General features: G+C 48.4%; 5 protein-coding genes across 9 annotated transcripts; 2 read left to right on the top strand and 3 right to left on the bottom strand.

The window, feature by feature from the left end:
- Window positions 1–7,437: 7,437 nt before the first annotated feature.
- LOC119297579 (protein SRG1-like) lies at window positions 7,438–8,843 on the top strand. Its single transcript, XM_037575316.1, has 3 exons — window positions 7,438–7,924; window positions 8,013–8,340; window positions 8,418–8,843. The coding sequence occupies exons 1-3, from the start codon at window positions 7,446–7,448 to the stop codon at window positions 8,715–8,717; spliced, it is 1,107 nt and encodes a 368-aa protein (XP_037431213.1). The 5' UTR covers window positions 7,438–7,445; the 3' UTR covers window positions 8,718–8,843.
- A 2,352-nt stretch (window positions 8,844–11,195) lies between these two features.
- LOC119302175 lies at window positions 11,196–22,995 on the bottom strand. Of its 4 annotated transcripts, none has more exons than XM_037579206.1 (6): window positions 22,680–22,995; window positions 13,731–13,865; window positions 13,146–13,498; window positions 12,931–13,062; window positions 12,287–12,688; window positions 11,196–11,554 (listed from the first exon to the last, which is right to left on the bottom strand). In XM_037579206.1, exons 3-6 carry the CDS (start codon window positions 13,289–13,291, stop codon window positions 11,416–11,418), a joined length of 819 nt encoding a protein of 272 aa, XP_037435103.1. In that variant the 5' UTR covers window positions 13,292–13,498; window positions 13,731–13,865; window positions 22,680–22,995; the 3' UTR covers window positions 11,196–11,415. The 4 variants fall into 4 exon arrangements, with proteins under 4 accessions (XP_037435103.1, XP_037435104.1, XP_037435105.1 ...); XM_037579207.1 differs by having other exon boundaries at window positions 13,146–13,434; XM_037579208.1 differs by having other exon boundaries at window positions 13,146–13,342.
- A 4,090-nt stretch (window positions 22,996–27,085) lies between these two features.
- On the bottom strand, window positions 27,086–30,506 carry LOC119302173. Its single transcript, XM_037579204.1, has 4 exons — window positions 30,315–30,506; window positions 30,098–30,229; window positions 28,114–28,515; window positions 27,086–27,365 (listed from the first exon to the last, which is right to left on the bottom strand). The coding sequence occupies exons 1-4, from the start codon at window positions 30,449–30,451 to the stop codon at window positions 27,227–27,229; spliced, it is 810 nt and encodes a 269-aa protein (XP_037435101.1). The 5' UTR covers window positions 30,452–30,506; the 3' UTR covers window positions 27,086–27,226.
- Window positions 30,507–30,640: 134 nt separating this feature from the next.
- Window positions 30,641–33,939, top strand: LOC119302174 (E3 ubiquitin-protein ligase RNF4-like). Its single transcript, XM_037579205.1, has 6 exons — window positions 30,641–30,794; window positions 31,383–31,616; window positions 31,900–31,969; window positions 32,445–32,560; window positions 33,191–33,431; window positions 33,542–33,939. The coding sequence occupies exons 2-5, from the start codon at window positions 31,407–31,409 to the stop codon at window positions 33,428–33,430; spliced, it is 636 nt and encodes a 211-aa protein (XP_037435102.1). The 5' UTR covers window positions 30,641–30,794; window positions 31,383–31,406; the 3' UTR covers window position 33,431; window positions 33,542–33,939.
- Window positions 33,940–35,449: 1,510 nt separating this feature from the next.
- LOC119302172 (cyclin-C1-1-like) lies at window positions 35,450–39,363 on the bottom strand. 2 transcript variants are annotated; one of them, XM_037579202.1, is made up of 9 exons: window positions 39,192–39,363; window positions 38,971–39,077; window positions 38,535–38,574; window positions 37,810–37,854; window positions 36,940–37,061; window positions 36,739–36,856; window positions 36,580–36,624; window positions 35,852–35,999; window positions 35,450–35,772 (listed from the first exon to the last, which is right to left on the bottom strand). In XM_037579202.1, the coding sequence occupies exons 1-9, from the start codon at window positions 39,221–39,223 to the stop codon at window positions 35,653–35,655; spliced, it is 777 nt and encodes a 258-aa protein (XP_037435099.1). In that variant the 5' UTR covers window positions 39,224–39,363; the 3' UTR covers window positions 35,450–35,652. The 2 variants fall into 2 exon arrangements, with proteins under 2 accessions (XP_037435099.1, XP_037435100.1); XM_037579203.1 differs by having other exon boundaries at window positions 36,739–36,853.
- Between the last annotated feature and the right edge of the window lie 30,027 nt (window positions 39,364–69,390).

Raw genomic sequence — 69,390 nt, 5'->3', positions numbered from 1 at the left:
ATAGATACGTTGGAGACGTATCAGTACTTGCCATCAAATTTTCCTTTTCCCGCATAGTTTTTGTTCTTGGGTTTGTGGGTTTGGAAATTTCTCTTTTGTACCAAATTGGCATTGGAAATCCCCACATGGAAATGAGCATGTGTGTCTTTTGCCCTCGCCTTCTCTTCTACATCAAGAGTGCCAATTAGATTGACAATGGTAAACTCTTTCCTCTTATGCTTCAGAGAGGTAGCAAAATTCCTCCATGAAGGAGGAAGCTTGGCAATGATGCATCCGGGAATGAATTTGTCCGGTAACACACAATTGAGATGCTCAAGTTCTTTAGTGAGCGACTGAATCTCATGATCCTGCTCAACAACGGAGCGGTCATCAGTCATCTTGTAGTCATGGTACTGTTCCATGATATACAACTCACTTCCTGCGTCCGCGACAATCTTGTCGCCAAGAACACTCAAGACAGCACCTCTGAAGAGGGTGTCTGTAGCCTGGAAAGCTTGCTCTTGCTCAGCAGCCAGCTCTCCCTCTGGCTTTGAATTGACATGGATATGATTCGGCATAGTTTCTAGTCATCTTGTAGGCATTTTCCCGTTTAGTTTAATCTAGAAAAATAATGGATAAAGCATGAATAGCAATATATTGATGAAACTAGAAACTAGCAACAATTCGTTGAGACTAGTCATGCAATAAAAATCATAAGCAAAATGCATCATATCCATGTCAATTGCTATTAGCAATAAAGCAAATGCTAGCCCTAACAGTGAGGATAAGATGGCATACGGCGCAGTAGCAGAAGGTGTAGATGTCCTGATCGTCATGTCGCTGAAGAGGTCCTTGACGTCGGGGAAGAAGTCGTCGTTGGGGAACTCGTCATCAGTGATGTCGCCGTTCGCAGCCACGATGAACAAGACTCCAACAGTCGCGTAAGGACACTCCCCAAAAACCTGATCGCCCCTCTCCCATACCGGATCACAAGAGGCGGGGTTTCGGAGGCCTGCTGTCTCACTCTCCGGTGCATGCCAGGAAGCGAGATGGGAAAGAGGTAGGTGGTGCAATGCTCTGGAACAATGTGAAGAGTTGTGTCTCGTTGGGAAGAGGAGCAACCTCTTATAGGGGTAACGAGAAGAAACTGAAATGGACGCACTAATTCTCATTAAGGAGAGGAGAAACAGACGCACTAAAAATCCTATTAAGTGGTCAGTTTCGTCTCCCATTAGTAGGCTAGTCGTTTCAAGTTCTTGCATGACAAAATATGCTAGCACGCATGGTATGAAGAAACCAATGTACTAATGAAGAAATGAAACCGAAACCAAAATATTGATGCCATCAATGAGGAGATGAATGTCATCATTCACCACCATTCGGTTTCATTTTCCACTAGCGCAAATATTTTAACTTCTTTCTTGTCATGCATGAACGTGCCACATGGGCCTATGGGATTTTCCTAGAAAATATTGAATATAACAGATGGTTTAAATCCCAATAATTCTAACAATCCCGCACCAGATCCTAGAGGCACATCAAGTTTGCCTATGGTTCCAAAACATTGTTTATATGCCGGTGTTTCGGTGGAGACTGTTAAGTTGAACTTCCACCTAGAACTCCACGCTACACTCGTTCACAACTTGAACAGTGGACTACGCCTTGAACTGCAAGTTTTGTGCAAACAAGTTTCACGTAAAAGCCTTGACTGATTCTAGACCGCTGAAAACTTTCCCGCGGGTAGGAGCATATGCGTCATACTCCGGGGCCTCTTCATGAGTTTATTAGAGAACACCCAACTCTCACAGACCGCGACGTTTAACAGTCTAACTCATATAGGTGTGTTCTTTCTAGATGTTCTGTAGGACAACATCTTTGCCTACTCAAGCCATTCAAAACACATTCAGATAAATATTAGCCTACCATACAGATTAGGAGAGAATTGCATCATAACGGAATGGATTTTTGTCAAATAAATATTCTCCTCTCAGTTAACCAATAGTTTGTCTCGCCAATTCTAATTCATGGGATCTGTGATCACAAAGAATGGGTTACCACCATGAACAACTTATGTAGTGGGTCTCAATCCCATCTCCTTCGATGCATTGTCTATCACATTTCGTGATAAACCCTTTGTGAAGAGATCTGCCAGATTCTTCGATGTGTTTATATAGTCCAACGCTATAACTCCGGAGTTTCTCATGAACCTGACATATTTCAGTCTCCTTCTCACGTGTCTTGATGACTTCTTATTAACCTTAGAACTGTTTACCTTGACGATCACTGTTTGATTACCACAGTTTATTAGAATAGATGGTATTGGTTTTTCAACCACCGGCAAGTCCATCAAAAGTTCTCAAAGCCATTCTGCTTCAACTGTTGTCGTGTCTAATGATGTGAGTTCTGCTTCCATTGTTGACCTTGTTAAGATGGTCTGCTTGCAAGACTTCCAGGAAACAGCAGCACCACCAAGTGTAAACACATTACCACTTGTCGCTTTAAGCTCATCAGCATCAGATATCCAATTTGCATCACTATAATCTTCAAGTACTCTTGGATACCCGGTATAGTGAAGCCCATAACTCGCAGTACCTTTCAGATAGCGCATTATTCTCTCAAGTGCATGCCAATGAACATCTCCCGGGTTTGAAACAAACCGGCTTAGTTTACTCACGGAAAACGAGATGTCAGACCTTGTAGCACTAGCTAAATACATAAGCGAGCCAATGATTTGAGAATATCTCAATTGATCATTTGTTTCTCCTTCGTTCTTCCGAATTAAAACACTCGGATCATAAGGTGTCGGAGAAGGTTTGCAATCTGAATATCCAAAGCGATCCAGAATCTTCTCCACATAGTGAGACTGCAAGAGAGTGATCCCACCATCACCACCTCTTAAAAGCTTGATGTTCAAGATAACATCAGCTACTCCAAGGTCTTTCATCTTAAAGTTTTGATTCAGAAAATCTTTCACTTCCTGAATGACCTTGAGATTTGTTTCAAATATAAGTATGTCATCAACATACAAACATAATATAACTCCTTCGCCCCCACCATGGCGATAGTACACACACTTGTCGGCTTCGTTTGCAACAAAGCCCGTAGATGTCAAAGTTCTTTCGAACTTCTCGTGCCACTGCTTAGGTGCTTGTCTCAAACCATACAAAGATTTCAACAATTTACACACTTTTCCTTCCTGACCATCTACTACAAAACCATTGGGTTGTTCCATGTAAATTTCCTCCTCCAACTCTCCATTTAGGAAAGTTGTCTTAACGTCCATTTGATGAACAAGAAGATTGTGTGAGGCGGCCAATGAGAGTAGTACTCGAATGGTGGTCAATCTGGCTGCAGGCGCATAAGTATTAAAGAAATCTTCACCTTCTTTTTGGGTATAGCCCTTGGCAACAAGTCGTGCCTTGTACTTTTCAATTGTACCATCAGGCCTAAGCTTTTTCTTAAACGCCCATTTACACCCTACAGGTTTACACCCATAAGGATGATCAGTGATCTCCCATGTCCCATTAGCCATGATAGAATCCATCTCACTACGCACGGCTTCTTTCCATTAGTCAGCATCAGAAGATGCATAAGCTTCTGAAATAGAAGTGGGAGTATCATTCACGAGGTACACAATGAAATCTTCACCAAATGACTTTGTGGTCCTTTGTCTCTTACTCCTTCTAGGAGCTTCATTGTCATCCTCCTCAGGAATATATGTGTGTTTCTTCTCGGAATGTTTCAATGGAACATTAGGTCCAGGAGTTGTCTCTGACCTCTGACTAGATGAGCTAGGCATATCCTTCATAGGAAAAATATCCTCAAAGAAAGTCGCATCGTTCGACTCCATGATGGTACCAACATTCATGTCAAGTACCTCAGATTTCACCACTATAAATCTATAGCCAATGCTATGGAAAGTATAACCCAGGAAAACACAATCAACTGTTTTTGGCCCAAGCTTACTCTTCTTGGTAATTGTACATTGACCTTCGCCAAACAACCCCAAGTTCGTAAGTAGGAATGTTGCAGAAAAATTTAAAACTGAAAATGTGCTGAAAAGCCAGTGTTGTTGCCTGCGTTGAGCGTGTCGCCGTTGACCTCAGCAGAGGAATAGAGTCGCCGCTCCTACTGTTTCAGAAGCACGCCGGGGAGAACCATCGTCGTCGCCGCCGACCACCACCGGTGCCGCCGCTGCCTACCACTTATGTCGGCTACAGAAGCTGAGAGAAAGGGATCTCTCGATCAGTACAGAGGCCGGCCACCGCCGCGGGGGTTCTGCCTGGGTTGCCCCGTAGGCCTGCCCTACTGCCCTCCCTAGTCCCAACCGTCGACACCCTCTGTAGTCCCAGCCGCTGCAGGATCTAACCCCTAGTCGGTTTGCAACAAGGGGCTAGTTGCATAACCCCTTTACGAAACAATGGACGAGTTGCAGAATGTTGACACAGAGGGGTTGGCTCCTGACCGTCTGATTAATATCCCATCCAATGGACATGGAGGTGGCAGATGCTCGCGCAGGATCGATCAGTTTACGGGAATCATTTTCCTATGAATATATATTTTTGCGAGGAGGCGAAGGCCATATATTAAAATTGTTCATATGTACCATACATACGTACCAGTGTTGACAGTGGCAAACCCCAGTCTCAACCTTCTAATATATTTGACGCACTGGAACCAATCATGTTATCACTTATGATGCATTTGCAGTGACTAAGTTCCAACAATCATTTAATTACACCCCCTTAGTGACAACTGTGTCGCGGGAGATATAAGAAATCAAATTCACGTAGCTGTGGTTGTGTGCATCTAGAAGGTGGAGTTGGAGAAAAACTCTTACTCTCGTTTTTTGCATGGATTTCAACTGAAAATGTCCCTGGAATCTAATGGTGCCCTGTACACATGTTAAAATAATTACTTGAATATTTGAATAATAATCTTTGGTTTACTAATACTACTAATTAGTATATAGAAAACTCAGTGTAAAATCGATAAAACTTAGCACACCATCATGAATTTGATTTCAGTCCTCAGTTTACTCATGAGTATTAGTACACCATCAAGAACAAAAATCATGCCCTGCAAAAAATAAAATCATAAAGCTCATTCTGGATTAGCTGTAGCTCCTTGATTTGCTTGTCTATTTCAACCTGTTCAATGTGAAATTAGAAAAGGCTAATGGCAAATCATAAAGCTCTCCAAAACAGAAGGATAGTTATCAACTTATGTGTGTTAAATTGTACGTATAAAACACTTTCTTTCAACTGACAGTCAAAATCAAAGTAAAATCCATAAAACTTTAGTAGCACACCATCATGAGTATTAGTACACCATCAAGAATAAAAATCATGTCCCGCAAAATAAAATATCATAAAGCTCATTCTGGATTAGCTATAGCTCCTTGATTTGCTTGTCTATTTCAACCTGTTTAAGGTGAAATTAGACAAGGCTAGTGGCAAATTATAATGTCCGGCCAGGCTCTCCAAAACAGAAGGATAATTATCAGCTTATGCATGTTAAATTGTACTCCCTCCGTCCGAAAAAGTTTATGTGCTAAATACATTCATTTGAGGGACAAGCTTTCTAGATACCTTCATTTGAGGGGCAAGCTTTTTCGAACGGAGGAAGTACATATGGAACATTTTCTTTCAACTGACAATCAAAATCAAAATAGTAGTTTACTTGTTTTTCTAGGCTAATAAAGAGCATCATGGAAGTTTAGACCAAGATCGATAGCTCAGGCGCTCGAGCTTCCTAGCGTGGCAGGACCTCGGGAAGTGATGCTTTTTGTATCAGTGGAGATGCGGCATCCGCTGGCTGAAGTAACATTACAGCTACCCGCAAAAAATAAAATTACAGGTAGGCTACGTCTGTTCACCATGATATCATTATCTGTATGCATATGGTGTTGGTGCCGGGGCCTTCTCCCTCGCTCGCCGGAGCTCTGTGTACTTCTCTCTCTCTCTCTCTGCAAGATGAACTGAGGAAAAAGAAGACCGAAGGAGGAAGAAGAACGCAGGAACAGGGTGGTTTTTTTCCCGGCGCAACAACGCCAAATCCACGAGCTCGTACTCGTCACACCCCACAGCCATTACAACTCGCCCCTCACGGGCTTTATACCCGGGGCAGACGCTGGGCACGAACCCCACGTCTGCACCCGCCCGAGCGCACGGTCCGGCCCGCTCTAGCCGCGTCCACCCCGCGCAAGAACGCGCCCAGGACGCGGCGAGCCCGCAACGGCCCCGACTCGGTCACCCTGACTTACGCGCCAACGGCTGCACCTGGTCCGGCGCCACGCATGCACACACTGCGTGCGCCTCTACCCTAGTCTACGCACGCACACACGCACGCCCGCCACGCTCGCGGTCCGTCCCGCGCGCACACACGCACGCCCGACGCGATCGCCGTGGCTTATGCCCAACATATGGCAAATCACCTCAGTGACAACGGAGGTTATACAATACCAATCAAACATGAGCTAGCCTGGCCGAATGACAATGGTACGATGATCTCTTGCTCGAACACAACATGTTTTCTGGACTGCAAATCTGATATGCCTTCCTTTCAAAATTTACAACGTCTTTATAGGTTGCAAGTTCCAGCTAGAAGTTAAAGGCCATCTGCTGTGTTAGGGAACCTCGCGAAAATGATGCACTTCTCGTTACCAAAGGAAAAACATCATGATTTCGCTTCCTGGCACGCTCTCTGCTCATGAGCATTCCAACTCCATGCCCAGGCCTCAAGGCAGAGAGGGAAAAGAGTGGCATTCATCGCAAAAAAAACCCAAATTTTCCTGTTGCACCACCTGAAACAACATCAGTATTCAGCAGTAACCAAGAGCGAAGAGCGGACACGATTCCGCACAGAACTAGAGAATCTGAGGATCAACCTGGCAACTTTCTCGGCCCTGAGAAGCGGCGCAGAAGCATGCATCCTGCAGCTATCTATCAGGGCAAACTAGGAAGTGTAACTTCATCGAAGGAGAGGAAGCTGATACGCCCATTATCAACTTAGCTTTGCCGATTTATAAAATGCGACGCATTACAATTTATCATGTTTCTTTGTTGGATGCCGAAAATATCCCTAACCAAAGTAAGTAACAAAAGAATTTTGCTAGAAAAAACTTAATCTGAAAAAACAACACTGCACAAAAGCCAATCCATCTGCTATGACGATAAATCCACCATCCCAGATCCATTCCCCTGCTAGTGTTCATACCAAATAAATTGCAGCACACGCCAAACCCTGAAATCGTCCAAATCGAGGAACTGACCAAAGGCATGGGGCATTACACTTGACCTGAGAGAGAGAAGCTCACCTGAGAGGACCCACCCTCCCTCGATTCAGGCCACTGCTGCTGGTTGTCACCTAACGTTGAAATAGGCGCACACCTGAAGCCTATATATATAGACTGCCAAAGGAAAGAGTACGTGCACTTGGTTTAGAAGACCTATTCTAGCGCCAAGATGGTTCATCAGGATCAGGGAAAGCTGGTGCAGATGGTGGCCGCGGACGTTGGACTTGTGGCGCCGCCGAGCAGGTACGTGCTAAGCGAGGAGAACCGGCCGACCACCGTCGCACAGCAAGCCAAGCTGGTCATCCCCATCGTGGACGTGAGCCGTGTGGCCATGGCCGATGATGTTGAGGAGGCGGCCAAGCTTCGGTCTGCGCTCCAGTCATGGGGCCTCTTTGTGGTGACCGACCATGGCATGCCAAAGGAGTTCCTCGACGAGATCCTCGAGGCGACAAGGAAGTTCTTCCACCTGCCGCTGGAGGAGAAGCAGAAGTGCGGCAACGTGATCGACGGCGTCAAGTTCCAGAACGAAGGGTACGGCATCGACCGCATCGACTCCGACGAGCAGATCCTTGACTGGTGTGACCGGCTCTGGCTCCAGCTCCAGCCGGAGGACGAGAGGCGGCTCCAGTTCTGGCCACAGAATCTAAGGTACTCGACCTACACATTAATTGTTGCCCTCGGTGATTTAAAATCTTTTTTATTTGCATTTATATTGGAGATCATACATAATCTGCAGGGATCTCCTACACGAGTACACCTTAGAGAGTGGGAGAGTCACCATGGATGTGCTGAAGGCCATGGCAAAGCTTCTGAACCAGGAGGAGGGCTTCTTCATCAACATGGTGGGTGAGAGGTTCAAGTCATACTCGAGGTTCACCTACTACCCTCCCTGCCCACGCCCGGACCTCGTGAACGGGCTGAAGCCGCACACCGACAACTCTGCCATCACACTGCTCCTCATGGACAAGGACGTCGGCGGCTTCCAGGTGCTCAAGGACGGCCACTGGGTTGATGTCCCCGTGCTCGGTAATGACCTGTTGGTCGTTGTCGGCGAGGGCATGGAGGTATGTATACGTGCATATAACTGCTGTAATTTGCAAAGATCATGAACAAGAGTAGTATCTCATTCCTATGCACACAGATCGTCAGCAATGCAATCTTCAAGGCGCCGTGGCACCGCGTGGTGACAAGCGCCGACAAGGAGAGGCTGTCACTGGCGATGTTCTACCAGCCAGAGCCCGAGAGGATCATAGGGCCGTCGGGGATGCTAGTCCACGAGAAGCGCCCGGCGATGTTCAAGAACAGCTTGGTTCAGACATTGGCCGATGGATACTGGGATGCATTTGCAGCGGGTGGTCGCACCGTCGACTTTCTCAATGTCAGGATCAATGCTGAGGCCGACGCCGAACTGGAAGGGTGCGCAGTGGTTGCAAACAACTAAATAATTTGTTGTAGAGAGTGTGTGCATGATGTTCCTATCTCACTGCCACAAGTGTAGTGTGAATATGAGTTGATCGGTGTACTTCACATATGATCACCTCCATGAAATAAAATAAAGAGTCAATTACACCATCGGTGCTTAAACTTGATGGAAATTGTCACTTTTAGTACTAAGACCTGTGGCATATATCAAATTGGTGGGCGTGCAAACATACTCAAGGTCGGGTACAAAATCGACTCTGACTAGGCCCCAAGCGAGGCCTTTTTTGTAACACTATATTTTGCGAACGAACGTAGCCATCTACATGTTTTTCTAAACAATTTTCATATATAACGTGTTAAATTTGGAGTTAGGGTTTGAAAGATATGATTATGAAAGGCATTTGAATTTGCAAAAAAGAAAAGGGAGTGGAACTCAAGTCTCCTGGATGGGGGAATAAAGCTTTGGCCAATGCGCTGACTGTGTTGTTGTGTTTCATTAGGGGCCGCACCGTATATAAACCAAAGGAAATGGCCCATGTAGTGAATCAAAACGTTTTTCCATTTATAGATGGCATAGTGGGTAATTTCTGTCAACTTTGGGGGTAATTTTAATGATGGACGGGCAGAAGCAATAGTCCCTTTATTATTACTAGTAAAAGGGCTCGTGCGTTGCAATGGAAGATAAAATTGGCGTGATTGTAGTGAGGATTGTATGGGAGACCACTATTCCTGTTTTCAAATCAATAGTCCAAGGCCCTCCTTTATCATGCAGGAGGGGCACGTCCTCATTTAATTCTGCATACTTATGCGATTAACGCCCGATGATGCACCTCCTCATTCTCATTCTCTGCTCGTTATTTCCAAGGCGGCTTGTTAATATTTCAAACAATTTATGAATGTATATAGATTGATGATATTTAAGAAATCTTTTTAGTATAAGAAATCGATGTGGGACTATTTAACTGTGAATAGTCGTGTGTGATACGGAATGTCATTCCTAGCACTGCCTTCATTAGTCAAGCAGCCATCACAAGATATTCCCCTTTTTAAGTCAGCCTCATTAAATTGAAGTGGTAATTGAAGCAAGTTTCCCTTTTTTTCCTTCGGTATGTCGCCTTCATTGGCTAATTTCATGCGAATCATTAATCACGTATATATTAACTTCCAATTATAGTGCTAGCAATTTTCTCCTCCCATTCTCTGGTTGGCCAAGGAATTAATAACAGACCCGCCTAAGTTCAAAAAATATTTAACGGACTCACCTACTCGTGATGGTGGCCAGCATGATGCAACTACACTGCTAGGGTCGCGTGTTCGAAATCACGACTTAAGCAACTTTTAGTTTGGGTGAGTGGACCGCGGGTTGATTTGTGAAAAAATCAGGGGGTTCTGCAAAAACCAAAACATTTTCTTTGACTCATTAAACCCGAACCATCGGTTAATGTCAAGAAAACTCAAGGGGCTTTATGTAAATTTGAAACGTTTTCCTGACTTAATTACTAAAACCTGTAGTGTGGGTTGATTTCAGGGAAATATAGGAGGTTTTCTATAAAATGGCGCGACGGATCCGTGCTTTATTATTAGGTAGAGATTAGATAGAGATAATAAAAGGTAGGTAAAATAGATATGAATATATATTTTTGCGAGGAGAAGAAGGCCATATATTAAAATTGTTCATATGTACCATATATACCTGCCAGTGTTGACAGTGGCAAACCCCAGTCTCGACCTTCAAATATATTTGACAAACTGGAACCAATCATGTTATCACTTATGATGCATTTGCAGTGACTAAATTCCAACAATCAGTTAATTACACCCACTTAGTGACAATTGTGTCGCACGAGATATAAGAAGTCAAATTCATGTGGCTGTGGTTGTCTGCATCTACAATCGTGGAGTTGGAGAAAAACTCTTACTCTCGTTTTTGCATGGATTTCAATTGAAAATGTCCCTTGAATCTAATGGTGCCCTGTACACATGTTAAAATAATTACTTGAATATTTGAATAATAATCTTTGATTTACTAATACTACTAATTAGTATATACTCCCTCTGTAAACAAATATAAGATTGTTTAGATCACTATTTTAGTGATCTAAACGCTCTTATATTTCTTTACAGAGGGAGTAGAAAACTCAGTGTAAAATCGATAAAACCTTAGTAGCACACCATCACTAATCAACCATGAGCTAGCCTGGCCAAATGACGATGGTACGATGATCTCTTTCTCGAACACAACATGTTTTCTGGACTGCAAATCTGATATGCCTTCCTTTCAAAATTTAGAACGTCTTTACAGGTTGCAAGTTCCAGCTAGAAGTTAAAGACCATCTGCTGTGTTAGGGAAGCCCACGAAAATGATGCACTCCTCGTTACCAAAGGAATAAAAAAAATACCCTCAAAACAAAAAAAAAGGAATAAAAAAAATCATGGTTTCGCTTCCTGACACGCTCACTGCTCATGAGCATTCCAACTCCATGCCCAGGCCTCAAGGTAGAGAGGGAAAAGAGTGGCATTCATCGCTATTCAGTAGTAACCAAGCAGCAAAGAGTGGACACAATTCCGCACACAACTGCAGAACCTGAAGATCAACCTGGCAACTTTCTCGGCCCTGAGAAGCGGCGCAGAAGCATACATCCTGATGCTGTCAGTGGGCTAATGGCTTTACAGGACCAGGACAGGCGAAAGCTAAAAACCATTCCTGCAGCTATCTATCAGGGCAAACTAGGAAGTGTAACTTTATCAAAGGAGAGGAAGCTGATATGCCCATTATCAACTTGACAGAATTTAAGACGAATGCCGTCAAACTTGTTTTCCACTGTTTGCAGTTCATCCCTTGAGGGTGGCTTGTCTCTGTGCCAAATCCAACAACAAAAAAGGTTATGGCCAGAAATACCGATCGGTAGGTCGTACGAAATAAACTGAAAATTGTTAAGCCCAGATTCATATGTTGTGATCCTTTTTGTTGTTATAGAGCTTCTATTTAAGTTCTTCTGTTCTGCTATTTATGGCTTTATGCATCTCATTGCTACCTACTGTTGCTTAGAATCGGGTTTATAGTCGGCCAAGAAAAGAACTTGTGACAAGTCACAACTGATGGACGTATAATAAGCATATAATGTAGGAATCAATGTTTGATTGCAAGATAGAGTTCAGCTGACTATAACTATGCTTAGTAACCAAAAAAAGTCCATCACCTTTGATATTAGGCTTAATAGACTTAAATTACTTGCATTTATATAGGTCAGACATGATAACCACTCAGGTACAATAGAACAGATAAATTAAATCTATGTTCACAGAAAGACAGTTAACAACATAGAAAATATATCCATGTGCAAGAGAGCCAGTAAAACATCACAGGCACATCCTGCATGGCTAAATATACCAAAGTTTCAGAACATAAAACTGAAAGGGGAAATCATACATTTCAAACGAGATAACTAATCATATCAAACACATGACCAAAAAATTAAGCGTGTGTGTGAAGAGATAACCAGGGAATGGATTGCTGTAAACGAAAATGCCGCACAAGTTTAAAAGCGTGGATCCACGATCTGCAAGTGGCGGGAAGAGTAACATTACCTTAACAGACATACAAGAAAACTAGGGACTCCTGGGGACGACTTCTTAAATTTGCTATTTGGTAGATGCACTTTAAAGGATGGATACATCCCATCTATGCACATTCCTTTGAGCAATTTGGTAATGTCATTGCAGGCACCATTTGCTTTGCCAAAGCTCAGGCTTGTGCCATCCATACTCTCGGGGGAACTGGTGACGTCACCGAAACGGATTTGCTTCATTGTCCAGGGAACGTCATATCGTCCAACAATGTAGCCAAGCAACTTCAAGTGCCTGTAAGCTTGGAAGGCATCCCAGGAGCACCCATAACTTCCTGTTGCAATCTTTCCATAGATCTCCTCCATTCCAACTGTTTCATCCTTGTCATCAAGAAGAACCAATGCCCCTCTTTCTGCCAAGAACCTGCGTAGTTTGATCATGCAACAAGCCTTAAACCGCAAGTCGGAGTATTTGAAAACAAAAACCATGACATGTGATTCATGCATAATCTCTAAGCAATGATGTTGCACTAGTGCACTATTTTGAGTGCGAGATGATGTAACTAGTAAAAAAAGTAGGTAATAGCCATGCGGTTTCAAATACGGAGTACAAGGAATCCAGGGCATGCTGCAATGTTACAGCATTTCATCAAACAGGTCGCGTACCCAATCTCCTCCACATTGTAGTAGAGCTTGCCACCCCGTGCTATGCCAGTGGTCAGCCAGAGCTTCCCCTTGTTGTCCAACACCTCTGCCGCACCAGCCTCCTCCACCCACCGCGCCCGCGACGCGACGTTCCTGCACCACAACATATACAACCCGATGAACGATCCAGAAGCGCAGCGACAGCATAAACAGATCAACCACAAGATAGCACACACCTGAACTGGACTCTCGAGAACGAGGGTACCTCGTCTGAGAGGAAGGGATTGAGGTGCTGCTCCTCCCCGTCGTCTTCAGCCGCAGCAGCGGAGGCAGCCCTGGGAGCACGGCCCCTTCTCCGCCGGTCGCGTGCCACAGCGGCCATGAACAACTCCCTGCACGGTTGTACTCCCTTCTCTCACCAAAACTTTCAAGGCTAATAGTTGACAAATGTCCCATGTTAGCTCTGCCCTGGCCAAAATGCCCTTCTTTCTCCGCAATTGAGCGAATACCCCCAACTTAGCTTTGCTGATTGATAAAATGCGACACATCACAATTTATCATGTTTCTTTGTTGGATGCCGAAAATATCCCTAACCAAAGTAACAAAAGAATTTTGCTAAAAAAACTTAATCTGAGAAAACAACACTGCACAAAAGCCACATCCATCTGCTAAGACGATAAATCCACCATCCCAGATCCATTCCCCATGCTAGTGTTCATACCAAATAAATTGCAGCACACACCAAACCCTGAAATCGTCCAAATCCAGGAACTGACCACAGACATGGGGCATTACACTTGACTTGAGAGAGAGAAGCTCACCTGAGAGAACCTGCTCTCCCTCGATTCAGGCCACTGCTTCTGGTTGTCACCCTCGTGGGCAGGGGAGAGCTTCAAGTGGACGGCGGCGAAGCGAGAAGGCAGGGCAGGATGGGACGGGATCGCGTGGTGGGGAACCTGCAGGGGAGGAGGAAAGAAAGTGAATGAAGCTCACACTGATGATTGTATTCATGTACAGAGGTGTGCTTATATACACGCACATGGAGAGATACAAGTGAGGGAGCTAGAGTACACGTTTTAACAGAACACCTATCACGGCGTATGTGGGGAGTACGGGTAGTGTGATGACCGTGCATGGCGTGTGCCCGTTAGAACCGGTTCAGGAGGTTGGCCTCCCATGCCAACATCCCTGTCACGTTTCCAACAGCCCCCCGCAACCGAAAGTGGTGCTCGCAAACGTTGAGGCTGGACCGAAATTCGTTGATGACGTTGGCGGCGAGCCCCTTGGTGACGATGTCCGCAAACTGAGACGACATCGGTACGTGGAGAACACAAATTTCGCCAAGAGAGACCTGCTCCCGTACGATGTGAAGATCGATTTCAATGTGTTTCATGCGCAGATGTTGGACCTGATTGCTTGACACGTACATGACTCATGTTGTCCCAATAGACAATGGTGGCACGTGGTGGTGGTCGACGGAGTTCGGCGAGTAGTTGACGCAGCCAACAGGCTTTGGCAACAGCGTTGGCCCTCGCTCGATATCCAGCCGCCGCACTCGACCGCGAGGCGATGTTCTGTCGCTTGGAGAATCAGCTGAAAAGGTTGGAGCCGAGGTAGAGGGCGAACCCGGACGTGGACTTGCGGGTGTCAGGGCACCCCGCCCAGTCGGCGTCGTAGTACGCCGTAAGGTCACTACCGGAGGAGCGGTGGAACTAGAGCCCAAGGTGAGCAGTGTTGCGCAGGTACCGGACTAAAAGTGTAAATCCCTGGGATCATGCATAAATAAACAGCATGTTGCGCGGCTTAAGAGATGTCAGGCCACGGTAGAGTGAGATATTGGACCGTGCCGGCAAGGCTCACGTATAGTGAGGGGTCGTGGAAGCGGGGGCTACCTATGGCGGATTTGGAGTTGGTGTCGACTACGTGGAGATGGTTTTGCAGTTGAGCATGGCCGCGCCTTGATCGCGAGGGTGTATTTTGTTCCTGGGAGATGGATGCCGTCGGTGTTTTCGTGGACATTGATCCCGAGAAAATGAGGGAGAGGGCCCATATCGGTCATGGAGAACTCGTGGTGGAGCGAGCGAATGATGGACCGCAAAAACTGAGGCTAGCTAGCGATGAGAATAATAGCAACGACATACACAAGAAGGTAGGCAGTGTCATGACCCTGATGAGACCCCGATGAAGCGAAAACAGTGAACAATTGCTGTTGCATGAAACCTAAGGATGAGAAGATAGGTGGTGAACCGTGAGAACCAAGCTTGGGGTGCTTGTTTTAGACCGTAAGAGCGATTTATTGAGGCAACACACATCTCAAGGACGAGCAACGTCGATGAAGCCGGCAGGGTGAGCATTGTACACAGTCTCGACGAGGTGGCATGCAAAAATGCATTTTTCATGTCGAGTTGGTGGATGGGCCACGAGCTGTTGGTGCTGAAGCTGAGGACGACGTGGATCATGGCCAGTTTGACAACCGGACTGAAGGTCTCGCCGTAATCGACTCTGGCTTGTTGAGTGAAGCCACAGAGCACCCATCGCACCTTGTACCATGCCAAGGAACCGTGGGGGGTGAATTTGTGCCGAAAGATCCATTTGTTGGTCACCACGTTTGCACCTACAGGACGAGGAACCAACGACCAAGTGCCATTGTGTAACAATGCATTGTACTCCTCTAACATTGTGTTGTACCAGTTTGGGCCCTTAAGTGCTACGCGGTAGGAAGAGTGGGATGGGACTTATGGAGGTGGTAGCGAGAAGGTTGGGATGTTGTTTGGGAAGAAAATAACCAGATTTGGCCATTGTATGCATTGTGTGGTGGTTTGGGGGTGGTTGTACCGGAATAGCCCATGACGCCACGGGAGGTGGAGCTCGCAAGACGAGATTGGGTGCATGGGAGCTGTCAAGGGGAGGGAGAGGGGGGGAGGGGGGAAATCTTGCGAATGGGATTGTGAGCCTGGTCTTGGCAACAGCTGGGTGGGTGAGAGGCGACGATTAGATAGTGATGGGTGGGCTAGGGACAGCTGGAGTCATGGGGTTGGCCTGGGGAATCGGGTGCACGGGTAATGAGGGCGGCGTGCGAGGCAGAGTGGAGGGCCCAGCGCGTGATCCGAGGACAATACAATCTGGGGCGATCCCCAAGCGGATGTCGGTCGTTGCCAGTTGTACGAGATAGGTGAGATGGGATATGCAGTAGATCCTGTCGGGCGTTTTGCAGTGTGGTGGATTTTGGGGTGAGTGCCAAAGCGAAGGGGAAAATCTTCTCGTCAAAAATCACGTGCTGTGAAATGTAAACTTGTCTCATACGAAGATCCAAGCAACGACAGCCTTTGGCTCCAGACGGTAACTGATGAACATATAGGGTGTAGACCACAGACAAAGTTTGTGAGGTGGAAGATGATTGAGCTTGGGAAAGCATAAGCAGCCAAAAACGTGCATGTGATCATATGTGGGATGAATGTCGAATGAGATTGTTGACGGCAGAAAACAAGTGCCGGTATAGGAGATGTGTGTCAGTATGAAGGGCCTCGACCCAATATTTGGGCAACATGTGGGTGAGGACGAGTAGGGTGCATAGGACGCCGTTCGTGGCGCGGACCAGTTGTTAGCGGAGCTGGAGGGAAACACCGGTGCGTGAGTAGTTGCACAGGGAGGAAGAGGAACTTGTCACCATTATCACACTACAGACATCGAATAGAAACATCGTATTGAGTGTTAACGAACGCAAAAAATCGCTGCAAAGTAGACGATGTGTCATATTTGCATCGGAGAGGAAAAGTCCAAGACTAAACGCGTGAACTCGTCTAACACAACTAGGTAACTAGAACCTGGAAAAGTTGAACACAAAGGATGTACATAAATCGCAATGAATCAATTGGAATGGAGCAGTATAAATGAATGAGACATTGGAAAAGGTAAGCGAGGCTGCTTTCCAATTTTACAAATTCAAAAACAGAGGAACTTTGAGATTTATTACATGTGAGAAGAAAATCCTGAGCTAAAACAGAAAGAGAGACGCGACTCGGATGGCCCAGATGTTACCAATGCTGAGAAGATAAAGATCTCCAGAGCTACCGGACTTCAATAGGGTTAAAGAAATCCCAAGCTACCGGACTTCAGTAGGGATTTCCCCGTTGCCAAGTCCTTCACAAAAAAGCCAAAATGGTCGGAGGCAACAATACACCAATTCTCACGAGTAAATGACAGACAGAAACTAAGTTTTTGATAATATTAAGTGAAACGAGAATCTTGTTAAGATAGAAGGGGTGATCGGTCAGGCTAATAGAACCTGTAGCGACTATGGGCATGAAGAATTGTTGCCAAAGCCCCTGAATCCATGAACCAGTTAGGTCCATGAAGTCTATTAGCCTAACCGATCACCCCTTCTATCTTAACAAGATTCTCGTTTCACCTAATATTGTCAATAACTTAATTTATGTTTGTCATTTTACTCGTGATACTCGCTGCTGCTGTTGTACAACAACAACAACAGCAAGCAACAGCAGCAGCACCACCACCACCACCACCACCACCACCACCACCACAACAACAACAACAACAACAAGTTGGGGTAGGCTAGAGGTGAAACTCATAAGATCTCGCGACCAACTCATGGTTCGGGCACATGGATAGTAAGCTTCCACGCACCCCTCTTCATAGCTAGTTCTTTGGTGATACTCCAATCCTTCAAATCTCTCTTCACGAACTTCTCTCAAGTCAAATTCGATCTACCCCGACCTCTCTTGGCATTCTTCACACGCTTTAGCCGTCCGCTATGCACTAAAGCTTCTGGAGGCCTGGGCTAAATATGCCCAAACCATCTCAGACGATGTTGAACAAGCTTCTCCTCAATTGGTGCTACCCCAACTCTATCTCGTATATCATCATTCCGGACTCGATCATTCCTCGTGTGGCCACACATCCATCTCAACATACGCATCTCCGCCACACCTAGCTGTTGAACATGTCACCTTTTAGTCAGCCAACACTTAGCGCCATACAACATTGCAGGTCGAACCGCCATCCTGTAGAACTTGCCTTTTAGCTTTTGTGGCACTCTCTTGTCACAAAGAATGCCAGAAGCTTGGCGCCACTTCATCCATCCGGCTTTGATTCGATGGTTCACATCTTCATCAATACCCCCATCCTTTTGCAACGTTGACCCAAATATCGAAAGGTGTCCTTCTGAGGCACCACATGCCCATCAAGGCTAACCTCCTCCTCCTCGCGCCTAGTAGTACTGAAACCGCACATCATGTACTCGGTTTTAGTTCTACTAAGCCTAAACCCTTTCGGTTCCAAGGTTTGTCTCCATAACTCTAACTTCCTATTTACCCCCGTCCGACTATCATCAACTAGCACCACATCATCCGCAAAGAGCATACACCATGGGATATCTCCTTGTACAAAAAAGATAAGGGCTCAAAGCTGACCCCTGATGCAGTCCTATCTTAATCGGAAAGTCATCAGTGTCGACATCACTTGTTCAGACACTTGTCACAACATTATCGTACATTTCCTTGATGAGGGTAATGTACTTTGCTGGGACTGTGTTTCTCCAAGGCCCACAACATGACATTCCGCGGTATCTTATCATAGGCCTTCTTCAAGTCAATGAACACCATATGCAAGTCCTTCTTTTACTCCCTGTATCTCTCCACAAGTTGTCCTACCAAGAAGATGGCTTCCATGGTCGACCTCCCAGGCATGAAACCCAAGTACCCAACTGATTTTTGGTCACGGTTGTCATTCTTCTTAAGCGGTGCTCAATGACTCTCTCTCATAGCTTCATTGTATGGCTCATCAGTTTAATTCCATGGTAATTAGTACAACTCTGAACACCCCCCTTGTTCTTGAAGATTGGTACTAATATACTATGTCTTCATTCTTCTGGCATCTTGTTTGCCCGAAAAATGAGGTTGAAAAGCTTGGTTAGCCATACTATCGCTATGTCCCCGAGGCCTTTCCACACCTCAATGGGGATACAATCAGGGCCATCGCCTTGCCTCCTTTCATCATCCTTTTTAAGGCCTCCTTGACCTCAGACTCCTGGATTCGCCGCACAAAACGCATGTTGGTCTCATCAAAGGAGCCGTCCAGTTCAATGGTAGAACTCTCATTCTCCCCATTGAACATCTTGTCGAAGTACTCCCGCCATCTATGCTTAATCCCCTCATCCTTCACCGGGAGTTGGTCTGCTCCGTCCTTGATGCATTTGACTTGGCCAACATCCCTTGTCTTCCTCTCTCGGACCTTGGCCATCTTATAGATGTCCCTTTCGCCTTCCTTCGCCCCTAACCATTGGTAGAGGTCCTCATACGCCCGACCCTTTTGCTTCACTGACAGTTCGCTTTGCGGCCTTCTTCGCCATCTTGTACTTCCTTATGTTGTCTGCACTCCTATCCAGGTATAGGCATCTGAAACAATCTTTCTTCTCCTTAATCGCCTTCTGGACATCATCATTCCACCACTGATTATTCTTGGAGTTCCCCTTTCCAACACAAATCTAACACCTCGTCTACTTTGCAACAATTTTTTGCGTTCGTTAACACTCAATACAATGTTCCTATTTGGTGTCTGTAGTGTGATAACGCCGGCGAGTTCCTCTCTTCCTCCTTGCGCGACTACTTCTCATGCACCGTTGTTCCATTCCGGCTCTTCTGACCTCACAACTCGCCGCAAAATGGCAAGGCTGAGCGACTCATCCACACCACGAACGACATCCTACGCACCCTACACATCCATGCCCACACGACACCCGGATATTGGGTCGAGGCCCTTCATATTGCCACACATCTCCTAAATCGGTGCCCATCTTCTGCTGTCAACAATCTCACTCCATATTTTCTTTTAAATGGTGCTCTTCCACATATGACCACATGCGCTTTTTTGGTTGGTTGTGCTTTCCAAACCTCACCCATCTTGCGCCTTACAAACTATCTCTACGATCTACGCCTTGCGTGTTCATCGGTTACCCCGTTGGAACACAAAGGCTATCGTTGCTTTGATCTTCGTATGCCCCATGGGATCACAAAGGCTATCATTGCATGGATCTTTGTATGCGACGCATTTTAATTTCACGGCACGTAGTTTTTGACGAGAAGATTTTCCCCCTCTGTTGTGGCACCCACCACAAAAACCACCACACCGCAAAATGCCACACTGGATCCGCTACATATCCCACCTATCTCGTACAACAGGCGATATATGTCCGCCTCGGGATTGCCCTAGATTGTGTCCTCTCGGATCACGCGTGGGGTCTAGCCAGTCCGCCCCGCGCGTTGCCCTTGCTACACGTGCACTCGGCTCCCCTGGTCACCCCCGTGACTCCAATTGTGCCGAGCGTGCCCCCTTGACAGCTCCCATGCACCCAACCCTGTCTCGCCGGCTCCACCTCCCCTACCGCCATGGGCTATTCTGTATAGCCACCCCAAAACAAACACACAATGCATGCAAGGGCCAAATCTAGTTATTTTCTTCCCAAACATCATAATCTCATCACCGCCACCTCCATAAGTAACATCCCCTCCTCGTACCGTGTAGCACTTACCAGCAGGCGGCAGGGCGGACCTACTGCTGTGAAGGAAGCAGGGCAACGTGCGTGTGTCATTCTAGAGGAACGGAGCAGAGGTGTGTGTTCTTTTGTATTTCAGTCAAGGCAATTTTGTCCTTTCACATCTCCAACCAATGGGCTCAACAGAATCACGCAGGTGTGTTTGGATGGTTGCCAATACCTACCTACCAATTTGGTGGTGAAGCTAGCAGCGAGTTACGCCTAGGGCTAAGCTAGCTTGGACCAAAAATTCTCGAAATTTTCATTACTTCATAGAAAGGAATTACAAGGGATCTTGGTACTAGGCCTTCGGCTATAGCCCTTGTTGCCCTAGGCTTGTCTCCGCCACTGTACCAATTATTTGGTCATGACCAAAATTATGGTGCTTGTTTGGATGGTTGCTAATCAAGGATTACGAGTCGACGAGTCGTTGAGTCGTTCCGAGGTTGAGACTCATAGACTAATCGGACTAGTCTTAAACTAGTGCTAGACTAGTCGACAAAGTACTGTAGTAGTCAACTACTAATACCTAGTAGCAGTATGGAGTAGTAAACTGTACAACACATTACAATATATACAATAAAACCAGCAGTGCTAGCCAACGCTCGCCAGGCCTAGCCCAGTGCCGCTCAGCACGCCACCCCCAGCTGGCCCATTTGGGCCCAAGTAGTCAGCCTACTTAGCCTACTTCCCATCCCAGCCTCTGTAACCCTAGCTCCCGATCGATCCCGTCACCGCGCCTGCGCCATCACACACAAAAGCACGCGCGCGACCCGCGCCTCCAGCCACCGCCGCCGGCGAGCCCGCCGACCACCGCCGTGCCTCTTCTCCTCTCTCTCTCTCCTCCTCTCTTTGTGGCAGGGCCGCACGCGCCTACGGGGCACCGCCATGGCCGCCGCCCGAGCACAAGCTCCGGCCAGCTGCCACGCCTTGCTTCGCCATCCGCCGTCCCGACGGCGGGTCAGTGGGTGCTGGCGGTGGCCTCGTCCAGGCGGCTTGTTCTCATAGCTTGCTCTCCAATTTTCCCCTCCCAAATTTGAGTCGAGCGACTCAAACAGCAGGACTAGTCTAGACTAGTCGTAGACTAGTCTAGACTAGTCGTAGACTAGTCTAGACTAGTCGTAGACTAGTCTCTCGACCGCTCGACTCATCGAATTAGTCTACACGAGATTCGCAGTCGACACCACAGTTGCGACTCATGGACTAGTCCATCGACTAGTCTCGACTAGTCCTTCGACTCGTGATAATGCTAATATATTGGCTTGCCCATAACTCTATGACAACTCTAGTTCAACTTTTAGTCAATGTTGGACAATTATGCGCAAGCAAAAGCTTGACCAAAATATTTGCTAGCCAAATGTTTGTTAGGGCTAACTTGGGCTCAAACCAAACGTACCCAAAGTATGGGACAGACTCTAACCAAGACATAGAGGCTGCAACCATAGGATACCCAAATTGCGCAAAAGCATGACCTACTGTGTCACCACTCTGACAAGAAAAAACGAACTCATAGCTATCAAGTGAGGCAATGCAAGCACTTCACACTTTGCGTGGTAAAACACCAAAATAAGCGAGATCAGAGTCCCCGGAGTTTAACGCCTAGACCAAGTTCAACGAACAGATTCTAGGATAATGTGGAAGGCCCCTAGACCACCTGAACCTTCAATTGCAGCAATGCAAGGCATTGCGTAGAGCTTTCCTCGTGTGTACAAGTTTTCCGGCACCTGCCGCCACAAACTCTCCTGTGCTGTGCAAACCACAAAGGCAACAATGGAGCTAGGATTGAACCAAACCCCAGGCAATTTTTTTCGTCAACATGAAAAAGTTTGGCACGTATAACAGCCCATAACATTCCAAAAAAATACCCCATGCGAAGAACATACAAAATAAAGTTCAATTACTCAATAAATCTAGAATTGAACCTTTTTTTGCAAGGATCTAGGATTGAACTTCAATGCTTAATAATCTAAAAAAAGAGATAAAACATGAGAAAACTACAAATCATCTAGACACTGGAAATCAGACAATGCAAATGTATACACCAATTTATATTTCTGCAAAATAAATCAATTCGAGTTCCATCAACACATTACACATACTCACATACACACTTCAATCCATTTTAATTTCAGTTCAACATTATAATCATATATGCATTGTGACAATAAGACAATGTATATAGAAAATTCAGCAAATACCAAACTTCCAGCGAGAAAATTACCAGCAAGAGGAGAGGAGAGGCGCCGCAGAGGTAGGAGGCAGCAGCAGGACACACAGTCAGAGCACGCACAGCAGGCGGCGGCAGAAGGACGAGGCCTGGGCGCAGCGGAGGAGGATGTCGTCGCCTTGTCAGCTGCTCTGCTCGTCGCCGCCCCGGGGGTAGAACGACTGGCCGGGGGTAAACCGGCTGGCGCGCACGGCGCACGGCAGCAGTGCAGCACAGCCAGGCTGCACGGGGCAGGGAAGGCCGGTAACAGGATGACGGCGGCGGCGGCGGCGTGCGTTAGGTCGTGGCGTGAGTGGAGAGAGGAGGGAGCTAGGCCTGGGCTGCGCTAGCTGAACCCCGGGCCCATATATAATTCTTACGCGAGTTTAAAAAAGTCCTACGCCCAGCTCCAGGCCCGTGCTACGGCAAATTGGCAGTATTCTCCGGCTTTTTTTAGCAATATTCTCGGGCTTTGTTTGGTTGAAGGGGAGGAAAACCCCACGTTAACAAGAACAAACCGTGATTTCTAAAAAAGAAAGGTGATTCTCAAAAAAAAAACTACGTTGCTCAAAAGAAAACCCTAACGAGTATAGCCTAAATAAACCTTTTAAAAAGAACTAATTTTACCAGTAAAAAAAACCAAGTTCCCCTCAAAATAGAAAACCCTAAGTTCTTTCTTTCTCTCTAAAAAAACCTAACGAATAGCCTAAATAAATAAATACAAAAATATACCATAAGATGTAGCCTAAAAAACAAAAACAAAAAACCTCTACGGGTCCCTTCCAAAAAAAAAAATCAACAGAGGTCGTGTGATCTTGTTTTCTCCTCCCTCCCTTTGTCCTACAGCACCAGGCAGCATCTCACATCCTTGCCACCCCGCTCAAATTTCTTGCATGCAGCGTGTGAGGACAACCATCGTTGTGAGCTTGTGCGATTGCAGCACCACCATCTGTTGTGAAGCGTCGTCGTTGCTATTACGAGCTAACATCGCCATGTTGAAAGTGTGCAAGCCTCTCAACCCTAGAACCCTTTCACTAGTGATTGTTATTCTAATGTGAGGTAATTTACCAATTGGCAAGAGAAATGTAGGTATTTTATCCACAGAGAATAAAGGTGGGGCAATTTTGTCGGGGTGGAGCAAACATGAGGCATTTTATCAATTATGCAAAAAAAATGACTAATTGGTATTCTAGATGTTAACTTAATTTTTGTATTAAGAAAGTTTGATTTAGGATAAATCTAAAACTTTGATTAATTTTGGAACGGAAACGAATACTCCCTCCATGATACATCCGTATTTAGACAAATTTAAAACAGAATTTTGAGACGGGTGGAGTACATGATAAACCCACACTACCATCCATACAGGTAAATTTATTCCCCAATTTATTCTGCTATACGTATTCGACATACTATTAAGTATCTAACGCTCGAGAGATTAGCAACGACACCAACACTTCAAACGTGCATACGCACACAGAAACAACTACAGGTGACTCCTGGCGAGCAATCTAGAATACCCTCCAGTCGTCGTCCGCCGGCCGTCTGAGTCCGACGGCCGGTGAATACGGTTTTCAGGCGTCGGACCAGGTGACGGGCACGACGCCGACGTCGGTGTCGAGCCCGAGCGCCTCCCACACGGCGGCGGAGGTGTCGACGACGTCGTCCTTGCAGCCGTGGTTGGAGTCGCACTCGTCCACCACCCGGGCCTCCACGGTGCGCCCGTTGCGCTTGCTGGTGATGCGGATCGTCTTGTGGCACCGGCGCCCGCCGTCGTACCACCGCGTCGACAGCGCCGCGATCATGTCCTTGTCGCTGTGGTACTTGCCGTCGCACGCCGCCGGCCCGCCGCCCTCCTGGCCCTTCTCGAAGCCGTTCACCGTCATAATGCCCGGGGTGCCCCCGCCGCCGCCGCCGTGGCCGCCCGGCTTCGACGGGCAGTGGGGTTTCTTGTGCTTGTGCCGCATGCCCGTCTCGGGGCCGTCGCCCTCGGCGTCGTCGCACGGGTCCGGCTTGGCGTGGTGGTGGTGCCGGGCCACCGCGCTCGTCGACGCCTGCAGCAGGATCACAAGCGCGGCCACGAGCACCAGCTTGGCGCTCGCCATTGCTGAAGCAGCGAAGCTCCTCCTGCCTGCTTAATTATTTGCTAGCCTAGCTTTGCACTTGCCTTGCCGTGGCCGTGGGTACTGAGCTACTGGTGACGAGTTTATATAGGCGCCCGCGTATGTGTGCACATGTGCATGCATGGCGTCATTTCTGTGGCTCCTGACCGACCTCTGGCGTAAGAGCTTCCGGATCAATGTCCTTTTCAGATGAGTGTAGTACGAGGGAATTTGACGAGTAAGATACTCTGTCGGCATGCTCGAGACAGGGCCTGATTAAAGTGGCCCCGAGTGTACCTCGAGATGAGTTGGTTTGGATTACATGGTGTCGCCATTGCTCCAGCGTTAATATCCGAGGGCAGAACGGGGCATGTCGCTCTTCGCACAGAGATGGTGTATCAATTTTTACTAGTACACAAAGCTGATTGATCGGCAAGTGCTTCCATATGAATGGGTTTGGGCATCATTACCGTTGAAATTTTGGAGTAAAAACCGACAAGGCAATGGGTGTATAGGTCGACCAATCTCTTTTTTTTGGCAAAAATAACTCAGGTCTATTATCAAAGTTTATCGAATGTGCAAAGCACGTCAAACGTAATAATAAATTATATCGAGACTCCAAGATACCAAAACGACCACTACTGCTGCCAGAACGAGCCGTCGCCGCGCCGTTGTCGCCGTTCCCCTATCGGAGCCGGCTAAATTATATCGCGAATCCCGGGAAGTCTTCGTGCACGTGCCCCTAAAGACCAGCGCCCTGGAGCCACACTCGTCGTCATTGAACCCTTGAATACATCTGAAGCACCTGGCAGCAAATATCGCCACACGACGAGAAACCTTAACCTTACCGTCCCAAGGAGATGGCAGGAATCTATGCCGGAGCTCCGTCGAGTCGACTACGTCCAATTGGACGAACTCAAGAGGATTGGAGACCAGAAGACAAACTCAAACAAGTGTTGCATCCGTCCAAGCACCGCACTTACGAGGACTAAAAAAAATCCTAACCTAAACTACCAACCAAAGCGGAGGCACCGGGATTCTCTTTCCTGCCACCGGCCGTCTGAGCGACAGGTAGAGGGGAGGTGAATCCATGGGCTCGATCGGTAGAGTTTGAAGAGTAAAGTTTGCCCTAGCCATTAAGGGTTGCGGGAGAAACCTAGCTAGGGTTTTCTAATTAGGAGACGATAAGGCTTCGATCTCTCCATAGACCAATCTGTACCTAGCACCACATAGTGATCCATACAATAACATTTCATATCAAGATTTGAATAAATAACAATGGCAAGCATACACACCCTTTGTCTCATAATGTAAGACATTTTTTGACACTTGTAGTGTAGTGTCAAAAAATGTTGTAGTGTAGTGTTAGAAAACGTCTTACATCATGGGACGGCGGGAGTATTTCATAAGAAAACTTGTGCATTTTAATAGTGAACAGTGCATGTAACACATGTTTTATTGTGTAGCTCACATGTTAAAGTATATCATCTTGGACTTTTATACGTATGCAAACAAGGCATCTATATATGCATGTGGATTTTTGTTTAGAATTTTTTTAAAATTAATTTTCCGATTTTTGAATTTTCCAAAAAGGCCTCCATGACGCCTGAGCTACAAAAACGACTTATCTGCGGCGCACCCCATTTTAAAGATAAAACACACTCGATTATTTCCCTCAGTCCCAAAAGTGTGGATACTAGAACAATCCCCTACATGCCACTGAGTGGTTGTCGAACTGAAGTTAGAGCATCACCTTCATTGCCGGTAAACTGGAAAATCATCGCAACAACGATTTGGTAGGGGCCAAACGGTGATTAATTGTCACATCAACTCTTGTGCAACGAAATGACGCTCTCCTCAGTGGCAACGGCCTATTGTTCTCTAGTGTCATTTTTTGTACGAAGTCTTCTCTGGTGTCATCGAACAGAGAGACATTAGCAAGCAACTTAATTAGTTAGAAACACACCAAAAAGTACCTAGTCCCCATGGAAAATATCGAAGCATTATCCCTGAAGTCAGAAAACCCAAAGGTGATGTTGCACCAGCCCAAACAACATCATCAGTTGTAAACAGTAAACAAGGAGAGCAAAGAGTGGAAGTGGATACGATTCCACAGATCCCTGCAGACCCTTCTTTTTTTTACATGAAGATCTATCTGGCAACTTTATCGGTCCCGAGAAGAGGGCAGGCAAATCGATGTTTTAGCACAACAGAAACGCTTGTTGTCCATTGAAACGATTCATCAATTTGCTGCTGAAAAAACAGTCGATGTCAAGATGCAGCAACGGTGCCCTTTTCCGCAATATCCACATGCCACTCTGAACTAACTGATTCATGGGGTTGTTTTAGGTTGTCGTTCATGGCACTGAGTACACATCCTAATGCAGATTGAGGTGATACCTTTACAAGATCAGAAGTTCAGAATAAGTGAAAAATAACAACCATTTCTGCTGCTATCTGTCAGGGCAAACTAGGAAGTAGAACTTTGTCGAAGGAGAGAAGGCTGACACGTCCATTATCAACTTGACAAAATTTAAGAGGAATGCCGCCACACTTGCTTTCGATGGTTTCCAGTTCATCCCTTGATGGTGGTTTGTCTCTGCACCAAATCGAGTAAACAAGAGCTATGATGGAAAGAAATATCATTCAAGAGATCATATGCATCCAAACACAAACTGCTAAGCCCAAATTCATATATTCATGGCATTTTTTCGTGTCTCCTTGCCTACTTCTATAACTTTTTCTGCAAATTTGTGGCTTCACGTGTTTCATTACCCACTACATGGTTAGAATCACTATTTATTCTGTTGGGGAAAAGTTTGTCACGAAAATGAGAACCTGTGATAGGGTGTGACTGATGGATATATGATAAGCATATAAATACAAGAAATCATGATTGATTGCACATTTCGATTGCAAGACATAGCTCAGCTAAGTAAAAATCTGATTGGACACCAAAAATTCCCTATCAGCTTGGATACTAAGCTTAAATTATATACATTAGCTCGAACATTATAACCACCGTGATAACAGAGCAAAGTATTAAATCTATGTATATGTGCATACAATACATTAACAACACAAAAGAGAGATATCCATGTGCACAGAAAGACAACCAATAACACCTGATAGATAAATCGTGATGCCTAAATGTGCAGAAGTTTCAGAACATCCATTTCAAACCAGAAGAGATTAAAATCATATCAAACACACAATGAACAATTTATGCACTCTTGTAGAAAACCTTGTGATCCTACACTGCCATTTTAAACAAACCTTGTGAACTACTGTAAGATGAAAATGCACTAGTTTATAAGCACAAATGCACGTGAGAAAAGTAACATTACCTTAACATAGATAGGAAGAAACAAGGGGCTCCAGGGGATGACTTTCTAAATTTGCTATTTGGTAGATACACTTCAAAGGATGGATGCAACCCATCTATGTGCATTTCTTTGAGTAATTTCGCGATGCCGCTGCGGACACCGTCGGCTCTATCGAAGCTCTGGTTAGTGTCAGGCATACTCTCCAGGGAATCAGTGGTTTCACAAGTAGGGTTATGCTTCATTGTCCAGGGGACACCATATCGTCCAATAATGTAGCCAAGCAACTTCAAGTGTTTGTAAGCCTGGAAGGCATCCCACGAGCACCCATATTTTCCTCCTGCAATCTTTCCATAGATTTCTTCCATTCCTATTGTCCCACCCTCATCATCGAGAAAAATCAATGCCCCTCTTTCTGCCAAAAACCTGCATAGTTTGGTCAGCCAACACGCCTTAGCTGGCAAGTCAAAGTATTTGAAAACAAAAGGCATGCCATGCAATTCATCCAATGAACATTTGAGTGCTGCATAGTGTAATTATTGCACACCGTTGGGTTAAACAAGCACAATCATATTGATTCAAGCATGAGGACTCCAGGATATTCTTTATGTGCATGATCAGAATTCAAAAGACTGCTATTACACACGTGGACAAGATTAGGAGATCGTGCCTTCGGCAAAAAGATGACATTACTGAACATCGTAATTCGCTGGCAGCTTGGCACATGGTTTGCCGTCCGAAAAGTAAAGGGGGGCTTGGGGTTATTACTCTGGAAGTCCAAAATGAAGCTCTCATCCTCAAGTACTTGTTTAATTTTTTTAATCGTGCTAATATACCATGGGTGGACATGGCTTGGCAAGCATACTATCAAACTGATACGCCTCAAGTGTGTGGTCGGGTGGGACCTTTTTGGTGGATAATTTCAGAGCTATCACTGCATGCGTCCCTTAGGATAGTAAAATAATTGTGTGCTGGAAAGACAGATGGATGGGAGATCTTGTAGCTGAGAAGATGCCAAGGCTTTTTTCATTTGCTCTAGACCCAGATATCTCACTTACGGAGATGACAGCTGCAACTTCGGTGGAAGACTTGGCAAGTTTCTTTGCAATCCCAGTCTCCCCTCAGGCCTACTGTGAGCTTCAGGAACTGCATAGTATGTTGGTGGAGCTTCGTAGTGAGTCTCGCTTTGGCACCCAGCTAGATACTTGGACGTTTAAATCCTCCCAGTCTGGAACCTACTCTTCTGCGGGATATTATAAGTTGATGTTCAGCTGTGTCCAGGTTTGCCCGTTGTTTGAACTTATTTGGAAAAGTAAATGTTTGCCAAAACAGACGGTTTTCATGTGGCTATTAACTCTGGACCGGCTTAATACAAGAGACATGATAGATAGAAGACACTGGACGATTGAGTCTGGGGTGAATTGTGCTCTATGTCAAGTCAGTGTCAGAGAGTCTAGAGAACATCTGTTGTTTAACATCAATGGCCCTTGCTCCATAGAAATAGTTTCATCTGCCTTATGGAACATTTGGAAGCACCGTAATGACTGGATCTTTGAAATAAAAAAGGTTGCTTCACTTGTTGGTTGGCGCAGAAGATTGATTAATTAGTGACCTGAACCTCATCACATTTAGAGTTAAAACAGTGGAAGTGGAGCCACTGAAAGCTTGGATTGCGTCTATTTCTTAAACCCTCGGTTTTCTCTAGTTTCCATTTTATTCTTTTTATTAGTATAGGCTCCTCTCTCTTTTACTGTTCTGTTGGGGGCCATCTCAACCCCCATGTAAAATATGTAAATTCCGTTTACTCTTCTTTTTAATGAAAGTTATACCGGGATTCCCCTACTGTTTGCCCGTAAAGAAAAAAGAACTCCAGGACATGCTCCGCATTTCTTAGATGAAAGACGTCATGCACACGGCTTGGTAAGAAGCCCCGACGGCCACGGTAGCATATCACAGAGCAAATAACCATGTTCTACTGTCGCGGCATTTCATCAAACAGGTGGCGTACCCGATCTCCTCGACATTGTAGTAGAGCTTGCCGCCGCGTGTGACGCCGGTGGTCAGCCAGAGCTTCCCCTTGCTGTCCAGCACCTCCGCCGCGCCGGCCTCCTCCACCCACCGCGCCCGCGACGCCACGTTCCTGCTCCGCAACATACGCAAACCCGCTGAACGATCCACAAGCGCACCAACAGATCAACCGCAGGAGGAGAGCCGAGAGCACGCACCTGAACTGGACTCTGGAGGACGAGGGCGCCTCGTCCGAGAGGAAGGGCTTGAGGTGGTGCTCCTCCCCGTCGTCTTCCGCGGAGGCAGCCCCGGGAGCGCGGCCCCTTCGCCGCCGGTCTCGCGCCGCGGCCGCCATGGACAGACAGCTCCGCAACACTGGAAAATTCAACGTCCCGTCACACTGGAAACGGGCCCCCAAAAGAGGTAGGCTCCACGCACACGTGGGCCAAGGCCAAGATAGCGGGCCCTGACAGGCGGGGCCCAAAATAGGGAAGAGACGTATCTTTCTTTTTATCGCGAGACCTCGTCTTCTCCCCCTTTCGCATCCTTTTCATTCAAAACAGGCAGGGCAGGGAGAGGGGAGGAGGTGGAGGAGGCGCCGAGCGAAGAAAAAAAAATCGAGTGAGCGGGCCGGCGGCGCGGCGCGGCGGCTGCCTTCTCTGCGCGTCCGGTCGAGCTCGGTTCGTCGGGTGAGCGCGGTACGTCCCCCCATCTCCGCTCGTGTCGATTTGCGCTGGATTTGCCTCCGCGGTAGGCGCCGATCCAGCGAGGTAGTTGCGGGCGACGAGCTGTTCTTCGACTCGTCCCCCAAGCCGACGGTCCCTGGGTCGAATTCCTCCATTTCTTGGCAGATTCGCCGTCGATTCGGTGCGGCTACCTTAGGAATTGGGAATCAGGGGCATCTGTGCGTGCGCTGTACTGCTCGTTTCGTGCTCTGGCTCGCGGACGGGTCTCCGGCTTGATCCGTCCTACGGTTGCTGAGGGTCGTGGTGATGATCCCCCCGATTTTGTTACTGCTCGTGGTTCAGTTCACTGCCCCAGATGGGACTTCTTTTTTTTAGTTCAAATTTCGTCAAGAACGTGTGGTTGGATTTTGCATTGTTGGCCCTCGGTAGCTTTGTCGAGATGGTCCAAAGTTTGATCTGACATCTGAGCATCGTTGTCCTTGATTTATTTATACTGCTATAAGATGGTCACAGGGTAAAATGCTTGCTGATAGTTGACACTTGACAGATAGTTTGTGGTAAAAGCAAGTAACTGTTGAATCACGTCTCTTTCACTCTCAGGTCGATTCAAGAGCTTAAGGGAGCATGAGTACTGCCAACGGCACACGGCGTGCCTCCAGAAGGCAATCACAAGATGCTGATAAGGTCGTCGTGAACTTGGTCTCAACCCCCCCAGCGGCGGGCAGCCGACGTGGAGTATCGACCTCTAACGCTGGCGTGCGCACCTCACCCATTGATGTGGAAGCCCTCGAGGATGAAGTGCAGGTCGTATCAGCTTCACAAGTGCCTCCTCAGGTAAGCTCGCGAGGCAGTAAGCTCGTAGTGATGTTTAAGGACCATGGTGTATACATTCACTTTTCAAATAGGTTTTGTACTCCCTCTGTAAACTAATATAAGAGCGTTTAGATCACTACTTTAGTATTCTAAACGCTCTTATATTAGTTTACGGATGGAGTACTTCTTATGATTCTGACGCACACAAGCTCTTCATATTGAGGAAGAGTATTACAACTTGGTTATTACATGAATGTGATGCACCATTTCTGGCATTTATATCGAGTCTTCTTGCATTTTGCAGAGGAGGAACCGGAGACCCAGGAGGCAGCCTGTGACAGTAGTTGATCTCGATGTACATGCTATCCGGCAAGGTTAGTTCGCTACTTAGTCTTACTATGTTGCATTCTGTAGAGTTGTTTTGGCTTCTAACATTACGGAAATTGTTTGGTATATTCTTCATCATTCTATTATCATCTGCCTAATCAATTCTTCTGGAATTATCCAATTTATAAAAAATCACCTATATCATGCTGCTATGATGACCGTAAGTGCTGATTATACAATGTGACATAAGTTTGCTTTCTAGTGGGAACAGACATATATAAGCTATGCTGAAAATTGGACCCGTGGCTAATTTCCTATATAATAACTTCCTGTTGCAACGTGATACATATATATTGATGCTGACTCTGGAAACCACAACTGGAAGTTGTAAAATATTCCCTCCGTCCCAAAATAAAGGACTCAACTTATTTTGGGACAGAGCGAGTATTTGTCAATATGCTATCTGACTATATATCACTGTCATTTAAGCCTCCTTATCTGCCTCATTGTTTATTCAATCAGGAGTGTCTCATGATGATAATGCAACAGTGCTTTCTCATAACACAAGGAACAAACGCCCAAGAGTTTCCCCTGTAATAAACATCTCTCCAGAAACAGGAGAAGGGTCCAGCTTACAGGTATTTAATTTTTTTTGAAGGGATTAAACTCTCTTAGCTTTAAGTCCAGTTTGATGAATGATTAGTGATTGCTTATTAGTTGTTCTCTACTTTGTCCTTTATGTGAATAACAGCTGGTATCTAGTGCACGATGCACCCCTTTGTTCGTTCTATAGAGTTTTGCATTATGTTGTCCTTTTAGTGGACTAAGGGTGTAACTATGTTTGATTAAGTTGAAAGAATTTCTCGTTGTATGTTTGTCATACTTGCAGTTCTCTGATGATGTCATATAGACCTGTCCAGGTTGTTCTCGAGTGGCCAACGGTTAAGACTCTTGGTTGGCACTGAAAATTTCGTAATTGTTAAATTTCAAGAAGCATTTTGCCATCTGTTATGTAGGTGCAGTGTACTAACATGTTTACCTTATACTCCCTCCGTCCTAAAATAAGTGTCTCTGCTTTGTACTTACTTTAGTACAACAAGTTGAGACACTTATTTTAGGACGGAGGGAGTAGTTTATACCTTATGCTATAGGATATTTCCACCTAAGAAAGCTGCTCTATACATTCCATCCTGCCTTCCAGTTCCTACTAGCATGTTGCCTCGTGATTTGTGCTAAACTCTAGCTACCTGCGTTCCCATTCTTGGCAGTCAAAAAATGCGGGGAAAACTAGCAAAGAGCCTGTGAAGGTGGCTCCAAAGGAACCCATCTTCACCTGCCCGGTGTGTTGGAACAAGTTGGACGAGCCCGCCACAACAATGTGCGGCCACATCTTCTGTACAAACTGCATCAAGCAAGCCATCCAGTACCAGAAGAAATGTCCTACCTGCCGGAAGCACCTGAAGATGAACAATTTCCATCGCATTTACCTTCCTAACACCTCCCGTTAAGGTGAGCCCTTTCAGTTTCTATACACCTTAATCTGTTGAGCTTCAATTTCATCAGATACAGGTCCGTTCGATGTGTTAAAATGAACCTCTGACTTTGAAATCTATCGTCAGGGTCAGGAGTCCTCCCAGGGAGAACCATGGTGGATCTTCTGCTTGGGAGCATTGTGTATCATCATCACCTAGATGAATGTATGGAAATGGGTCGGTAGGAGTTCATCGTCCTGATGACCGGACTGGATAACCTTCTGCCTGAAATGGGTTAACCTGATAAAGATAGTGGATAGCCTTCTGCCTGAAATGGGTTTAACCTGATAAACAGAGTGGATAGCCTTCTTCTGCCTGAAATGGGTTTTACAAATTTGCCTGTAGCCTTCTGTATATTGTTTGCGGCAACTTAAAAATGTTGTATGTATTAGGCTAATAGCCTTGTACCCTTCTCTTCTCCATAGTTGGTCGATGTAACTGCATCTGAGATTGCACATTTGGTATTTCTGTTCAGTGCCGTGCTATGTTCTGAAGTGGCTGCCCTGGCATTTTATCAGCTACCATACTGCCCAGGGTAGGTATGGCTGAGGACGTAGGGGAACTTCATAGTCCTGCCAGGGGAAAATATCTAGTGCTACCGTCAATTAGGTGATACGGTGCTACAGGTCTGCTGGGGCCGTTAGATCTGTAGGGAATGGTCTTGATCAACTCATCCTGCTGTTTACCTGTGCCCCCTAGAACATTTGCATCCTGCCCCTCAAAAGAAGCATGTGTTTGCAAAATCTACTATATCTCATTCAAGCTGTGGTCTGGCTAAGTGCAGTACAGTATCGGTACATGTTGACCGACTAGGTGCTTGATAACTACTCCCTCTGTTCCAAATTATTTGGCGCAAAAATGGATATATTTAGAACTAAAATACATCTAGATAATTCGAAACGGAGGGAGTAATAAATACATCAAATATTCAATCGGCAACTCCAGAGGAGGTGAGAATCATTAACAGAACTGGTACATAAAACCAACGAAATCAAACTTACGCACTTTCAACACCTACAAGCGAGAATCAGTGTTTAATTCATATAGAGTTGAGTTCCAAAATGCTAGAAAAAACATTCCTGCACAATTTTGCCACATACATCCTTCCACGTCAAGACCAGGCAACAACGAATATTAAGTGAAGCAAATAAAATCCTACAAGCAAAACTAATCATGCTGCTTTGATTCAACTCAAATATAAGCAACAAGAGCATGCAAAACAGAGGAGATTACACAACACTAATAGCACCTTCAGGAAGCACGTAGGTGTCCAGTAAAGCAAACCACAGGCCTGGCCCAGAACCGCCAATACATTCAGCACCGCTGCTGGAAGATGCGGAATGAGCTCCAACCTCCGTGGCTGGCGCTGAGAAATTGACTTGTAACTCTAGATTGAGCGTGGTTGGCGGCGGCGACTGGAAATGTCCTATGGTGGCCGCCCGTGCCGGCAAGGTCGTCACCGTGGTACACTCGAGTGGCTCGGACAGGAATCGACCGAACGACACCGACTTCCGCAGCGCAAACATCCAATCCAAAAATCAAATAAGAAAAATCACGAAATCGAACACGAGAAAACGCCCCAGATGCGTACGACGAAGGAGGCGATGTCTCTTACCCGATCGTTGTTGCGTAGGGTCTCCGGCCCCCGCGATGCGGTCGGCTCCAGCGACGGCTCCCATAAAAATGACCGGATGTGAGCGAAGGAATCAACACGCGCGAGAGCCGAGAGAGCCCTATAATCTGCGCTGGATCGGAACTAGCAGGGTGGATGGGGGCATGCCATGGTGGCCGGCGGCGATGCAAATCGATTGAGGAAGAGGCGAACAGGGAAGAAGGATTTGCAGCTCGTCACTGGTTTGTAGAATAAACGAGGGTGCCTTCTGCATAATTTGCAACGCGAAGTGAGCCTACTCAATCCTGTTCCTCCAGTTCAGATCCAACGCTTACCATGCTCTCGGATCAGGGGAGCATGTACTGTAGCCGTATCACCAGACGTCATGCCAACAAGCACACACACTGAAGTAATTTTGTTTTGTAAATACAACAGTTATAAATGTCAAGTATCACAGACTATCACAAGCGCATCCAAACTATTCCCTATCATGGGTTTCTTCATTCCGAAAAGATGCATCACAATTGATCCGCTGACCACTTGCAATATTAGGCCTAAGAATTTACTATTAACTAGAACATCTACTTTAGGCCTTTGCTGGCAGCTTGTTCATTATGGGGCTGATCTTTTCGTCAGAGAGCCCCCTCTGGGGGTCAACCTTGTAGGTTTCGTAGAAGTCCAGCATTTCCATTGAGATATTCTTCACCTGGGTATTGCAAATGAATCTCGATCAATTTGATGGGTATTATGAGGGGGAAAGGGGGTGTTCACAAACATGCGCTTACAATGTTCATATCAACATGAAGTTCTTCAAACCATGAAGTTGTATCCTTATCTTTAAGAACACTGGCAATGTATATACAAGCCAATGCAATCATATAGGGAGGCTGTACGAGAATAAGGTCCATTTTGTAAGTATCATTGACAAGGCCCCTGCAAGTAACCATGACTGATCAGAATAGATATATGCCAAGTTGAAGATTAAGCATGATAGAAGCATTTCACTTGTATTTGTATTCCATGTGATCCCAGATAAAAGCTATCGCTTCATTGACTAACTGAGTAACTGTGCTGTAATACAGAAAATGAGAAGGAAAACCCAGCTGAGGTACTTCTATCATATGTCCCTACAATCCTACAGGCTACAGTTCTATCAAGGATATTCAGAACATCAATGCCAAATGTAAATACCGTTGATAAACTCAAAATATATATTAGGAGAAATCCTGAAACAAGGATACCAAAAGATAAGTCTGCTTTCTCTGGGGCTAACATGCTCATGTCATAAAAACATTTGTTTAAGAAAAGCTACAGTAGATGCTTTGAGTGACATTTGGTGGTTAAAATCTAAATATCTACTGTAGCTTTTCTTAGATAGAAAGGTCAACAAAGCACAAAAAAAATGCGACTGTGGTTGAATTATAAAGGTCTAGAAGTTCAATTCCAGAATAGCAGCATTCACAAATCAATTTAATGCTACACGGCATAGTTTCATTCATGAAGCAGTGCTTACCAGGCAAACTGTGTCAGGTCTGTTACGCCAGCATCCTGCAATAAACTGCAAACAGAAAATCTCTCTTAGGGGAACAGTTAACTATAAGAGGCCCCCTACTACCAGTGAAGAAATGTCATTTGTTACTCTTATAAGATATCACAGGAAACAGAATCATACTGTAAAAGAGGACGATAGGGATGGTAAACAACCAAGTAATAGTCAAGCGCTTCCAGGAGCTTCATTTCCATTTCAAGAATATCCTTAATTTCAAATCGGTACTTATCATCAGAACCTGCTATCAAGGGGAACAACTAAACCGTTAGTGCAGCTCTTCCAAGTAAACTGTGTACCTGTATGATCATGATTCATGAGACTTACCACACATCTTTTTTATGTAGAAGACGAGAAGCCTTGCTTGCACTGTGCTCTCCTCTACCTTCGATGCTAAATATAAACAAGCTGGGGCTACCAAACGAGGGTCATACTCACTCATGCTCTTTCTGTAAAAAGATTCAGCATTAGGACACAAGTATACCTGCTTACGTAAAGTACTAAATTTGGTTTAGAGAGAAATGTAGAAACAAGCAAACGAAATAAACCTTCATGTCCAACTTTTGCTCACATGAAGTATAAAAACACGAGTTTGATCCTCGATGTTCAGAACACTACCAGTTGAAATTTATAGTTACAGAAAATTTTCATAGTACTAGGTTTAGCTGATACGCATGAGTTCTGATTGAAGCAAGTTGAGAACCATTATAATAAATAAAGTATACAAACATGAGTTTGATCCTCGATGTTCAGAACACTACCAGTTGAAATTTATAGTCACAGAAAAGTTCCATAGTAGTAGGTTTAGCTGATACACGAGTTCTGATTGAAGCAAGTTGAGAACCATTAATATCTACAATATCACGAGTTCTGATTGGGTGATTGGAGCAGCGTGAAATCTTACAGGGTTCTGACTGAAGCACTGAATTTCCCATCAGAACAAAGAAAGAAACAGCAAAACATCATATACAGTCATAGTATACGAAACATCCAGTAAGTTGACCATCTTAGATCCTAGGGGAACACAGCACCTTGCAGCCTAAAAAAGTAGTATCATAGTTTCCTTTCTCCAACTAATTAAAATGATAGTCAAATTTAGGCAAGAAATCAGAGACCAGAGGGGTGGGGCACTCTTTCTTCGTGATGAACAGAAAGAAACTACATATCCCATGTATCCTTGTTAGGTGAGAATCATACCTTGTATAGACACGCCTGAAGTAAGTGATGGCAGTAGCTATGACTCTGAAATAGCAATGATTTAAGATGATCGGCATCACGAGTTAATCCCAGAAAAAACGAGAGGAAAATGTACTGCGTATTAGTGGACAAATGGCAACTCTAATCTTATAAGAACAGCCCCAACAAACATGTGATTAATAAACAGTACAGATAAAGCACAACAAACAATGCCACTGAGCCAGTGAATCCTTTTTTTTTTGTATGAAAGCAAGTAGCTTATATATCAATCTTGAAGTTGAAACAAACTATGCAGAAATATTATAAGGAAGGTGAAACCTGATGAGCGAAAGTATGAATGTGTTTATCGTAATACTGTAATAAGTCAACAATTTGTACGCCAATATTTACTCTCTCTGTAAACTAATATAAGATCTTTTAGTAGTGATCTAAACAATCTTACATTAGTTTACAGAGGGAGTATAACACTTGTTGATATGGAAGTAGCCACTTCAGTAAAGTAACCAAAAATATTTATTAGTAGATAGACGCAAGCATTGCTTTCATTTTCTTGGCAAGTGCAAAACACTATGGAGATCTCCTTGGTTAAGCGTAGAAGGAAAGCATGCTAAGTCCAAAATAGCCTAAATGCAGAACATAAGTTTTGTTGGTTCATTAGAGTCCAAATATGACATTACATAATCGAAAACAAAAGTGCAGGCCAGGCAATGGATCCAAGGTCCAACCTTTGTCTAACTTTCACCTGCTGCGCCAACCGCCATATATCTGAAACCAACAAATGCTTTACTCCGTAAGAACGAAATATTGCAAATCAAGCAAACTCTAAAGTGATAATTTGTGGCCGCTGCAAATGGAAGGAAATGAGTTGCACTGGACCCATGCTGATGGTAGGAACTGCCAATTAATGAACACAAACAATTGCCACAACTTGAGATCACAAAAATGCTGTTATAAAACAAGGAGAACACGAATTTGTATTTCTGAATCAGCAACTTAGAACGAACATCGTACGATCTGTTCGCTCTTGATTCGACGGGTACGGTAGGGAATTGCCCAAAATTTGCGTCACGGTGAATTTTTACACTGCTGAGAAACTAAAGTACAGTAATTTGCATCAGGGGCGAGCAAGGGACGGGGATGACGCTGGCGGAGCTCACGTACGGGAGGACATGTGGATCTTGACGAGGCGGAACTCCTCCGTCGTGATGCCGCGCTCCCGGTCCGCCGCCGGCACCAGGTCCACGTCCTCCGGGTCCAGAAGCTGCTTGCTGCTCGCACCGGATCAAGCGCGCGCACACAACACGCCAAATTAGATTCTTCAATCAATCCGCGCCATCACGGGCAAAGACCGAATCGATCGACACCGGGAGCTGGAGACTTACGAGTGCGACGACGCCCAGAAGTTGGCGGCCATCCTTGGCTGGCTACGCCGGCGAGCCTCGCCGGCCGGAGCGGCGGAGCCTCTGCGAATTCGGAGTTCGGAGAAGAGGGGAGCACGGCACTCGAGCAGCAGCGACAGGAAGGATTGCGACTCGCGAGTTTTATTTTCTTTGAGACAAATTGCGACTCGCGAGGTGGTACGCAGTTCCGTTGGGGCCGTGCCCATACTTATGGGCCTTATTAGGGAGCACCGTTGGCTCCAGTTTTGAGCAATTGGACAAAATAATATGCTTTTCTTTTTTGTTTTGGAAAATTATGTCACTAATTCGACTAAACAAATCATGTCACTAATATGTAGAATCAGAGGTAACCTGTCAATGATACAAAATTTTCATTTATTTCAAACCGCTAATGGTTTGGTTGAATTGACGGAAGGCTTTCTCTTTTTTTTTCTTATGTGAACAATTCTTCTATACCCGTGAACATCGGTTTATTAGGCATGCACATTTGTGCTGAAATACATGAATATTTTTTTAAATATGCGTACATTCTCTTTGATGAATGGACAGTTTTTTCGAAATGCATGAATCCTTTTTGTAAATTAAATGAGCACTCATTTGCTAAACATGAATTTTCCACTTATTTTTATCTATGTTTTATTTTATATTTTGTGAGATATATACATGGGCATTTTTTAGAGAGTCATGAATGTTTCTTAAAGAGTAATTTGTTTTCATGAGATTCATGCTGTTTATCATACACATGAACATTTTTTAAGTTGAAAGTACAACAAAAAGTTAAATAAAAAAGGGGAGACAAAAATAAAAGTCAAAACTTAAAAAACATAAAAAAAAATTAAAAAACAAGAGAAAAGAAAGAAAAATGGAATTCGAGAAAAAGCAAAAAACATACTGGTACGGTCAGAGTTTGATGGCTCCCAGATAGACTGCAAGACGAGACCGCCGAGATAGATGATAAGTAAACAACACATAAATATGGATGTTTCTCTTCTCCTTATTCCTCTCAACACATGTGTACAGTTTCAAAGCCCTCTTCAACCGAGAAAGGAGTTTTGGCTCTCTAATGTCTCGGGTCCCGGAGTTCTCAAAAATAAAAACATACTTTGAATTTAAGATAAAAGAGAAAAGTGGACATGTCAATCTATGTGTGATCCAACATACATTTAACTTATTGTAAATATATATTTTCACTTGCTAGCTGCACAAAAAAGTGTTAGTCTATTATATATATCGAACAGCACATCTATTTAGATCCACATTTTTGCCTTCTTTTATGTAGCCGTCAAATCAGCATTTTTCTATGAAAGTGTATATGTGATTGTGGAAAAACTTAAGAACTTTCTGAAATTTTAAATTTTGGTTTTCTATGAAACTTAAGGGACCCAGGCACCCGAGTTCATTTAGTAAATTCGTCTGTAGTTATGGCCTATAGAGCAACTAGGGAAGTGCCCACTCTGAAGCACAATACAACACCATGTGTATTTCTCCAAAGCTAGGATGTACTAAAACTGCTTCAAAAAGTTAGAATAAAGGATCATTTCCAAATACTCCGGTCTAAACATGAATACACTACATTATCGTCTCCCCTCCCTCGTGTCGCCCACCGAGCGGGGCGAAACCCTAACCCCGCGCGCCTCTCTCCCCTGCCCGACCTTCCCTCGCCGCCGCCCGAGGCAGCTGCCGCCGAGCAAGCTTGGCGCGCCGTCGATGAAGGTGGCGGCGGGGCCCTCGCCGCCTCGCCTCGCCCGTGGGGGGCCTCTGGATCTGGGGTGGCGGCCCCGGCTGGTGTGGCGCTGCTGGCTTCGGCATCCGGTGCCACGGGCGCGGGTCGGCTGTTCTCGGCCGTGTGGACAGCGAGATCCCTGAAGAATGCGGGCCAACACGTGACGGCGGCAGCTCCGGCTGCGTCAGATCTGGCCGTCCTCACTGCCCTTCTGCTTCATCGAGCTCCTCCCCCTAGATCCGACCTGCCTCGTCATGGGATCCCGATCTGCTTCGGGTGGGAGCAGGTGTCAAGGATGCAGGACCGGGGGAAACCCCAACCAGCCATGCCGGCGGGCGTCGCGCACCTTCCTGGAGGCGCCGTTCAGGTCTTGCCCCCCATCCCCTTCCCCTTTGTCTCCTGGGAGAAATCCTCAACTTTGTTGGGCAACGACGACTATTGGGGAACGTAGTAATTTCAAAATTTTCCTACGCACACGCAAGATCATGGTGATGCATAGCAACGAGAGGGGAGAGTGTGATCTACGTACCCTCGTAGACCGATAGCGGAAGCGTTATGACAACGCGGTTGATGTAGTCGTACGTCTTCACGGCCCGACCGATCAAGCACCGAAACTACGGCACCTCCGAGTTCTAGCACACATTCAGCTCGATGACGATCCCCGGACTCCGACCAGCAAAGTGCCGGGGAAGAGTTCCGTCAGCACGACGACGTGGTGACGATCTTGATGTTCTACTGTCGCAGGGCTTCGCCTAAGCACCACTACAATATTATCGAGGACTATGGTGGAAGGGGGCACCGCACACGGCTAAGAGAACGATCTTAGAGATCAACTTGTGTGTCTAGGGATGCCCCCTGCCCCCGTATATAAAGGAGCCAAGGGGGGGTGCAGCCAGCCCTAGGAGGAGGCGCGCAGGAGGAGTCCTACTCCTACCGGGAGTAGGACTCCCCTCCCTTTCCCTAGTTGGATTAGGACTTGGGGGGAAGGAGGAGAGGGAAGAAAGGAAAGGGGGGCGCCGCCCCCCTCCTTGTCCAATTCGGACTTGGGGGGAGGGGCGCGCGGCAGCCCCTAGGCCTCCTCTCCTCTTCCTCCACTAGGCCCATTAAGGCCCATTAGGTTACCGGGGGGTTCCGGTAACCTCCCGGTACTCCGGTAAAATGCCGATTTCACCCGGAACACTTCCGATGTTCAAACATAGGCTTCCAATATATCAATCTTTATGTCCCGACCATTTTGAGACTCCTCGTCATGTCCGTGATCACATCCGGGACTCAAAACTAACTTCGGTACATCAAAATATAGAAACTCATAATGAAACTGTCATCGTAACGTTAAGCGTGCGGACCCTATGGGTTCGAGAACAATGTAGACATGACCGAGACATGTCTCCAGTCAATAACCAATAGCGGAACCTGGATGCTCATATTGGCTCCCACATATTCTACGAAGATCTTTTATCGGTCAGACCGCATAACAACATATGTTGTTCCCTTTGTCATCGGTATGTTACTTACCCGAGATTCGATCGTCGGTATCTTAATACCTAGTTCAATCTCGTTACCGGCAAGTCTCTTTACTCGTTTCGTAATACATCATCTCACAACTAACTCATTAGTTGCAATGCTTGCAAGGCTTATGTGATGTGCATTACCGAGAGGGTCCAGAGATACCTCTCCGACAATCGGAGTGACAAATCCTAATCTCGAAATACGCCAACCCAACATGTACCTTTGGAGACACTTGTAGAGCTCCTTTATAATCACCCAGTTACGTTGTGACGTTTGGTAGCACACAAAGTGTTCCTCCGGCAAACGGGAGTTGCATAATCTCATAGTCATAGGAACATGTATAAGTCATGAAGAAAGCAATAGCAACATACTAAACGATCAAGTGCTAAGCTAATGGAATGCTTCATGTCAATCACATCATTCTCCTAATAATGTGATCCCGTTAATTAAATGACAACACATGTCTATGGTTAGGAAACATAACCATCTTTGATTAACGAGCTAGTCAAGTAGAGGCATACTAGTGACGTTTAGTTTGTCTATGTATTCACACAAGTATTATGTTTCCGGATAATACAATTCTAGCATGAACAATAAACATTTATCATGATATAAGGAAATGAAATAATAACTTTATTATTGCCTCTAGGGCATATTTCCTTCAGTCTCCCACTTGCACTAGAGTTAATAATCTAGATTACACAGTAATAATTCTAACACCCATGGAGCTTTGGTGCTGATCATGTTTTGCTCGTGGAAGAGGCTTAGTCAATGGGTCTGCAACATTCAGATCCGTATGTATGTTGCGAATCTCTATGTCTCCCACCTGGACTAGATCCCGGATGGAATTGAAGCGTCTCTTGATGTGCTTGGTTCTCTTGTGAAATCTGGATTCCTTTGCCAAGGCAATTGCACCAGTATTATCACAAAAGATTTTCATTGGACCCGATGCACTAGGTATGACACCTAGATCAGATATGAACTCCTTTATCCAGACTCCTTCATTTGCTGCTTCCGAAGCAGCTATGTACTCCGCTTCACATGTAGATCCCGCCACAACGCTTTGTTTAGAACTGCACCAACTAACAGCTCCACCATTTAATGTAAACACGTATCCAGTTTGCGATTTAGAATCGTCTGGATCAGTGTCAAAGCTTGCATCAAGGTAACCATTTATGATGAGCTCTTTGTCACCTCCATATATGAGAAACATATCCTTAGTCCTTTTCAGGTATTTCAGGATGTTATTGACCGCTGTCCAGTGATCCACTCCTGGATTACTTTGGTACCTCCCTGCTAGACTTATAGCAAGACACACATCAGGTCTGGTACATAGCATTGCATACATGATAGAGCTATGGCTGAAGCATAGGGAACATATTTCATTTTCTCTCTATCTTCTGCATTGGTTGGGCATTGAGTCTTACTCCATTTCACACCTTGTAACACAGGCAAGAATCCTTTCTTTGCTTGATCCATTTTGAACTTCTTCAAAACTTTGTCAAGGTATGTGCTTTGTGAAAGTCCAATTAAGCGTCTTGATCTCTCTCTATAGATCTTAATGCCCAATATGTAAGCAGCTTCGCCGAGGTCTTTCATTGAAATACTCTTATTCAAGTATCCCTTTATGCTATCCAGAAATTCTATATCATTTCAGATTAGTAATATGTCATCTACATATAATATCAGAAATGCTACAGAGCTCCCACTCACTTTCTTGTAAATACAGGCTTCTCCAAAAGTCTGTACAAAACCAAATGCTTTGATCACACTATCAAAGCGTTTATTCCAACTCCGAGAGGCTTGCACCAGTCCATAAATGGATCGCTGGAGCTTGCACACTTTGTTAGCTCCCTTTGGATCGACAAAACCTTCCGGCTGCATCATATACAACTCTTCTTCCAGAAATCCATTCAGGAATGCAGTTTTGACATCCATCTGCCAAATTTCATAATCATAAAATGCGGCAATTGCTAACATGATTCGGACAGACTTAAGCATCGCTACGGGTGAGAAGGTCTCATCGTAGTCAATCCCTTGAACTTGTCGAAAACTTTTTGCGACAAGTCGAGCTTTGTAGACAGTTACATTACCGTCAGCGTCAGTCTTCTTCTTGAAGATCCATTTATTCTCAATTGCTTGCCGATCTTTGGGCAAGTCAACCAAAAGTCCACACTTTGTTCTCATACATGGATCCCATCTCAGATTTCATGGCTTCAAGCCATTTTGCGGAATCTGGGCTCACCATCGCTTCTCCATGGCTCGTAGGTTCATCATGATCTAGTAGCATGACTTCCAGAACAGGATTACCATACCACTCTGGTGCGGATCTTACTCTGGTTGATCTACGAGGTTCAGTAGTATCTTGTTCTGAAGTTTCATGATCATCATCATTAGCTTCCTCACTAATTGGTGTAGGTGTCACAGAAACCGGTTTCTATGATGTACTACTTTCCAATAAGGGAGCAGGTATAGTTACCTCATCAAGTTCTACTTTCCTCCCACTCACTTCTTTCAAGAGAAACTCCTTCTCTAGAAAGTTTCCGAATTTAGCAACAAAAGTCTTGCCTTCGGATCTATGATAGAAGGTGTATCCAATAGTTTCCTTTGGATACCCTATGAAGACACATTTCTCTGATTTGGGTTCGAGCTTATCAGGTTGAAGCTTTTTCACATAAGCATCGCAGCCCCAAACTTTCAGAAACGACAACTTTGGTTTCTTGCCAAACCACAGTTCATAAGGCGTCGTCTCGACGGATTTTGATGGTGCCCTATTTAACGTGAATGCGGCTGTCTCTAAAGCATAACCCCAAAACGATAGCGGTAAATCAGTAAGAGACATCATGGATCACACCATATCTAGTAAAGTACGATTACGACGTTCGGACACACCATTACGCTGTGGTGTTCCGGGTGGCGTGAGTTGCGAAACTATTCCGCATTGTTTCAAATGTACACCAAACTCGTAACTCAAATATTCTCCTCCACGATCAGATCGTAGGAATTTTATTTTCTTGTTACGATGATTTTCAACTTCACTCTGAAATTCTTTGAACTTTTCAAATGTTTCAGACTTATGTTTCATTAAGTGGATATACCCATATCTGCTTAAGTCATCTATGAAGGTGAGAAAATAACGATATCCGCCACGAGCCTCAACATTCATCAGACCACATACATCTGTATGTATGATTTCCAACAAATCTGTTGCTCTCTCCATAGTACCGGAGAACAGTGTTTTTGTCATCTTACCCATAAGGCACGGTTCGCAAGTACCAAGTGATTCATAATCAAGTGGTTCCAAAAGTCCATCAGTATGGAGTTTCTTCATGCGCTTTACACCGATATGACCTAAACGGCAGTGCCACAAATAAGTTGCACTATCATTATCAACTCTGCATCTTTTGGCTTCAACATTATAAATGTGTGTGTCACTACTATCGATATTTAATAAGAATAGACCATTCTTCATGGGTGCATGACCATAAAAGATTTTACTCATATAAATAGAACAACCATTATTCTCTGATTTAAATGAATAACCGTCTCGCATCAAATAAGATCCAGATATAATGTTCATGCTCAACGCTGGCACCAAATAACAATTATTTAGGTCTAATACCTGAAGGTAGATGTAGAGGTAGCGTGCCGACCGCGATCACATCGACTTTGGAACCATTTCCCACGCGCATCGTCACCTCGTCCTTAGCCAATCTTCGCTTAATCCGTAGTCCCTGTTTCGAGTTGCAAATGTTAGCAACAGAACCAATATCAAATACCCAGGTGCTACTGTGAGCATTAGTAAGGTACACACCAATAACATGTATATCATATATACCTTTGTTCACCTTGCCATCCTTCTTATCCGCCAAATACTTGGGGCAGTTCCGCTTCTAGTGACCAGTGTGCTTGCAGTAGAAGCACTCAGTTTCAGGCTTAGGTCCAGATTTGGGTTTCTTCTCTTGAGCAGCAACTTGCTTGCTGTTCTTTTTGAAGTTCCCCTTCTTCTTCCCTTTGCCCTTTTTCTTGAAACTAGTGGTCTTGTTGACCATCAACACTTGATGCTCCTTCTTGATTTCTACCTCCGCAGCTTTCAGCATTGCGAAGAGCTCGGGAATAGTCTTATTCATCCCTTGCATATTATAGTTCACCACGAAGCTCTTGTAGCTAGGTGGCAGTGATTGGAGAATTCTGTCAATGACGCAATCATCTAGAAGATTAACTCCCAATTGAATCAAGTGATTATTATACCCAGACATTTTGAGTATATGCTCACTGACAGAACTGTTCTCCTCCATCTTGCAGCTATAGAACATATTGGAGACTTCATATCTCTCAATCCGGGCATTTGCTTGAAATATTAACTTCAACTCCTGGAACATCTCATATGCTCCATGACGTTCAAAACGTCGTTGAAGTCCCGATTCTAAGCCGTAAAGCATGGCACACTGAATTGTCAAGTAGTCATTAGCTTTGCTCTGCCAGACGTTCATAACATCTAGTGTTGCTCCAGCAGCAGGCCTGGCACCTAGCGGTGCTTCCAGGACGTAATTCTTCTATGCAGTAATGAGGATAATCCTCAAGTTACGGACCCAGTCCGTGTAATTGCTACCATCATCTTTCAACTTTGCTTTCTCAAGGAACGCATTAAAATTCAACGGAACAATAGCACGGGCCATCTATCTACAATCAAACATAAACAAGCAAGATACTATCAGGTACTAAGTTCATGATAAATTTAAGTTCAATTAATCATATTACTAAAGAACTCCCACTTAGATAGACATCCCTCTAATCCTCTAAGTGATCACGTGATCCAAATCAACTAAACCATGTCCGATCATCACGTGAGATGGAGTAGTTTCATTGGTGAACATCACTATGTTGATCATATCTACTATATGATTCACGCTCGACCTTTCGGTCTCCGTGTTCCGAGGCCATATCTGTATATGCTTGGCTCGTCAAGTATAACCTGAGTATTCCACGTGTGCAACTGTTTTGCACCCGTTGTATTTGAACATAGAGCCTATCACTCCCGATCATCATGTGGTGTCTCAACACGAAGAACTTTCGCAACGGTGCATACTCAGGGAGAACACTTCTTGATAATTAGTGAGAGATCATCTTAAAATGCTACCGTCAATCAAAGCAAGATAAGATGTATAAAAGATAAACATCACATGCAGTCAATATAAGTGATATGATATGGCCATCATCATCTTGTGCTTGTGATCTCCATATTCGAAGCACCGTCATGATCACCATCGTCACCGGCGCGACACCTTGATCATCATCGTAGCATCGTTGTCGTCTCGCCAATCTTATGCTTCCACGACTATCGCTACCGCTTAGTGATAAAGTAAAGCATTACAGCGCAATTGCATTGCATACTATATGATTCACGCTCGACCTTTCGGTCTCCGTGTTCCGAGTCCATATCTGTATATGCTTGGCTCGTCAAGTATAACCTGAGTATTCCACGTGTGCAACTGTTTTGCACCCGTTGTATTTGAACGTAGAGCCTATCACACCCGTGTTGGGGAACGTTGCAGAAAACAAAAAAAATTCTACGGTTTCACCAAGATCCATCTTTGAGTTCATCTAGCAACGAGTGATCGGATTGCATCTACATACCTTCGTAGATCACGCGCGGAAGCATTCAAAGAACGGGGATGAGGAAGTCGTACTCGACGTGATCCAAATCACCGGAGATCCTAGCGCCGAACGGATGGCACCTTCGCGTTCAACACACGTACGGTCAGCGTGACGTCTCCTCCTTCTTGATCCAGCAAGGGGGGAGGAGAGGTTGATGAAGATCCAGCAGCACGACGGCGTGGTGGTGGATGCAGGGGTCACCGCAGCAGGGCTTCGCCGTTCTACTACGAGAGGGAGAGGTGTTGCAGGGGAGAGGGAGGCGCCAAGACTCAAGGGTGCGGCTGCCCCCTCCCCCCCTTTATATAGGCCCCCTAGGGGGTGCGCCGGCCCTAGGAGATGGGATCTCCTAGGGGGGCGGCCAAGGGGTGGAGTGCCCCCCAAGCCAGGTGGGGCGCCCCCCCACCCTAGGGTTCCCAACCCTAGGCGCATGGGGTGGGCCAAGGGGGGCGCACCAGCCCACTATGGGCTGGTTCCCCTCCCCACTTTGGCCCATGGGGCCCTCCGGGATGGGTGGCCCCACCCGGTCGACCCCCGGGACCCTTCCGGTGATCCCGGTACAATACCGGTGACCCCCGAAACTTTCCCGATGGCTGAAACTGCACTTCCTATATATAATTCTTCACCTCCGGACCATTCCGGAACTCCTCGTGACGTCCAGGATCTCATCCAGGACTCCGAACAACTTTCGGGTTACTGCATATTCATATCTCTACAACCCTAGCGTCACCGAACCTTAAGTGTGTAGACCCTACGGGTTCGGGAGACATGTAGACATGACCGAGATGGCTCTCCGGTCAATAACCAACAGCGGGATCTGGATACCCATGTTGTCTCCCACATGCTCCTCGATGATCTCATCGGATGAACCACGATGTCGAGGATTCAAGCAACCCCGTATACAATTCCCTTTGTCAATCGGTACGTTACTTGCCCGAGATTCGATCGTCGGTATCCCAATACCTCGTTCAATCTCGTTACCGGCAAGTCACTTTACTCGTACCGTAATGCATGATCCCATGACCAGACACTTGGTCACTTTGAGCTCATTGTGATGATGCATTACCGAGTGGGCCCAAAGATACCTCTCCGTCATACGGAGTGACAAATCCCAGTCTTGATCCGTGTCAACCCAACAGACACTTTCGGAGATACCCGCAGTATACCTTTATAGTCACCCAGTTACGTTGTGACGTTTGGTACACCCAAAGCACTCTTACGGTATCCGGGAGTTACACGATCTCATGGTCTAAGGAAAAGATACTTGACATTGGAAAAACTCTAGCAAACGAACTATACGATCTTGTGCTATGTTTAGGATTGGGTCTTGTCCATCACATCATTCTCCTAATGATGTGATCTCGTTATCAATGACATCCCCATGTCCATAGCCAGGAAACCATGACTATCTGTTGATCAACGAGCTAGTCAACTAGAGGCTCACTAGGGACACATTGTGGTCTACGTATTCACACATGTATTACGATTTCCGGATAATAAAATTATAGCATGAATAATAGACAATTATCATGAAGAAGGAAATATAATAATAATCCTTTTATTATTGCCTCTAGGGCATATTTCCAACAGTCTCCCACTTGCACTAGAGTCAATAATCTAGTTACATTGTGATGAATCGAACACCCATGGAATTCTGGTGTTGATCATGTTTTGCTCTAGGGAGAGGTTTAGTCAACGGATCTGCTACATTCAGGTCCGTATGTACTTTACAAATCTCTATGTCTCCATTTTGAACACTTTCACGAATGGAGTTGAAGCGACGCTTGATATGCCTGGTCTTCCTGTGAAACCTGGGCTCCTTGGCAAGGGCAATAGCTCCAGTGTTGTCACAGAAGAGAGTCATCGGGCCCGACGCATTGGGTATGACTCCTAGGTCGGTAATGAACTCCTTCACCCTGACTGCTTCGTGTGCTGCCTCCGAGGCTGCCATGTACTCCGCTTCACATGTAGATCCCGCCACAACGCTTTGCTTGCAACTGCACCAGCTTACTGCCCCACCATTCAAAATATACACGTATCCGGTTTGTGACTTAGAGTCATCCAGATCTGTGTCGAAGCTAGCGTCGACGTAACCCTTTACGACGAGCTCTTCGTCACCTCCATAAACGAGAAACATTTCCTTAGTCCTTTTCAGGTACTTCAGGATATTCTTGACCGCTGTCCAGTGTTCCTTTCCGGGATTACTTCGGTACCTACCTACCAAACTTACGGCAAGGTTTACATCAAGTCTGGTACACAGCATGGCATACATAATAGAACCTATGGCTGAGGCATAGGGGATGACACTCATCTCTTCTATATCTTCTGCCATGGTCGGACATTGAGCTGAGCTCAATTTCACACCTTGAAACACAGGCAAGAACCCCTTCTTAGACTGATCCATATTGAACTTCTTCAATATCTTATCAAGGTATGTGCTTTGTGAAAGACCTATGAGGCGTCTTGATCTATCTCTATAGATCTTGATGCCTAATATATACGCAGCTTCTCCAAGGTCCTTCATTGAAAAAATCTTATTCAAGTAGGCCTTAATGTTGTCCAAAAGTTCTATATCATTTCCCATCAAAAGTATGTCATCTACATATAATATGGGAAATGCTACAGAGCTCCCACTCACTTTCTTGTAAACGCAGGCTTCTCCATAAGTCTGCATAAACCCAAATGCTTTGATCATCTCATCAAAGCGAATGTTCCAACTCCGAGATGCTTGCACCAGCCCATAAATCGAGCGTTGGAGCTTGCACACCTTGTCAGCATTCTTAGGATCGACAAAACCTTCCGGCTGCATCATATACAGTTCTTCCTTAAGATAACCGTTAAGGAATGCCGTTTTGACGTCCATTTGCCATATCTCATAATCATAGTATGCGGCTGTCGGGTGGTAGGTGCGACATATGCCAACGGGTGGCTTATCATTGTGGGAGCCAGTAAGACGTCGCCTGGAAACGGGATGAGGCGAAGACATGCACGCTGGCGAATCTTACCCAGCTTCGGGGCTCTCCGTGGAGATAACACCCCTACTGCTGCTCTGTGGGGTCTTCGCATGGTCACTAGATGAACAAGTAGCTACACGGTGCTCCTTGAGCTATTTGGCAAGAGGAGGAAGAAGGGCACGGCTTGCTCTCTTCTCCTCCCTATGTGGTGTCTGAGACTAGCAGCGATTGATCTCCCTTTGCATGGATGCCCCGGGGGTTTATATAGGCCTACCCCCCGGGGGTACAATGGTAATCTGGCTGGGCACGGGGCCCAGCCGTCTGTGTCTACGCTCTCCGGATTCTGCGCCGGCTGCTGGGGCCCGCCGGCTAGTGGGTCCCGCCGGCTGCCGGCTCCTTGGTCGATAGGCAGGCCCCACTGTCAGGGCCTTGTCGGCAGCTGGTTACTGTTGCTCAATCTTGGTGGCGAGGGCTTCGCCGAAGTGGGCGTGGCTACAGTGCCACCGCCCGGTGGGCGATCACTGTAGCCCCACCGCATCTTGTCTCCTTAATGGGGCGTCTTCTTCGAGGGAGGTGGCAAGCCGGCTGTGGGGTGCCGGCTCTATCTTGGGCCGACTGGGGGAGGTCTGGCCGCCTTCGGGTGTCTCTCTACCCAGAGGGGCCCACCGCCCGTGGGCCGTACTGGTAGCCCGTCGTGGATGACATCAGGGTTAACGTGGCAACAGTGCTACGCCGGACGGGTCATGGCTACCCGTACGGTGCACTGTGCCAGGCATGCTCCGGGATTCGGGGGTGGCAGGCTTCACTGTAGCCACGCCCTGTCACATCGCCGTTATGTGGATGAAGACTTCGAGGGTACGATCTTGACCGCTTTATGGGAGCCGGCTTCTTGGAGTCGGCCTTCTCGCGGCCGGCTTCTCAGAGCCGGCCCTCCCGCGGCTTCTCTTCATGAGGGCTGAAGTCGGGCCGCCTTTCGATAGCCGGCCTGGAGACAGCCGGCAAGGGGAAGGCGGCCCTGTGTCTTGGATTCTTGAGGGCCGAATCGGCTCGTAATTTTTTCAGAAGGGCCAGGGGGAGCAGGCTAGGCTACCCATGGTTATTTACTCCGACAGTAGTCCCCGAAGCTGATCGAGCTTCGAGGCTGATAAAGGGACGAGAAGCTAGGTCAGCTTCCTATCCCGAGGGGCCGGCTTTGCTCGTGCGCGCCGTCTTCGGAAAAGCTCTGTTTCTCGTAGGCGGGAACGCGGGCCATGTGGCGAGGAAATCCTGCCAATGCACGCGCGCGACGGGACGCCGCTGCAGGCCCGGGCCCGCCACTCGCAGGCCTCGGTCCGAGCGCGGATCTTCTGCGGCCCACATGGTCCGCTCGCCTTCCCGCGGCGGTTTTATTCTGCCATCAAGGCACAATAATCGCGGGACGTGGGGGAGTAGGCGCAGTTGATCCCCACGTTCCCCCACGTCGCGCCTCCTTGGCTCCGCCGCGCGGTCTATAAGTAGTAGGAGGAGGGGGAGCGGCAGAGGCTCGCGCGCTCTCCCTCACTCTGCCCCTTTTCGCCCTCCTTCTTCTTATCTTCGCCGCAGCAACTCTTTGCCGCGCCATTCCGCCATCGCTTCGTCTTGCTCCCCTCCGCATCACTCCCAGGGCGCCGTCGAGCTCGTGGGATGGCTCCAACGTCCACGAGGACCACGTCGAGTTCCTCCGCCGGACGTGGCGTCTGCCCGGCGAGAACCTTGTGTGGGTTCGTCAAGCGCCGACGAGGGAGATTTCGCCGGCACCGGAGGAGGGCGAGCGGGTGACCTTCCGCTCGCACTGCCTGCGCGGCTTCGGCCTCCCAGCGAGCGGATTCCTTCGAGCCTTCCTCGAGTTCTACCACCTCCAGCCGCATCACCTCACGCCCAACGCGGTGATGCTGCTGTCGGCCTTCGTCACCCTGTGTGAGGGCTTTCTTGGAGTTCTTCCCACGCTCGAGCTCTAAGGGGAGTTCTTCCAAAGCAAGCTCGGCACCGTCGTCGCGGGCGTGCCCGCCCCCTGGGAGCCTTCATTGCCATGAGGCGGGCGAGCGAGAACAATCCGTTCCCGTCCATTCCGCTGATCCAGTCGGTGAAGCTTTGGCAGAAGTCTTATTTCTACGTGAAGAACGTCGCCCAGCAAGGCGACTACGTCAACCTGCCGGATTACGTAGCCGGTCCGCCGGCTGGGAGGCAACCTTCGTGGAGCTACCGGGCTAGGTCGCTGTCTCAGGCCGGGAACGCAGCCGTCTCCCGGCTTCGGGTGATGATCCAGTCGGAGGACCTGACCGGAGCCGACTTGTTGGCCGCCTTCATGGAGCGCCGGGTTCTTCCGCTCCAAGGCCGGCCTCACATGATCTGCCAAATGAGCGGCCACTTCGACCCATGCCGGCTGAGCACCAGGGAGATGCCTCACGCAGAGGTGTCTTACATGGTGAATTATATCTCCAACTGCAAGCTCGTTGAGGATTGGCGATACGGCAAGGAGCCGTATTCCCGCGCCAACCCTCTGCCTGCCGTAAGTTCTTTCTTCTTTTCTTCCTTTTTTGTAGCCGGCCTCATGATAGCCGACTCTTGATCAATTGGTTTGCCTTTTGCAGAACCCTCTTCTCCCGCCGATAGCCGGGGCCATGGGGGTAGAGCGCCAGCTCCTCCCCGACCGCATGATGGACGACGCCGACGATCCGGACCTGGGAGCGGCCGCCATGGAAGACGCCATCGTGGGGGAAGGCGACGAGGCCAGAGGCGTGGGACTCGGGGCCAGCTTCGAGGACTGGCCAGATGACGACGAGGTCGAAGTCGCCCCGCACCGCCAGCCGGCGCCTGGTCATCAAGGCGCGGGCTCATCTGCCGTGTCGGCTGCCCGTGGCGGCTTGCAGAAGCGCCAGGCCGCGTCGACCTTCTTCGGCAGCCGGCCGAAAAAATCCAAGGCCTCCACAGCGGCGACCAAGCAGGATGAGGCAGCTGTGAAGGCGGGCCACTTCCGCAAGGCGGTGAAGCAGCCGCATGCGATCTCTGCGTAAGTCGTCAAATGTCTTGCGTATATATTTTTTGTCTTCTTCGTCCAAAACTCTTCTAAACCTTTATTTTTTGCCGGACAGGGCACCGCTTTCTCTCGAACGAGGTCCTGGCGGCTCCGTAGTCGGGCCGACTGGAGGGTCCTCAAGCTCCCGCCGCGTGGATCCCCGCGCCGACCTTAAGGAGGCCACGGAGCGGAACGCGTGGGAGGCGTGGGAGGCGGCGGAGCGAAGGACCGCCCAGGCGACGAAGGAGTAGGCCGACGCGGCGGCCAAGGCCCGGGCGAAGGCGGCAGCCGCGGGGACGGAGGCGGAGGCCTGGCACAACCGGCCTCCGCTGCTCGTTGTTCCCCTCCGCGCCGTGGCCCCCGACGTTCCCGTGCCCCCGTCGGAGGAGGTCGACCAAGGCCCGCCGGTGATGGAGAGGCGGGAGGACCCCGTGATCTTCGTGGAGGGGGCGTCGTAGACGGCGCCGACTGGAGCGGGCCAAAGCGGCCAATCAGCTGCGGGGCCAGAGCAGCCGTCCAGGGGCGAGCCGGCGGCAGGGGCCGGCCTTGAGGTGCAGCCGGCATTGCGCCAGCGCACAGGGGGTGGCGCCTCCGCGCCGGAACCGCACCGAGCAGCGAGCGCCAGCCAGACGGCGGAGGCCCTGGAGACGGTCAGCGTCAGCACGTCCGAGTGGACTCCCAGCGGGGGGACGGGCGAGCTGAACGCGGTAGCCCAGGAGGTCCGGAACCGGCTTGAAGCTCAGGCCGCCTCGCTGCAGTGATACACTCAAGAGTTTCTCTCGACGCGGGCCGTCATCCGGGTGAGTCTTCTGTCCTTGGTTATTTTGCTCTTTCGATTTCTTCCGTGGGGGCGCGTCAGCGCACCCACTGGGTGTAGTCCCCGAGTTCCAAGTCGGGTGCTGCGCAGGCGGCTCGGAACTTACTAGGTCCTGTCAACCATCTTATACCCGCCTCCTGTCTGTTCTTTCAGGAGTATCATAACCTCCGTGCTGCTGCCTTCAACTCCCAGGCTCAGGAGCTGGGCCAGAGAACCGAAGACCTGATCAGCAGCGGGAGTGCGTACTTGGTTTCGTTCATCTCCTGTGGGGGCGCGTCAGCGCACCCACTGGGTGTAGTCCCCGAGATTCGGGCCGACTGCTGAGCAGTCGGGTCGGATCTTCCCTGACGACTTCACCTTATTGGTTTTTCTTTTGTCTTTCGTGCTCGCAGAAGCCAATGCCGACTTGAGGGGGCAGCTCAGCGAGGCGCAGGCCGCCCTTCGCGCCAAGGAAACTGAGTACGACGCCTTGGTCCTGGAGCGTGACCGCCTGGCCAAGAAGCTGGCTGACCAGGAGGAGAGCCACAAGGCGGCCCTGAAGAAGGCGCAGGATAACGAAGCCGCCCTGAAGGCCGAGTTCGAGACCGAAGCGGCGAGCTAGGCTGAGACCAGGCAAGCGCTGAATGAAGGCTTCGGCCGTATTAAGGATTTGATCGACGGTAAGCCGCCTTCCTTGCTCCTTGCATGCCCCTTGCCGCCTGATTTGTGTTCTGACTTGTGCTGCTTTTTATTCTCTGTGCAGACTACTTTCCCGGCTACTCCGTCTTCGCTACCCAAACCATCGAGGCCCATCGCGAAGCGCGCCGTCAGGCGGGGGCCGACACCGCACCGGACGCGAGTCGGACGCTTGAGGAGCAACTCTTGGCGGTCCAAGCACGGCTGCAGCCGGCTCATCGTATGCTCCGCCGCCTCCAGTGCGCCGGGGCGCAGGTGTTGGCCGCCCTCTGGCCAAGCGAGATGATTCCCCGCACCCCGAGTCGGACTGCCGACTGGCTGGAAGTTGCGGTTGACCGCTTCGAGGCTTGGAAAGCATCAGCGGCCCGGCTTGGAGCTGGGCGGGCATTGGAGTTCGTCCGAGCTTGGTATCCGGGGCTAAACCTGGACCAGCTGCGCACCTGGCGGCTGGAGGCCGACGAAGAGCTGGAGGAGGTGCGGCCGGCTATCGTTCAGCGCGCTTCGACGATCGCCGAGTGTACTGACATCAGCGTCTTTGCTCCTGAAATTAATGATGATGGTGTTGCCCAGCCGGAGGAGTGGTTCGGGCTGGACCCGGCAGCGGGTGAAGACTCGGCAGAGGAGATCGCCTCCAGCGATGAAGGCGAAGACGACGAAGGAGAGGAGGGCGAAGACGTTGAGCCGGCCGGTGAAGCGGCCAGCTAGCTCAGCCTGATTGTGCCTCCAGCAACGAGGCGCATGCTAGCGCGCCCTCTGCGGGAGGCGGTGATCATGCCGAGGTTCGCCAGCCGGCCACTCCTCCAGCCGGCACTGTCGTCTCCACCGACCTGCCCGACTCGCCAGTCGCTCCCTTGGCTTAGTCTGCCATCCTTGTTTTTTCCTGCTTGTTGCCTTTTGAACAACTTTATCAAACTTGCGCAGTTCCACCCACCGGGGGTGTATTCAAACTATGTCAAATGCTGGCCTTTTGAAGGTCTTTTCTGTAAATATTATTGCGTGTTTGGTTTCCATTCATGTATGCTTTTTATCCTTAGGCTGTTTCCTTTGCCGCCTTCCCCTTCTGGGAAGGCAAGTACTCGAGCTTTCTTAGATTGGAGCGAGGTGAATGGAAGCCGCCCGGCCGGCTACTTTGGTAGCCAGTCGGCGGTGGGAGAAAAACCGGCTTTTGTTATATTAGTCCGTTAGTCCCTAGCCGTTTTTCGTGTGGGCACCCGTTCCTGCCCTTTAACCCTTGCCAGCCGGACAGCCGGTTCTTCGAACTGCGACTTTTGGCAAGAGAAGGCTTGGGAGCCGGCACACTACTTGTCTGACTGCGGGTAGGACTTCTAATATAACTCCAGGCGGCCAGTCCCCGGGCCGACTAGTCGAACCCGGTGCCGGACGGAAAAAAGTGAATGCGATGACAAGGCCATAAGCATGATACTTTTCGTTCATAGACAAAAGATGGCGGTCCCCGAGCTCTCCTCGGGGGGGGGGTGGGGGGCTATTGTCTCGTACTTAGTACAAAAGTTAGCGTGATACATACTGCATTTCAACTGTAAAACCTTTGGAGGAGGTTGGCATTCCATAGTCGTTCCGACTCGGCATCTTTCATGCCTTCGGCTTCTGCGCATCGATCAGGTAGTAGGAGTCGTTGCCTAAGGCTCTGCTGATGACGAAGGGGCCCTCCCAAGGGGGCGAGAGCTTGTGCTGGCCGGCTGTTCGCTGGATCAGCCGGAGCACAAGATCGCCCTCTTGGAAGGATCTTGGCTTGACCTTCCGGCTGTGGTAGCGGCGCAGGCCCTGCTGATAGATGGTGGACCGGCTGAGGGCTAACAGCTGGCCTTCTTCCAGCAGGTCGACACCGTCTTCTCGTGCTTCCTTGGCCTTGGCTTTCGTGTACATGGTTACCCGAGGTGAGTCGAACTCGGTGTCAGTTGGGATGACCGCCTCGGCACCATATACGAGGAAGAAAGGAGTGAAGCCGGTTGACTTGTTTGGTGTAGTGCGCAGACTCCAGAGGACAGCCGGCAGCTCATCGAGCCAACAGCCGGCTGAATGCTCTAGTGGTACGATCAGTCTGGGCTTGATGCCGGAAAGGATGAGGCAGTTGGCTCGCTCGACCTGGCCGTTTGACTGTGGGTGGGCGACGGACGCTAGGTCCAACCGGATGCCTTGCGTCGCGCAGAAACGTGCCAAGGCTCCCTTGGCGAAATTCGTTCCATTGTCAGTGATGATGCTGTGTGGCACGCCGTACCGAGTTGTTATATCTGCGATAAATGTCACGGCAGTCGGCCCATTCAGCTTCTTGATCGGCTTTGCCTCAATCCATTTGGTGAATTTGTCCACGGCGACAAGAAGATGTGTCATGCCGCCGCGCGCCGTCTTGAATGGACCCACCATGTCCAGTCCCCAAATGGTGAAGGGCCAAGTGAGGGGAATGGTCTTGAGTGCTGAAGCCGGCATGTGTTGCTTGGAGCTGAAGAGTTGGCATCCTTTGCAATGTTTAACTAACTCCTTGGCGTCATCCAAAGCAGTCGGCCAAAAGAAACCATGGCGGAAGGCTTTGGCGACGAGTGATCTTGAGGCCGCATGGTGGCCGCATTCTCCTTGGTGGATGTCTCTGAGGATTGCAATGCCCTTCTCTTGCTCAACGCATCGCTGGAGGACTCCAGTGACACTGCGCTTGATGAGTTCTCTGTTGACGATTGTGTATGCTCCGGCTCGGCGTTGGACTTGCCTTGCCTCTACTTCGTCAGCCGGTAGATCTTGGTTTATTAGGAAGTTGAGGATGGATTGAGCCCATGACGGAGCTGCGACTTCTTCTATTGCCAAAACGGCTACTGCGACCAGGGCGGGCGGGCGGTGAAATGCTGGAGTCGGCCGCCGCCTGTTGTGTTGGTGTAGTCTCCGGGCCGACTACCATAGTCCCCGAGCCGAGTGAGGCAGTCCCCGGGTCGGGCGTAACTATGGAAGTCCCCGAGCCGCCTGCTGATACCCCCTGGCCGACTATCGAAGTCCCCAGGTCACCTGCTTGGTTCTTCGAGCCGGCTGCGTCGGGGTCAGGCGGCACGAAGATGGAATCGGACTCTGGAGACGGCTTGATAGACGGCTTGAGGAGGCGTTGTAGAGAGACACCGGTTGGTATTGCTTGCCGAGTGGAGCCTATTCGAGCCAGGGCATCAGCTGGCTCGTTGTCGGCTCGTGGTACATGGAGGAACTCGCATCCTTCAAAATACCCACTGATCTGCTGAACGAGGAAGCGGTAGCTTGCCATATTTGCGTCCTTGGCATCCCAGTCGCTGGATGATTGCTGGACCACCAAGTCCGAGTCGCCATAACATAGGATCCGGCGAATGCCGAGTTCTTTGGCAAGCCGGAGCCCGTGTATGAGCGCCTCGTACTCGACCACGTTGTTGGAGGCGGCAAAGTGAATTTGCAGCGTGTATCTGAGCTTGTCACCTTTGGGAGAGGTGAGGATGACGCCGGCTCCCAAGCCGGTGCGCATCTTGGACCCATCGAAGTGCATGCGCCAACGAGTGGAGTCAGGAGCCGGCAGTAGGTACTTGGTCTCGGCCCAGTCGACGAGGAAGTCGGCCAATGCTTGGGACTTGATGGCGGTGCGATGCTGGTAGAAAATCGTATAGGGGGCCAGCTCGATGGCCCATTTCGCCACCCGGCCGGATGCATCCCGGCTGCCTATGATCTCGGCCAGCAGGGCGGTGCATACAACCATGATGGGATGCTCTTGGAAGTAGGGCTTCAGCTTCTTGGCGGCGAAGTACACGCCGTAGCACATCTTCTGGTAGTGCGGGTAGTTCTGCTTCGAGGTAGACAGCACCTCGCTCAAATAGTACACCGGCCTCTGGACCGGCTGGGCTCGGCCTTCTTCTGGGCGTTGGACTACGATGACGGTGCTGACCACCCGGCTGGTTGCGGCAATGTAGAGGAGCATGGGCTCTTTCTCAGTCGGCGCCGCCAGGACAGGCTGCGTGGCCAGCATTTTCTTCAGCTCGTGAAAAGCTTGATCGGCTTGGTCATTCCACTCGAAGTGGTTGGTCTTCTTCATGAGGCGGTAGAGGGGAAGAGCTTTCTCTCCGAGCCGGCTGATGAAGCGGTTCAGGGAGGCCAAGCATCCGGTAAACTTCTGGACATCTTGAAGTTTGGTGGGAATCGCCATTCTCTCAATGGCCTTGATCTTTACTGGGTTGCATTCGATGCTGCGTTCGGAGACCAGGAAGCCTAGGAGCTGGCCGGCTGGCACTCCGAACACGCATTTCTCGGGGTTAAGCTTGATTTGGAACCGGCGTAGGTTCTCAAATGTTTCCTTGAGGTCTTCTAGCAAGGTGCCGCGCTTCTCCGTCTTCACCACAATGTCGTCTACGTAGACGTGGGCATTTCTGCCGAGTTGCTTGAGGAGGCACTTCTGCATGCAACGCTGAAAAGTGGCACCGGCATTTCTCAAGCCGAATGTCATAGTCAGGTAGCAGAAGGCTCCGAATGGCGTGATGAAGGTGGTCTTCAGGCGGTCTGCCGGATCTAACTTTATCTGGTGATACCCTGAGTAAGCATCCAAGAAACTCAACAGCTCGCATCCGGCTGTGGAGTCTATCACTTGGTCAATCCTTGGCAGGGCAAAGGGATCTTTGGGGCAGGCCTTGTTGAGGCTCGTGTAGTCTATACACATGCGCCACTTGTTGTTCTTCTTTAGCACGAGGACCGGGTTGGCGAGCCACTCTGGAAAGAAAACTTCCATAATGAAGCCGACTGCCAGAAGCCGGGCTATCTCCTCTCCCACAATCCTGCGCTTCTCCTCCGACAGTCGGCGGAGGGGTTGTTTGACTGGCTTTGCGTCTTCTCAGACGTGTAGTTTGTGCTCGGCGAATTCCTTCGGAACGCCCGGCATGTCCTTGGGGGACCATGCAAAGATGTCCTGATTCTCACGGAGGAAATCGGCGAGCTCGCCTTCCTATTTGCTGTTTAGGTTTGCCCCGATGACGGCAAACCTCTCTGGGTGCTCGGGGTCAAGAGGTATCTTCTTCGTCTCCTTGGCCGGCTGGAAAGATCCTTGAGCATCATGCTCCTTGGGATCGGGGGACAAGGCCGACTGTTTGCCGGCCATGGCCATGACTCGGTCCAACATCTTCTTTTCTTCGGCAATCACAAGGGACTCGGCCAGCCGACTGCTGGCTGCTGCGCACTCAGAGGACTTCTTGTAATCGCCGGCTATGGTGATGACGCCTTTGGTGCTCGGTATCTTCATCTTGAGGTATGCATAGTGGGGAACTACCATGAACTTGGCCAAGGCAGGTCGGCCAAGCAATGCATGGTAAGGGCTCTCCAGGTCCTCCACTTCAAACCAGAACGCTTCTCAGTGGAAATGCTCCTTGTCCCCAAAAAGTACATCAATCTTGATCTTGCCAATGGGGGCGCAGGACAGGCCGGGTACGATGCCATGGAACACAGTCCGAGTAGGCATGAGTTGCTTCGTCTTGACATTCAGCTTCTCCATGGTGTCACGGTACAGGATGTTGATGCTGCTCCCGCCGTCTATCAGCATGCGGGAGAATCGGGCAGCGCGTCTATCCGTTGCAAGGGTGGCATCCAAAACCAACGCATAAGAGCCGGGAGACGGCATCACCTCTGGGTGGTCGGTCCGGCTCCAGGTGATAGGTTTTTCTGACCAGTGCATGTGCTCGGCGGGGTTGGCAGCAACCATGCTGACTTCTTGGTGCTCTCGGCGTTTGCTGCGCCGGTCTTCGAGCTGACTTGTAAAGATGATATAGGCGGCATGCTCGTCGGGGAACTCGTCGTGCACGGCTCCGACTGCGGGCCGAGCGGCCGGCGGCTGCGGAGCCAGAGGCGGCAGACCAGCAGGCGGAGGCGGTGCGAGCCCTTCGCCTTTAGAGATTCGGGTGAGCCAGTGGCACTTCTGGGTCGTGTAGTTGGACGGCTTCGCGCCGCTGTGGAACTTGCACGGGGCGTCGAGAGTCTGCTCGTAGGAGAAGGCCGGCTGCCAAGCCGGCTTGACGCCCCTCTGCTTCTTGGGTGCGGGCCACGCTTTGGGCTGCTCGTCTTCGACTGTGGCCACCTGCCGACTGGTGGGGGGCGGCACTGGGCCCTTGCACTTGTAGTCATTCTGGTGTGGGTGTCGGCCGGAGTCCCCAGCCGGCGTCTTGAGCGCCGGGTTGAGCACATTTCCGGACGCGTCTACCCGGAGTTCGGTCTTCATCGAGGAGTCGGTGGTGGCGTACTTGTCCGCTATGATCAGAAGCTCGTCGAGGGTAGTCGGCTCGTTGCAGAGGAGCTTGTGCTTGAGGAGGGTGCCTTCTCGGCACCCGGCAGTGAAGTATTCTATGGCTTGCACCTCGTGCACCCCTTCGCAAGAGTTGCAGAGCTCGGCCCAACGCGTGAGGTAGTCGCGAGTGGACTCGGCGGGGCCTTGTACGCACAAGGAGAGCTGTCTGGGCTTGGGAGCCCGCTTGTAGGTGCTGGTGAAGTTGCGGACGAAGGCTTCTGTGAAGTCTAGCCAGCTGTTGATGTTGTATGGCTTGAGGCTGTTGAGCCAGGTCCACGCCGTGCCCTGCAGCATGAGGGGCACGTACTTCACGGCAACGCGCCTATTGCCGTTGGCTATGCTAACCGCCGTGGAGTAGTCGATCAACCAATCTTCCGGCTTCACGGAGCCGTTGTACTTGGGCGTGTCTCTTGGGAGCGAGAACCCTTTGGGGAAAGGCTCGTCGCGGATGCGGGGGCCGAAGCAAGGCGGGCTGACATCGTCTTCTTCTTCTAGCGCCAGGGATCGCGCCAGGCGGTCGATCCGATGGCGGGTGTTGTTCTCGCCGACTCCTTCGCGGCGACCTAGCCGGCCGCTGAGAGTCGGATGCGCAACAGGCGGCGGGGTGGGATATCTCTCTCCACGGGGCCGGGGCGGAGGCAGGTTGCCCCGCCACTCCACGGCCCGGGAGTGGCCTTTTGCGTCTCGCTCGATGGAGATTCGGGTTCGGCTTCGGCTGGCAGCTGGTTCTTTCTCGCACCGCGCGCGGGTTTTACCCGTAGTCGGCGTCTGGGACGTCGCGCCGTGATCTCGGCGCGGGGGAGGGCTTTCCGTGCAGGCGTCGGCTTCGCGCCGCTGCACGGCTGCATCGATCAGCTGCTGGATGCGCCGGGTCATGTGGGGGAATTCTTCGGCCCCCAGTCCATCTAGCTCGTCTATGGCCGCCTGGGCGGCGCGCAGGTTCTCGAGTGGAGTAGCGTAGACTGGGCGGTCGACTCCTAGCGTATCGGCGACGACAGCGCCGCGCTGTCTAACAACGCCGGCCCGGCTAGGCCCACCTAGGGGTGGCGTGCCAAAGGCGGCGCGGTCGGCCTCACGTCGGTGGGCCTCAGCGAGGCGTCTCATGGAAACCAACTTCCGGCCCTCCGCGAGGAGGGCAAGGCGGTGAGCTTCCAGTGCTTTAGCGTCGGCATCGGCCCGGAGGGGGATGGACAAGTCGTGGACCGCCGCGGGCGGGGCGTCGTGGGCGCTCTCGTCAGAAGCGCCACCGTGGCCGATGACCATCACCTCGGTGGTGACAGCGTCGCAGCCATCGGCCCGGGGAAGCGGGTCGTTGTAGATCGCGACGTTGGTGGGGAACGTGTCGAGTGAGGCCGTGTCGGAGTCGACAGGCATTGGATCGGTGGAGCCAACCGACTCCAAGTCCACGGCAGGCTCGCCGGAGACGTGGAGCTAGCCGAGGAGGTTGACGAGGTGGTCGGTGCCCGCGTCGGAGGCGAGCTCGTCAGAGATGAGAGTCTTGTCAAGGAGATCAGCGAGGCTGCTCGCCGCACAGATGTTGGTGACGCCTTGTAGCACGTCGTGGCAAGCGCCATCGGGCGTGCCGGGCTGGCTACGCTCGCGGGGGAGGAAGAGGGTTCCTGTCCAGAACAGGTCTCCGGACGACGGTGCACCTGGCCCCACGGTGGGCGCCAAATGTCAGGTGGTAGGTGCGACATATGCCAACGGGTGGCTTATCATTGTGGGAGCCAGTAAGACGTCGCCGGTGCCTGGAAACGGGATGAGGCGAAGACATGCACGCCGGCGAATCTTACCCAGCTTCGGGGCTCTCCGTGGAGATAACACCCCTACTGCTGCTTTGCGGGGTTTCCGCATGGTCACTAGATGAACAAGTAGCTACACGGTGCTCCTTGAGCTGTTTGGCGAGAGGAGGAAGAAGGGCACAGCTTGCTCTCTTCTCCTCCCTATGTGGTGTCTGAGACTAGCAGGGATTGATCTCCCTTTGCATGGATGCCCCGGGGGGTTTATATAGGCCTACCCCTCAGGGGTACAATGGTAATCTGGCTGGGCGCGGGGCCCAGCCGTCTGTGTCTACGCTCTCCGGCTTCTGCGCCGGCTGCTGGGGCCCGCCGGCTAGTGGGTCCCGTCGGCTGTCGGCTCCTTGGTCGACAGGCAGGCCCCACTATCAGGGCCTTGTCGGCGGCTGGTTACTGTTGCTCAATCTTGGTGGCGAGGGCTTCGCCGAAGTGGGCGTGGTTACAGTGCCGCCGCCCGGTGGGCGATCAGTGTAGCCCCACCGCGTCTTGTCTCCTTAATGGGGCGTCTTCTTCGAGGGAGGTGGTAAGCCGGCTGTGGGGTGCCGGCTCTATCTTGGGCCGACTAGGGGAGGTCTGGCCGCCTTCGGGTGTCTCTCTGCCTGAAGGGGCCCACCGCCCGTGGGCCGTACTGGTAGCTCGTCGTGGATGACATCAGGGTCAACGTGACAACAGTGCTGCGCCGGACGAGTCATGGCCACCCGTACGGCGCACTGTGCCAGGCGTGCTCCGGGATTCGGGGGTGGCAGGCTTCACTGTAGCCACGCCCCGTCACATCACCATTATGTGGATGCGTACTTCGAGGGTACGATCTTGACCGCTTTATGGGAGCCGGCTTCTTGGAGTCGGCCTTCTCACGGCCGTCTTCTCGGAGCCAGCCCTCTCGCGGCTTCTCTTCATGAGGGCTGAAGTCGGGCCGCCTTTCGATAGCCGGCCTGGAGACAGCCGTCAAGGGGAAGGCGGCCCTGTGTCTTGGATTCTTGAGGGCCGAATCGGCTCGTAATTTTTTCAGAAGGGCCAGGGGGAGCCGGCTAGGCTACCCATGGTTATTTACTCCGACAGCGGCAATTGCTAACATGATTTGGACGGACTTCAGATTTGCCACGGGAGAGAATGTCTCATCGTAGTCAACCCCTTGAACTTGTCGATAACCCTTAGCGACAAGCCTAGCTTTATAGATGGTCAAATTACCATCCGCGTCTGTCTTCTTCTTAAAGATCCATTTATTTTCTATGGCTCGCCGATCATCAGGCAAGTCATTCAAAGTCTATACTTCGTTTTCATACATGGATCCTATCTCAGATTTCATGGCTTCCAGCCATTTGTCGGAATCCGGGCTCGCCATCGCTTCTTCATAGTTCGAAGGTTCACCGTTGTCTAAAAACATGATTTTCAAGACAGGGTTGCCGTACCACTCTGGTGCGAAACGTGTCCTTGTGGACCTTCGAAGTTCAGTAGGAGCTTGATCAGAAATATCTTGATCATCATCATTAACTTCCTCTCTAATCGGTGCAGGCACCACAGGAACATTTTCCTGAGCTGCGCTACTCTCTGCTTCAAGAGGCAGTACTTCATCAAGCTCTACTTTCCTCCCACTTACTTCTTTCGAGATAAACTCTTTCTCTAGAAAGGATCCATTCTTGGCAACAAACATCTTGCCTTCGGATCTGAGGTAGAAGGTATACCCAATAGTTTCTTTAGGGTATCCTATGAAGACGCATTTTTCCGACTTGGGTTCGAGCTTTTCAGGTTGAAGTTTCTTGACATAAGCATCGCATCCCCAAACTTTTAGAAATGACAGCTTAGGCTTCTTCCTAAACCATAATTCATACGGTGTCGTCTCAACGGATTTCGACGGAGCCCTATTTAAAGTGAATGCGGCAGTCTCTAAAGCATAGCCCCAAAATGACAGCGGTAAATCGGTAAGAGACATCATAGATCGCACCATATCCAATAGAGTGTGATTACGATGTTCGGACACACCATTACGCTGAGGTGTTCCAGGCGACGTGAGTTGTGAAACTATTCCACATTTTCTTAAGTGTGTGCCAAATTCGTGACCCAAGTATTCTCCTCCATGATCTGGTCGCAAAAACTTGATTTTTCTGTCACGTTGATTTTCAACCTCACTCTGAAATTCCTTGAACTTTTCAAAGGTTTCAGACTTGTGTTTCATTAAGTAGACATACCCATATCTACTCAAGTCATCAGTGAGGGTGAGAACATAACGATAGCCACCACGAGCCTCAACACTCATTGGACCGCACACATCAGTATGTATGATTTCCAATAGGTTGGTTACTCGTTCCATTGTTCCTGAGAACGGAGTCTTGGTCATCTTACCCATGAGGCATGGTTCGCACGTGTCAAATGATTCGTAATCAAGAGACTCTAAAAGTCCATCTGCATTGGAGCTTCTTCATGCGTTTGACACCTATGTGACCAAGGCGGCAGTGCCACAAGTATGTGGGACTATCATTATCAACCTTACATCTTTTGGTATTCACACTATGAATATGTGTAGCATTACACTCGAGATTCATTAAGAATAAATCATTCACCATAGGAGTGTGACCATAAAACATATCTCTCATATAAATAGAACAACCATTATTCTCGGATTTAAATGAGTAGCCATCTCGAATTAAACGAGATCCTGATACAATGTTCATGCTCAAAGCTGGTACTAAATAACAATTATTGAGGTTTAAAACTAATCCCGTGGGTAAATGTAGAGGTAGCGTGCCGACGGCGATCACATCGACCTTGGAACCATTCCCGACGCGCATCGTCACCTCGTTCTTCGCCAGTCTCTGTTTATTCCGCAGCTCCTGCTTTGAGTTACAAATGTGAGCAACCGCACCGGTATCAAATACCCAGGAGCTACTACGAATACTGGTAAGGTACACATCAATTACATGTATATCACATATACCTTGTGTGTTGCCAGCCTTCTTGTCCGCTAAGTATTTGGGGCAGTTCCGCTTCCAGTGACCACTTCCCTTGCAATAAAAGCACTCAGTCTCGGGCTTGGGTCCATTCTTTGGCTTCTTCCCAGCAGCTTGCTTACCGGGCGCGGCAACTCCCTTGCCGTCCTTCTTGAAGTTCTTTTTACCCTTGCCTTTCTTGAACTTGGTGGTTTTATTGACCATCAACACTTGATGTTCCTTTTTGACTTCTACCTCTGCTAATTTCAGCATTGAAAATACCTCAGGAATGGTCTTTTCCATCCCCTGCATATTGAAGTTCATCACAAAGCTCTTGTAACTCAGTGGAAGCGACTGAAGGATTCTGTCAATGACCGCGTCATCCGGGAGATTAACTCCCAGCTAAGTTAAGCGGTTATGTAATCCAGACATAGTGAGTATGTGCTCACCGACAGAACTATTTTCCTCCATCTTACAGCTGTAGAACTTGTCGGAGACTTCATATCTCTCGACCCGGCATGAGCTTGAAAAACCATTTTCAGCTCTTCGAACATCTCATATGCTCCGTGTCTCTCAAAACGCTTTTGGAGCCCCGGTTCTAAGCTGTAAAGCATGCCGCACTGAACGAGGGAGTAGTCATCAGCACGTGCCTGCCAAGCTTTCATAACGTCTTGGTTCTGTGGGATGGGTGCGTCACCTAGCGGTGCTTCTAGGACATAATCTTTCTTGGCAGCTATGAGGATGATCCTCAGGTTCCGGACCCAGTCCGTATAATTGCTGCCATCGTCTTTCAGCTTGGTTTTCTCTAGGAACGCGTTGAAGTTGAGGACAACATGGGCCATTTGATCTACAAGACATATTGTAAAGATTTTAGACTAAGTTCATGATAATTAAGTTCATCTAATAAAATTATATAATGAACTCCCACTCAGATAGACATCCCTCCCGTCATCTAAGTATAACATGATCCGAGTTAACTAGGCCGTGTCCTCAAGTTACGGACCCAGTCCGTGTAATTATCATGAACCAGGACGTAATTCTTCTATGCAGCAATGAGGATAATCCTCAAGTTACGGACCCAGTCCGTGTAATTGCTACCATCATCTTTCAACTTTGCTTTCTCAAGGAACGCATTAAAATTCAACGGAACAATAGCACGGGCCATCTATCTACAATCAAACATAAACAAGCAAGATACTATCAGGTACTAAGTTCATGATAAATTTAAGTTCAATTAATCATATTACTAAAGAACTCCCACTTAGATAGACACCCCTCTAATCCTCTAAGTGATCATGTGATCCAAATCAACTAAACCATGTCCGATCATCACGTGAGATGGAGTAGTTTCATTGGAGAACATCACTATGTTGATCATATCTACTATATGATTCACGCTCGACCTTTCGGTCTCCGTGTTCCGAGGCCATATCTGTATGTGCTTGGCTCGTCAAGTATAACCTGAGTATTCCGCGTGTGCAACTGTTTTGCACCCGTTGTATTTGAACGTAGAGCCTATCACACCCGATCATCACGTGGTGTCTCAGCACGAAGAACTTTCGCAATGGTGCATACTCAGGGAGAACACTTCTTGATAATTAGTAAGAGATCATCTTAAAATGCTACCATCAATCAAAGCAAGATAAGATGTATAAAAAATAAACATCACATGCAGTCAATATAAGTGATATGATATGGCCATCATCATCTTGTGCTTGTGATCTCCATCTTCGAAGCACCGTCATGATCACCATCGTCACCGGCGCGACACCTTGATCATCATCGTAGAATCGTTGTCGTCTCTCCAATCTTATGCTTCCACGACTATCGCTACCGCTTAGTGATAAAGTAAAGCATTACAGCGCAATTGCATTGCATACAATAAAGCGACAACCATATGGCTCCTGCCAGTTGCCGATAACTCAGTTACAAAACATGATCATCTCATACAATAAAATTTAGCATCATGTCTTGACCATATCACATCACAACATACCCTTCAAAAACAAGTTAGACGTCCTCTACTTTGTTGTTGCAAGTTTTACGTGGCTGCTACGGGCTTAGCAAGAACCGTTCTTACATACGCATCAAAACCACAATGATAGTTTGTCAAGTTGGTGCTGTTTTAACCTTCGCAAGGACCGGGCGTAGCCACACTTGGTTCAACTAAAGTTGGAGAAACTGACACTCGCTAGCCACCTTTGTGCAAAGCATGTCGGGAGAACCTGTCTCGCGTAAGCGTACGCGTAATGTCGGTCCGGGCCGCTTCGTCCAACAATACCGCCGAACCAAAGTATGACATGCTGGTAAGCAGTATGACTTATATCGCCCACAACTCACTTGTGTTCTACTCGTGCATATAACATCAACGCATAAAACCTAGGCTCTGATACCACTGTTGGGGAACGTAGTAATTTCAAAATTTTCCTACGCACACGCAAGATCATGGTGATGCATAGCAACGAGAGGGGAGAGTGTGATCTACGTACCCTCGTAGACCGACAGCGGAAGCGTTATGACAACGCGGTTGATGTAGTCGTACGTCTTCACGGCCCGACCGATCAAGCACCGAAACTACGACACCTCCGAGTTCTAGCACACGTTCAGCTCGATGACGATCCCCGGACTCCGATCCAGCAAAGTGTCAGGGAAGAGTTCCGTCAGCACGACGGCGTGGTGACGATTTTGATGTTCTACTGTCGCAGGGCTTCGCCTAAGCACCGCTATAATATTATCGAGGACTATGGTGGAAGGGGGCACCGCACACGGCTAAGAGAACGATCTTAGAGATCAACTTGTGTGTCTAGGGGTGCCCCT

This window comes from Triticum dicoccoides, chromosome 5A, assembly GCF_002162155.2.
Source record: "Triticum dicoccoides isolate Atlit2015 ecotype Zavitan chromosome 5A, WEW_v2.0, whole genome shotgun sequence".
In the NCBI taxonomy this organism is placed as follows: domain Eukaryota; kingdom Viridiplantae; phylum Streptophyta; class Magnoliopsida; order Poales; family Poaceae; genus Triticum; species Triticum dicoccoides.
This window is presented reverse-complemented; position numbering and strand designations above follow the sequence as displayed.

What these genes read in the sequence shown, in the direction of transcription:
- LOC119297579 (XM_037575316.1), top strand. Translation starts at nt 7,446, where the DNA reads ATGGTTCATCAGGATCAGGGAAAGCTGGTGCAGATGGTGGCCGCGGAC. An exon ending in TTCTGGCCACAGAATCTAAG is followed by an intron (nt 7,925 to 8,012) that starts GTACTCGACCTA and finishes CATAATCTGCAG; the next exon opens with GGATCTCCTACACGAGTACA. An exon ending in TTGTCGGCGAGGGCATGGAG is followed by an intron (nt 8,341 to 8,417) that starts GTATGTATACGT and finishes CTATGCACACAG; the next exon opens with ATCGTCAGCAATGCAATCTT.
- LOC119302175 (XM_037579206.1), bottom strand. Translation starts at nt 13,291, where the DNA reads ATGGCCGCTGTGGCACGCGACCGGCGGAGAAGGGGCCGTGCTCCCAGG. An exon ending in TTCTCGAGAGTCCAGTTCAG is followed by an intron (nt 13,063 to 13,145) that starts GTGTGTGCTATC and finishes GTTGTGGTGCAG; the next exon opens with GAACGTCGCGTCGCGGGCGC. An exon ending in TACAATGTGGAGGAGATTGG is followed by an intron (nt 12,689 to 12,930) that starts GTACGCGACCTG and finishes CAAACTACGCAG; the next exon opens with GTTCTTGGCAGAAAGAGGGG.
- LOC119302173 (XM_037579204.1), bottom strand. Translation starts at nt 30,451, where the DNA reads ATGGCGGCCGCGGCGCGAGACCGGCGGCGAAGGGGCCGCGCTCCCGGG. An exon ending in TCCTCCAGAGTCCAGTTCAG is followed by an intron (nt 30,230 to 30,314) that starts GTGCGTGCTCTC and finishes GTTGCGGAGCAG; the next exon opens with GAACGTGGCGTCGCGGGCGC. An exon ending in TTCTTCCTATCTATGTTAAG is followed by an intron (nt 27,366 to 28,113) that starts GTAATGTTACTT and finishes GATTTGGTGCAG; the next exon opens with AGACAAACCACCATCAAGGG.
- LOC119302174 (XM_037579205.1), top strand. Translation starts at nt 31,407, where the DNA reads ATGAGTACTGCCAACGGCACACGGCGTGCCTCCAGAAGGCAATCACAA. An exon ending in TGTACATGCTATCCGGCAAG is followed by an intron (nt 31,970 to 32,444) that starts GTTAGTTCGCTA and finishes TTATTCAATCAG; the next exon opens with GAGTGTCTCATGATGATAAT. An exon ending in GAGAAGGGTCCAGCTTACAG is followed by an intron (nt 32,561 to 33,190) that starts GTATTTAATTTT and finishes CATTCTTGGCAG; the next exon opens with TCAAAAAATGCGGGGAAAAC.
- LOC119302172 (XM_037579202.1), bottom strand. Translation starts at nt 39,223, where the DNA reads ATGGCCGCCAACTTCTGGGCGTCGTCGCACTC. An exon ending in CTACATAAAAAAGATGTGTG is followed by an intron (nt 36,857 to 36,939) that starts GTAAGTCTCATG and finishes TCCCCTTGATAG; the next exon opens with CAGGTTCTGATGATAAGTAC. An exon ending in CCCTATCGTCCTCTTTTACA is followed by an intron (nt 36,625 to 36,738) that starts GTATGATTCTGT and finishes TTCTGTTTGCAG; the next exon opens with TTTATTGCAGGATGCTGGCG.